General features: G+C 47.7%; 2 protein-coding genes across 21 annotated transcripts; both read left to right on the forward strand.

Moving 5' to 3' along the window:
* The first annotated feature begins 384 nt into the window (after positions 1-384).
* Positions 385-27,660, forward strand: ZNF75D (zinc finger protein 75D). 19 transcript variants are annotated; one of them, XR_014834694.1, is made up of 7 exons: positions 385-670; positions 2,962-3,489; positions 4,678-4,870; positions 5,570-5,661; positions 5,996-6,648; positions 8,349-9,740; positions 12,912-14,129. XR_014834694.1 is itself a non-coding variant. In XM_085006686.1 (7 exons), exons 2-7 carry the CDS (start codon positions 3,043-3,045, stop codon positions 27,306-27,308), a joined length of 963 nt encoding a protein of 320 aa, XP_084862812.1. In that variant the 5' UTR covers positions 385-670; positions 2,962-3,042; the 3' UTR covers positions 27,309-27,660. The 19 variants fall into 19 exon arrangements, 11 of the variants coding, with proteins under 11 accessions (XP_084862812.1, XP_005657977.1, XP_084862809.1 ...); XM_085006686.1 differs by lacking the exons at positions 8,349-9,740; positions 12,912-14,129 and adding exons at positions 24,618-24,696; positions 27,284-27,660 and having other exon boundaries at positions 5,996-6,122; XR_014834690.1 differs by lacking the exon at positions 8,349-9,740 and having other exon boundaries at positions 5,996-7,230; positions 11,991-14,129.
* An 11,168-nt stretch (positions 27,661-38,828) lies between these two features.
* Positions 38,829-58,715, forward strand: ZNF449 (zinc finger protein 449). Of its 2 annotated transcripts, none has more exons than XM_021080812.2 (5): positions 38,829-38,861; positions 41,008-41,456; positions 43,568-43,775; positions 55,163-55,276; positions 55,472-58,715. In XM_021080812.2, exons 2-5 carry the CDS (start codon positions 41,103-41,105, stop codon positions 56,356-56,358), a joined length of 1,563 nt encoding a protein of 520 aa, XP_020936471.1. In that variant the 5' UTR covers positions 38,829-38,861; positions 41,008-41,102; the 3' UTR covers positions 56,359-58,715. The 2 variants fall into 2 exon arrangements, with proteins under 2 accessions (XP_020936471.1, XP_020936474.1); XM_021080815.2 differs by having other exon boundaries at positions 41,014-41,456.
* The last annotated feature ends 10,889 nt before the right edge of the window (positions 58,716-69,604 follow it).

Consider the following 69,604-nt stretch of genomic DNA (forward strand, 5'->3'; position numbering starts at 1 on the left):
CCTCTTAACTCAAGGAGTCCCAGGAGAAGCCTAGTAATGACTCTCGGGGAGGTGGCCCTTACCAGGTGGACTTTCCAGGAGAAAGGGCCACCGGCTGCTCGAACGCGACGCAGGAGTAACCTGGACGCACGACCCTCGGCACGTCCGGGGGACCGAGATCGTGGCGCCGGGCGTCAGCATCGTTCCCAGGCGACAAGCCGCCTTCGCGGCGCCTCCAGGCCTCCCGCGGGCCGGAGACTCGGCCTGAACTCTTTTTGGCTTTCGGGGCTGAACCCGGGATGGGAAAGGCGGACCCGCGGGCCGGTTCCGGACTCCGCAGGTGGAGGGCGGGAAATGCGGGGCGTGGCTGTCACGCAGCCACCGGAAACGTGTTCTTCCTTTTCCGGTCGGGGCCCGGTCCACAGCCCGCGACCCCAAAATGGCGAGGCGGGGTTCGGTCTTGGGACGCTAGCGGGGGCGGGCCGGGGACTGAGCTTCCAAGGCCTCCGCGCTCCCGGATTCCGGCGTCTTGGCGCCCGGCTCGCCGGGCCTCGTGCTTTCCCGGCACCGGCCCCGGGGGCGCGGGAACCCGGACCTTCCTTCCTCCCCGCGGCGGCGGGAGGCGTGGCGACTTCACAGCCGAGCCCAGAAAGAGGGAAGTGGCGTCCACGGAAGCCGGAGCTGTGAGGAGGTAATCAAGAAGCTGGTTTTCGCTCTGGATTCGGTCAGGAGAGCCCCCGAGAGCTACCGGCCGCACGTGCCGGCTGCGTGGCGGTGAGCTGGAGGGGCGGGGGCGCAGCCTTTTCCTTTTCGCGGTGGCATCATTGCCGGGCTGGGGGTCTGTCTGCAAACCGGCAGGACCTGTTCTCAGCGAGGCGCGTACTTAGAGCCCTACAGCCGCCTCTAACCTCCGGACGCAGCCTCTCTGTAGCCTTGCGTGTAGATGAAACCCAACGAGGCGCCGGAGCGCGCTAGGAGGTTGCCCGCGTGCTGCGTGCTTGTGGGCGCCCTCGCGGTCGAGCCAGGAGGTGTAAGTGGGGGATGGGGCAGTAATGCCTACTAATGAGCCCAGCGAAACTTGCCCGTTTCTGCGGGCTTATGATCATATCACTGGAGAAAGGCGCATTTCAGCTCCAGAGATAATAGTTTCTCCTGACCAAGAAATCCAGGAATTGTCCCTGTACCTCCCGAGCCTGGAGAGGCAGCAAGGCACCAACCGTTTCTTTGAACGCCCGTGGCATCCTTGAAAGAACTTTGTTGCTGTTTCACCTCCGAGAAAATCCAAGGCCATCCTCAGCCTTGCTTAAGGTCTCTGTGACCCTGAGAAAATAAAAAGTCAGGAGAAAGGTTACCTTTACTAAGACCCTTCCTGTCTCTGAAGAACGTTAATCGTCACTGTTTCTCCTTTCCTTTTTTACACCTTGACATTGGGATTTCTTGTAAACAAAGCCAACTGTAAGTTTTTCCAGTAAAGGAAGCAAAAGTATTCATACACAGATACAAAGCTGCATAGTGCCCTTTATAAGTCTTCCCAAATGGTAACCCCCCAAACTGTTGATATCTGATTGTTGGGTAGGGGAATATTTTCCGAGAGGAATAAGGTTACTTTTTCACTAATTATTTCTTTTCTGATCTGGCTGGCTTAGTTTCCCTTCCAGTATTAATACAGTGGAAAAGAGGCTATCAAACATTCCATGAAGCAAAGGCGCCAGTCTCCATAGGAGGATGAAGGGGCATAGACGTTGTTTTCCCCCTGCCTAAAGACAGGAAACTAGGATCATCTATTAAAATTCAGAGAGGGGAGTTCCCATCGTGGCGCAGTGGAAACAAATCTGACTAGAAACCATGAGGTTGTGGGTTCGATCCCTGGCCTCGCTCAGTGAGTGGGTTAAGGATCTGGTGTTGCTGGGAGCTGTGGTGTAGGTCCCAGATGTGGCTCAGATCCTGAGTTGCTGTAGCTCTGGTGTAGGCTGGCAGCTGTAGTTCCAATTGGACCCCTAGCCTGGGAACCTCCATATGCCGCCAGTGCGGCTCTTAAAAAAAAAAAAGACACCCCCCCACAACAATTTTAGAGAGGGAGTTCCCATTGTGGCCCAGTGGAAAGGAATCTGTCTAGCATCCATGAGGACGTAGGTTCAATCCCTGGCCTCGTTCATTGGGTTAAGGATCTGGCCTTGCTGGGAGCTGTGGTGTAGGTCGCAGATGCAGCTTGGTTTCCACATTGCTGTGGGATAGGCGTAGGCTGGCAGCTACAGCTCCCATTCGACCCCTAGCCTGGGAGCCTCCACCTGCTGTGGGTGCGGCCCTAAAAAAAGACCAAAAAAAAAAAGTAGAGAAAGTCAAATATGCTTCATCTGTGAAGGTGGTACAGGAAGCACACAGATCAAGTATTGGTTGATATCAGAGCTCCTTTTAGTGAATGGGTGTCAGTTTTTCACCCATCAACCTTAAAAAAAAATAAAACAGAAAAAAGGGAGTTCCCATTGTGGTTCAATGGGTTAAGAACCCAGCTAGTATCTATGAGGATGTGGGTTCGATCCCTGGCCTCGCTCAGTGGGTTAAGGATCCAGTGTTACTGAGCTGTGGTGTAGATCACAGGCTCAGTTCGGATCTGGCCTTGCTGTGGCTGTGGTGTAGGCCGGCAGCTGCAACTCTGATTCGACCCTTAGCCTGGGAACCTCCATATGCCACAGGCATGGCCCTTAAAAAACAAAAAAGGAGAGAAAAAGTGACCAGTTGACATCTGTCTCCCCTGAGCTGTGCTTTGTTTCAAAGTTGGGCAACAAAGGAAAGAGGAGCAACATGTCCTGAAGTTGTCTTGAGTCATCATTGAATGTCCCAACACTTGACAGTTGATTTTTTTTAAAGGAGAGCTAGGAAGGGACTTTTCTGTTCATTCGTCTCTGAAAATTGTAAATAGCAAGTAAATATGTGTCGTGTGGCTCTCTTCTTGACGTCTACCTTTTTTCTCCCCTCCCTCAGTGCCCTTGGGGAGAAGATCCACTCATTGGTTTTTGTACCAAGCCTGACAAGGCCTCAGTTGTCAAAGGTGGCACCAGGAGGATGTCACATATAGGAGTAAAACTGTTCCTAGAGCAAATGATGATGAGACATCTGAAGGTGAATGCATGCTTGTACCCACACATGGAGGCCTTGTGGGAGACTAAGGGGTCTGTGAAAGAGAGCTGCAGTCAGAGTAAGCAGTCCAGCCCACAGATGGACAGTCTTGGTCCTGAGAGCGCTCGCCAGCACTTCCGGAGCTTCTATTATCATGAAGCACCTGGACCGCTCGAGGCTGTCAGCCAACTCCAGGAATTATGCCATCAGTGGCTAAGGCCAGAGATCCACTCAAAAGAGCAGATCTTGGAACTGCTGGTGCTAGAGCAGTTCCTGACCATTCTGCCCAGGGATACCCAGAACTGGGTGCAGAAGTATCATCCACAGAGCATCAAAGAGGCTGTGGCCCTGGTAGACCGCTTTCAGAGAGAACCCGGTGGAATAAGTAATGAGGTGAGAAGAAAGACTCCTTCCCTGTACCACGAAATAGGGTAAAGGTGGATGCGTCTGGGTGTGAGGGGGCGCTCGCTGAACCATGAGATGGCTGGGGTCCCTCTCCTGTTGTTCCCTTAGGACAGCTAAGTGGGATCTGAACTCAGACTTGAAGAGACAGTTGGCCTCCAGGTTTGGGGCTTCCTGGGAGTCCTTCCTGGCCTCAGAAAAAAGAAATGCATTTTGCCCTCTTTGGGGCCAGGGTGAATTGTGGGTGGTGGGCCTGGAGGGGCATGGCCAAGGAGAGGACTTCGAGAATCAAGGGCAAGAAAGAGACGGGAAGGGAGCAAAAAACCCTGAAAGCCTGGGCAGCACTTAGAGATCAAAGAAGAGAGAGGGTAGCAAAGCAAAGTGTAAATCCTGCGTCTCTGGGGAGACGGCACAAGGAGAGGAGAAGTGGAAAGAAAGAAAGGGAGGGGGACGAGGATCCAGGGGAAAGAAGTGTTCCCCCAGAGAAGCGGAGAGCATCAGGCACCGAGGGCGCTGCCCTCTGTGGTGGGAACACAGAGCCTCCATGGCCCTCCCTGCGTGCTCTGTCTTGGCCTAGCAGGTGAGTGGGGAGCCAGGGTCTGTCCTTGGGAGCTGGCAGCACGTGTTCCTTCCTCGAGAGCCCAGCTTGAGGCACACACGTGTCTTAGTACAACTGAAGCATATGGAGGAAGGTTCAAGTCCAACTCTCTCCTTGGTTTTCCCTCCACTCAGCCCTTTCTCCATTGAAACCTTCCCTGGACATGGGCGAATTGGAAAATCTGACCAACAGGAAAAGCTTTTTTATTCACTTCCTAATTTTTAGCGAAAACCAAAAGATGAAACTCCAGTAAGTCAAGGGTCCCAGTCAAGAAAGCAAGCCAGTGACAACAGGGGGAGAACAGGCGGCCCGCTCCCCCCTGCTCGTGGCCTGAGCTGTGGCCCGACCCGGAGGGGTGGAGGCTGGCAGCAGTTACCCCTCTTTCCATTTCATCCTAATTCCCTCAGATCATGGCTATAGTTCCTTGTGAGAAAACCGTGGCGCAGTTTCTCTTCATTTTAAAAATTACTTCCTTTAATGTTACACACTTCCCGAATCTCGGCTCTACTCTTATTTGTCCCTCCACCACCACCCCAAAACCAAACGTTCTTTGCTAATGAGGATGGGGACCTTATTTCTAGGTCACAGCCCATGAGCTGGGAAAGGAGGCAGTGCTCTTGGGAGGAACAGCAGTGGCCCCAGGCTTTAAGTGGAAGCCAGCAGAGCCCCAACCAATGGGTGTGTTCCAGAAAGAATGTTGGAATACATACCGGGTACTGCAAGAACAGCTGGGCTGGAATACTCACAAAGAAACCCAGCCTGTAAATGAAAGAGGTGAGGAGTTTCATAATAATTCTCTTCTCCTGCAAGCTGTGCTAGTAATTGGTTCAGCTAGAATGTCATGGGAATTTTCCAGGCACCCAGCCATGCTGGCAGTTAGGATGTCTCTCTGGTGGGACTACAACGGGCCAGCTGTGGGTGAAGGTGAGGGTCATTCTGGGGTGCAGAAATATCCAAACCGCAGATCCCTGCTATTCACCATGTGGACCTTGCTCCTCAGAACTTTGAAGGGAGAGAAGGAGATGGAGCAGGGACAGGTGGGGTCATCTCACCCTTAGAAGTTGGGAGAGCAATGGACCATCAGTGGTAGGACAGGAAGAAAATTGTACACCAGGAAAAAATAATAAAAGACAAAATTCTCCCACATTTCCTACGATACACTGGAGGACCTGAGGCTTTCATATTCAGACACCTCTAATTCTTGCCCAGCTCAGTGAGAAGAAGAAAAAAAAAATACTGGATTTTCTTTTAGTGATTTCTGCGTTTAAATCTGGGGAAAGAGTTCAACTGGGGAACCAATTCTGTGGAATGGTGGATATTTGGTTCTTATTTGCAAGAAGGCCACTTGTGGCAACACACACACTCACACACACTTTACTGAAGGAGTCCTGCTTTTCTATATTTTAGAAATCAGCTCAGGATATTCATAAACAGAAAAGAGAGCAATTTTTTTCTGGCTCTTTTCCCCCACAGCTGTGCCTGCTCAACAGATTCTAGCCTTTTCTGAGCAGAAAAGCACCCCGAGCTGGAAGAAGGGATCTGAGCTCATCTTGCCTGAGTCCCAGGTGAGCTGTACTTTCCAGCTTTTTCAGGCAGCCTGAACATGGCCTTGTCTGCTTTTCTCTGCTGCCCACGACTCACAATCCCTGGCAGGTGCTTTGAGGCATGTTAGCCCCAGATGTTCTCCAGGCAGCTAGGCTTGGCACATGGGAATTGGGCACCTCGCAGGCTGTGTACTGATCTCGTTGGCGCCATCCTTTTCTGCCGTCTCACTTTTCTCCCCTTGAATCTTATACTCTTAACATCTTCAGTGACTGGCCTGCTGTGTAATTCAGAGATGAGTGATACGACAGCTTCTGTTGTGGCAAGTACTGAACTAAAACTTCCTCTCTCCTCTAGAGTTCATTGACATTTGAAGATGTGGCCCTGTCTTTTTCCGAGGAAGAGTGGCAAATGCTGGACCCTGCTCAGAAGATCCTCTACAACAATGTAATGCAGGAAAACTACGAGAATGTCATCTCTCTAGGTAAAGGCCCTTTCTCGGTGTAATCTGTTATGCCCTCGGTGTATGGCAAATGCGCCCCTGTGAGAGAGTCCCAGTGTTCTGGCAGCTGGCTGGTTCTCCACTTGATGGCATGAGGGAAAGGAAAGGCATTTCCAGATCAGCTGGAGAGCTTTTTCAAATACACATCCCACTTGTTTGTTCTAAGTAGAATTCTCGATGTGTCATATTCTTGCCCCACCTTGCAAACCTACTCTTCCTGTGTCTTTTCCATCTCAGTAAAGGGCACCACAATTTACCCAGTTGCTCAGACCCAAAACCCCTCAGTTATCCTTTATGCCACTCTTTTGTTACACCCTACACCCGATCTGTCAGCCAGTGCGCTTACCTCTGTCTTCAGCATAGATCCCGAGTGACTGCCACGTCTCCATGCTCTTCCACCGCCACTGTCCTGGTCTAAGCCCCCTCATCTCTAGCCAGGTCTACTGCAATGCCAGTGGATTCCCATGCCCGCATCGTGCTCATGTGTCCCCCTTAGGTTTAGTTCTCAGCTTCCTCACTGCACATCCACCCACAACCACATTAGAGAATAAAGATATTAAATCTAAGATTCTGCCCATTTAAACGTTTGGAGTAAATAAGAGTATAAAAGAGTCATTCACTCTTCCTGAGAAATAGTCTAGAATTAAGATCGCAGTCCATGACCTCAAAGTTTTACTCTCAGAGCATTATTGGTGCCCCCAAAACTTAAAGCGATCCATTTAGAACAAGAAGAAGAACCATAGACCCAAGGTCCCCAAGAATTCAGGGGCAGTCTTAGAGAGTCTCCTTATAGAGGTAAGTGTATACATCAGAAGAGGAGAAAATTGCTTGATAGGAACCTTTACAGAGGCTTAACATTTTAAAGATTTTGTCCCTGTATTTTTTTTTTTTCTCTTTAGGGCCGCACCTCCTGCACATGGAAGTTCCTGGCTAGGGGTCGAATCAGAGCTGCAGCTGCCAGCCTACACCACAGCCACAGCAGCTCAGAATCCAAACCACATTCCTGACCTGTGCCACAGCTGGAGACAGCATCGGATCCTTAACCCACTGAGCGAGGCCAGGGATCGAACCCACATCCTCATGGATTCTAGTCGGGTTCTTGACCTGCTGACCCACAATGGGAACTCCCTCCTGTATTTTTTAATTAAACTTTTAATTGAGATAATTACAGATTCACAGGCATATTTAAAATGTAATACAAAAAGCAGCCATGTTTACCCATTTTCCCTCGGTGATAACGTTTGCAAAAGTGTAATATCACAACCAGGATATTGACATTGACACAGTCCCCTGGCCTTACTCATATGTCCATTTTTCCCTGTATTCATGTGTGTGTGTGTGTGCGTGTGTGTGTGTGTTTAGTTCTGTGAAGTTTTATCACGTGGAGGTTTGTGTATTTACCACCACAATCAAGATAATGGACAGTTGGAGTTCCTGTCGTGGTGCAGTGGTTAATGAATCTGACTGGGAACCATGAGGTTGCGGGTTCGATCCCTGGCCTTGCTCAGTGGGTTAAGGATCCGGCGTTGCCATGAGCTGTGGTGTAGGTTGCAGACTCGGCTTGGATCCTGCGTTGCTATGGCTCTGGCATAGACTGGCGGCTACAGCTCCGATTCGCCCCCTAGCCTGGGAACCTCCATATGCCGCGGGAAGCAGCCCTAGAAAAGGCAAAAAGGCCAAAAAAGAAAAAGAAAAAAAAGATACTGGACAGTTATGTTACCCTAAGAACCCCTCCTGTTGCTTTTTTATAACCACACCTGCTTCGCTCCCACACTCCACCCATCACAACCTATGCCAACCACTGATCCCTTCTATGGTTTTAAAATTCCGCCACTTCTAAAATGTCTTATGAATAGAGGGATGAGGTATGTAGCTTTTGGGGATTAACTTTTCTCCTTCAGAATAATTCCCTAGAAGTTCATTCATGTTATTGAGTATGATCAATATTCATTCCTTTTTACTGCTGAGAAACATTCCATGATATTGAGGTACCACAATTCGTTTAGCCAGTCACCCATCACAGGACCTCTTTGCTAGTTTTTGGCTGTTGTGGGAGTTCCTGCTGTGGCACAGCAGGTTAAGGTTCTGGCATTGTCTCTGCAGCCGTGTGGGTTTGGTCCCTGACCTGGCACAATGGATTAAGGCTCTAGTGTTGCCTCAGCTGTGGCGTAGGTCACAACTGAGGCTTGAATTTGATCCCTGGCCCAGGAACTTCCATTTGCTGTGGGTGTGGGGAAAAAAAAATTTTTTTTGACTATTGCGAATAAAGCTGCCAGGAACATTCATGTGCAGGATTTTGTGTAGGTATGTTTTCATTTCTCCAGAATAAATGCCTAGTGAGGGCAACTGCTGGTTTATATAGTGATTACATGTTTAATGCCAAACTGGTCTTTACAGCGGCTGCACCATGTTACACTCCCAGCCAGCAGTGGATGTGATGCAGTTTCTCCACCTTCTCGCCTTTGTTTAGTAGTGTCAGCATTTTAAAAAGTATTTGTTTGCCTTTCTGTTAAGTTTGTAGTGTTGTTTCATTACAGTTTGGATTTGTCTTTCCCTAACAGCTACTGATGTTTTATAGCTTTTCATGTGCTTAATTTGCCGTCTCTTCAGTGAAATGTCTTTTGCCCATATTTTAATGAGATTGTCTTTTAACTGTGGAGTTTTGAGAGGTCTTTATAGACTCTGGATTCTGGTGCTTGAATATGTGGTTTGCAGGTAGTTTCCCCAAGTCTGTATATTTTTCCTTTTATCCTCTTCCCAAAACTTTTTTAATTTTGATGACCAATGTTCTCCCTTTTACAAATTGAATTTCGATATCAAGGCTAGCAGTCAGACTAGCCATAGAGCTCTAAAATTGTCTGTTTTTCCAAAAAGTTTTATAATTTTACATTTAAGTCCCTGATTCATATTGAGTTGATTATTATATAAGGTAGGACGTTTAGTTCAAGGTTCGGGTTTGTTTTTTTTTTTTTTTTTGCCTGTGGAGGTACAGTTGCTTCAGCCTCATTTGTTGAAAAGTCTGGCCTTCCTCCATTGAATTGCTTTTGCAGTTTGTCAGAGATCCATTAGGTATATTTGTGTGCATCTCTTTTGTTCCACTGAGCTATGTGTCTAGCCCTCTGCCAGGACTGCCTTCCTTAAGTACTGTGGCTGCATAACATAGTAAGCCGTGATATCTATCAGAGTGATTCTTCCCACTTTATTTTCTATCAAGATAAAATTTTATTTTAGCTAGTCTAGGGCACGTCCCTTTTCATGTAAGTATTAGAATAAGCTTATCTATGCCTACAAGAAACTTTGTAGGCATTTTTCCAGAAATTTCATTAAACCTATATATGAATTTGAGGAGGACTGATATCTTTGCTGTGTTGATTTTTCCAGTCAATGAACACAAGAATGTCTGTTTATTCAGGTCTTTAATTTCTTTCATAAACTGGTAATTTTCAGTGTCCATGTTAAGTATATGCAGAGGCATTTAATTTTCATTGGAGCAATTGTAGATGGTATTGTTTTAAATTTTGGTTTCTGCCACTAATTTTATGGGTTTTTTTTTTTTTTTGGCTTTTCAGGGCCGCACCCTAGGCACATGAAGGTTCCCAGGCTAAGGAGTCTAATCCAAGCTACAGCTGCCAGCCTACACACAGCCACAGCAATGCGGGATCTGAGCCACATCTGTGACCTACACCACAGTTCACGGCAATGCCGGTTCCTTAACCCACTGAGTGAGGCCAGGGATCGAACCCGCCACCTCATGGTTCCTGGTCGGATTATTTCCACTGCACCACTACGGGAACTCCTAATTCTATGTTTTGTTCTTTCATCTGTGACCCTACTGAGCTTGTTTATTAGTTTCCAGAAGGGTTTTTTTGGTAGATTTCTTGGGATTTTTATACATAGAAGGCCACATGATCTGCAAGGCCTTTTATTTCTTTTTCTTACCTTCTTATTGCAACAGCTCTAACTTCTGGTACTATGTTGAATAGTGGTGAGAGCAAACATCTTTGCCTTGTTCCCAATTTTATGATAAAAACATTGTCTTTCACTATTACCTATGATGTAAGGACAGGGTTTTTTGTTGATAATCTCTCAAGTTGATATAACTCCTAACTTTGTGGGTGTTTTTTATTTATTTATTTATTTATTTATGTCTTTTTGCCTTTTCTAGGTCTGCTCCCGCGGCATATGGAGGTTCCCAGGCTAGGGGGCGAATCGGAGCTGTAGCCACTGGCCTACGCCACAGCCACAGCAATGCCAGATCTGAGCCACGTCTGCAACCTACACCATAGCTCACGGCAACGCGGGGTCCCCAACCCACTGAGCAAGGCCATGGATCGAACCCGCAACCTCATGGTTCCTAGTCAGATTCGTCAACCACTGCACCACAATGGAAACTCCTGTGGGTGTTTTTAATCAGTAAGAATGGGTGTGGAGTTTGTCAAGTACTTTTCTGTCAGTTAATAGGTTTATGATCTTTCAAAGCTTGTTGATATGGTGGGTTATATTGATTGATTTCAAATGTTGAACCAGCTTTGCATCCCTGCAGTAAATCCTACTTGATCATGGTAGATAATTCTTACATATTGTTTCATTCCCAGTTTGCCAGTATTTTGTTGAGGATTTTTGTATTTAAAAAGATATTAGTCTGTAGTTTTCTTTTTTAGTACTGTTTTGTATGATTTTACTGACCTTATAAAGTGATTTGGGAACTTTTTCTTCCTGTTCTCTTTTCTGGAAGAGATTGTATAAAAGTGGCGTTAATTCTATAAATAGTTGGTAGAATCCTCCAGTGACACTACGTGAACCTGGAGATGTCTTTATAGCTTTTAACCTATAAATTCAATTTCTTTAACGGTCAAAGTGCTATATTCAGACTATTTCATATTGGTTGAATTCTGGTAGTTGGTGGATTTTGAGGAATTGACCCATTTTTTTCTAACTTTAAAATTTCATAAATATGTTATTTATGTGAATCCCTTCTATCTCTTTAATTGCTGCAGAATGTGTAGTGATATACCCAGTTTCCTTTCTGATACTGGTGATTTGTGTTTCCTCTTTTATTTTTGTCAGTGTTGATACAGGTTTATCAACTTTATTAATTTTTTGAAGAACAAGCTTTTTGGTTGATTGTGATTTCTCCTCTGATCTTTATTATTCCTTTCTTCAACTTGCTTTAGTTTTATTTTGCTTTTTTTCTAGTTTCTTGAGGTGGAAAGTTAGATTATTCGTTTGAGACCTTTCTTCTTTTCTGTCATAAGCATTTAGGGCTATCCAGTTTCCTCTGAGCACTCTCTTAGCTGATTCCACATATTTTGACATGTTGTAATTTCATTTCCATTTAATTAAGTATTTTTAAATTTTCGTTGAGATGTTCTCTTTGAATCATGGATTATTTAGAAGTACATTGTTTCTTTTCCATTTATTTTTAGACTTCTCTGTTGTCTCTCTGATTTGATTACTAGCCTGATTCCATTTTGGCAGCAGATTGCCTTTTCTCATTCAGGTTTTGATTTTTCTTCTTCTTTTTTTTTTGGTTCTAGGTCTGATGGGTGATTTTTATTGTATCCTTATCATTTTGTCTATTATGTTAGGAGAGTCTGGTTCCTAGTTAAATATTTCCTTTTCTTTTTTTCTTTTTTTTGTCTTTTTGCTATTTCTTGGGCTGCTCCTGCGGCATATGGGGGTTCCCAGGCTAGGGGTCGAATCGGAGCTGTAGCCACTGGCCTGCGCCAGAGCCACAGCAATGCAGGATCCGAGCCGCATCTGCAGCCTACACCACAGCTCACGGCAACGCCGGATCGTTAACCCACTGAGCAAGGGCAGGGACCGAACCCGCAACCTCATGGTTCCTAGTCGGATTCGTTAACCACTGCGCCACGACGGGAACTCCAAATATTTTATTTTCATGGGCAGTCACTCTGTCTTACTTTAGCACATAGGTTCTTTCCTACTTTTGTGGAGTATGTGTCCAGGGAAAGTATAATGTACAGAGCCTTTATAATGTTATTTTGGTCTCCTTGGTTTATATGATATTGACGGGATTCCCGTGTGTCCCTCCTGGTGTCGCCTGAGGGTAGGGAAGATATTTATCTAGGCCGGAGTGTCTCTTAGTACTCAGTATGTTGGCTGGGTCCCTTTTGCTAGTTCTGCACCTGTCCATCTTGGGGTCTCCTGACTGGGGTTCTGATGTTGTCAGATTTCCCATTCAGACTGGGGAAGGAATAAGCCTATCCAGGCAGCCTTCTGTTGCCCAGGTTAAGGTTCAGAAAACACTAGATCTGGGTTGCCTTCTTTTTGGATGTGGGGATATGAGACACCTGCCGTGTTACTCATCTAGTCCTGGGGTCCCAAACCATTTCGCTTTGTTCTTACCACTTTAGAATTCTCCGTTGGCTGTGTCTCGCATTCTTTTTTTCTGGCTGCACCCATGGCACATGGAAGTTCCTGGGCCAGGGATTGAATCTGAGCTGCAGCTGAGACCTACGCCACAGCTGCAGCAACACCGGATCCTTTAACCCACTGCACCAGGCCAGGGATTGAACCTGTGCCTACGCAGCAACCCAAGCCACTTCAGTCAGATTCTTAACCACTGCACCACAGTGCAATCTCCATGTCTTGCATTCTTTAGTGGGTTTGTTGTTGTGCCTAGCAAGGATCACCATGGAGAAGTGGGTCTGTGCCATTTTGTCCAGATTGGACTGGCAATCACTTGTTCCTGTATTTTTAAAATTAATTTTTTTTAGGGCTGCCCCTGTGGCGTATGGAAGTTCCCAGGCTAGGGGTTGAATTGGAGCTGTAGCCTACACCACAGCCACAGCAACGCGGGATCCAAGCCTTGTCTGTGACCTACACCACGGCTCACAGCCACGCCAGGTCCTCAACCCACTGAGCGATGCCAGGTATTGAACCTGCATCCTTATGGATACTAGTCAGGTTCTTAATCCGCTGAGCCGTAATGGGAACTCCTGTTCCTGTATTTTTAAAAAGCAATCATCTGTTTTTCTCTTCATTCCTATAGTTTTCTTGTTCTGGGACATGGATGGCTGATTCTTGTCTTTATTCCAACAGGGCTAAAGCTCAAAAATGACACTGGAAATGACCAACCTATATCTCTTTCTACATTAGAAATACAAGCCTCAGGATGTAAAGCATTAAGAGAGGCCAGAGTGAAAGTTGCCCCGAAAACAACGGGCAAAGAAAATCATGGCAGTACACGCAGGGTACGGAAACGGCATCGAGCTTTTCTAGGGAAGAAAAGAAAAAAACTGTCAACTTGTAGGCAAGAGCTTCCAAAACATACGGATCTTCATGAGAAAGGCCATGCAGGAGAGAAACCTTTTAAATGTCAGGAATGTGGGAAAAGCTTTCGAGTTAGCTCTGATCTTATTAAGCACCAGAGAATTCACACTGAAGAGAAACCCTATAAATGTCAGCAGTGCGAGAAGAGGTTTAGATGGAGTTCAGATCTTAATAAGCACTTACTAGCACACCAAGGGATAAAACCATATAGATGCTCCTGGTGTGGGAAAAGCTTTAGTCATAACACAAATCTCCACACACACCTGAGAATTCACACAGGGGAGAAGCCCTTTAAATGCTATGAATGTGGGAAAAGATTCATTCAGAACTCCCACCTTATAAAACACCAGAGAACACACACAGGTGAGCAGCCTTATACTTGTAGCATATGCAGGAGAAATTTTAGCAGGCGGTCAAGCCTTCTTAGACACCAGAAACTCCACAGGAGAAGGGAATCGTGTCCAGCGTCGTCACCATCTAGAACCTGACCCTAGAGGTGATGAAAGAATACCGGGGGCCGAGGCGCCCAGTGCTGTAGGAAGCTGTCGTCAGCAGAATGGGAGGGGCACACGCCACGCTTCACAGAAAGCAATCTAAACTCGCTCTTTTGTTCAGCTTTGTATCTTCAGTGCCTAGCACAAGACTGGTACATAATGGTTTCTTTCCAAATAAAAGAATAGAATTGTTCTCATATATCCGGCGTTACCTCTCTGTCTGTTATCTGTCCAGTTCCTCCGCTTCCCCACCCCCATGAGCTGAATTCTTCAGCTCTCAGGTCCTCAGCAAATACAGGATGGCACGAGACCTGCTCCCATTCTCGGGAGAGGTGGGAAATACAGAGTCTGCAGGTGCTCTGAAGGGAGCTCCGAGAGGGTTACTCGGAGGCAGTTTCTGCGGCTGTCGTTCTGTCTGCATGAACAGCCAAGCCCAGGGTTGGGGAACTTTATTCCCGAACAAGAAGAGAGGGTTGCGTGTTTGCTGCCGGAGAAGTTGTCTCTTCCCTGAGCTCCCACCACTGCAGTGTTTTCTGTCAAGGGATTCCAAGCAGCAAGCAGAGGCCCGAATGCCAACACACACCCAGGGACTGTGGAAGCACCTGCCGACTTCCTGCCCATCCTCTCAGCACGGAGGTATTCAGAATGAAACGGTGAAGGAGCCGGTCCAGGCCCCCCGCCAGGCAGCCGTCTCTGGACGGCCTAGGGCGGTGGTGAATGGCCTTTTTGACTTGGTATGGAAGGTTCTCAGGGATGCCACACTGCTCCAGGACCTGATGGGACCTAACAGGAGGCTAATTTGTATGGCTCTTCAGCCACAGCCCTGTATATATGGATGCTTTGCAGGAAGGCCTGGAGATTCTGTAAACAAACTTACCGAGAAAAGCAAGGAGAGCCCTGTGGCCTCATGGCTCACAGCCTCGATGAACACAGGATGCTGGGAGGGAGCCCCAGTCAGAGCAGCATAAGGCCTGGGCCTTAGAGGGATGTCTCAGTGGGAACTCAGACGGAAACTGTTCTTTTTGCCACGTTGGTTCCTCTTCCTTCCCCACAGGCCTCAGTGACTGTAGTTAGCCCCCTGTATCTACAGTTTCCACATCCACGGATTTAACTGACCATGGATCAAAAGTAATTCCCCCCAAGTTCCAGAAAGGTACAAAGGGCAAAACATGAGTTTGCTGCATGCTGGTGACTATTTACATAGCATTTACACTATACCAGCTATTAGAAGTAATCTAGAGATGATTTCAAGTATGTGGGAAGATATGCGTAGATACATAAATACTACACCATGTTGTATGAGGGACTTGAGCAGCCTCAGATTTTGGTGTCTGTGGGGGTCCTAGAACCAAGCCCCCGCGGGAGGCAACTGTATCTCCTAAGAAGACGATGGGAAGGGAGGGCGGGGCCATTAGAAGACATGGGTTCGGATCTACGTCAGGTCCTAGTTTCAGATGGCCAAACCTTCTATGTAATTATTATTTCAAGAAAAAAAATACTTTTTAAGTGACATGACATGTTTCATATCAAATTTAAACATTAAGCACAACCCCATTGTAACCAAGTTACCCAGAGATAACAAAGGCTCACTTTTTTCGAATGGGTGTCTTCAGATCATTTTCCCATCAAGAGCCCTCTCTAAACTTGTCCTGTTTGTAAAGTGAAGGTAGTAATTCCTTTCTCTCAGGGCTGCTGGTGAGCAGTAAAGGAGACGTGAGCATGCCTAACACTGGCTACAGAAGATGGTCCATAAACATTTGGAGCATGCGTCCTTCATCTTTCGGCTAGTTTTAAAAAATCAACATTGCTGTGAGCTGTGGGATGGGTTGAAGATGCAGCTCAGATCCCATGTTCCCGTGGCTGTGGTGTAGACCAGCAGCTGCAGCTCCGATTCAACCCCTAGCCTGGGAACCTCCTTATGCCGCAGGCGCGGCGCTAAAAAGACAAAAAAAAAAAAAAAAAAAAAAAAAAGTGAAGGAAATACTACATCAATGGAGCCAGCAGTTACTGCCCATTTATGAGATTCAGCAAAGTTCCTGAAGATGGGCCAGCAAAAGGGTACTCTGTTTTCCCAAAGCTGCCATCCCCACTCATAAAACCTATTAGCTTCAGAGCTCATCTTGCAGGTCCTCGTCTATACTGACATTCCCAGGACAGGTCAAAAACAGGGGATGTGGGGGCCTATTTCAGAGATCAGTTTCTTTCTTTCTGCTTTTTTTTTTTTCTTTTTTTTCTTTTTAGGGCTGGTCCACAGCATATGAAAGTTCCCAGGCTAGGGGTCAAATCCGAGCCACATCTGCGACCTACACTGCAGCTCACAGCAACGTTGGATCTTTACCCCACTGAGGGAGGCCAGAGATCAAACCCGCATCCTCATGGATACCAGTCGGGTTCTTAACCCACTGAGCCACAGTGGGAACTCCAGAGATCAGCTTCTCTCTCTCTCTCTTTTTTTTTTTATGAGAGTTGCAACATTTATTTCAGGTTCTCTCTTGGGTTTTTTTTTTTTTTCTTTTTTGCCATACGGGCAGTATGTGGGAATTCCTGGGCCAGGAATTGAACCTATGCCACACAGCAGCAACCAGAGCCACAGCAGTGAGGATGAAGGAGCCTCAATCCGCTAGGCCATCAGAGAACTCCTGAGATCAGCCTCATGGCAAGTGGCAGGAAGACCTTTAGATGTGAATGGGCAGAAACAGGAAGAGAATTGAGGATTCGGGGTTCAGATATTCCACTGCCCTTTGAAGACGAGACCTTCTTGTCCCAGCTCTTGTGAAACAGGGCATAGACACTGGGGCTCCTGACCGATTCCTTAGGACCTAGTCTCCCCTTTCAAGCCCCCGACAGCCTCGCAGGGCCGCATGCCCAGTGCATCCGGACCAGTCACATCCGCCCTCACCGCTCAGGAGAGGCCCGGGTGGCAGGATGGAGTGAAGGGGAGATGTCTTCCTGCTTCATGCTCGCCAGCCACCGCCCCAGCACGTGGCCAAGGCCTCTGTGAGGACACAACCGGAGAACATCCCGTGAAGGCCCGGGGACTGGAGAAGCCGGACGGATTCCATTCCAGGGACAGAATGGAGAGGCATAAGCCCCAACTTCGGATCCCCAAGGCGGAGAGGGCACCGCGGAGAGAGCTGGCCTGAGCCAGGGGCGAGGGGTGTGGGCTCACAGCCCCGTCCCTGTGCCCCTGCCCTCAGCGAGTGAGGGGCATTAGGGAAAGGATGTGCTGAGCAGAGGGATCGAGCAAGGAGCCGGGAGAGCGGGGGCACAGGTCCTCTTGCCCTCCAATCCGTCTGCATTTGTGACGCCGGAGGTTGTAAGTCAAGGGCTCGGGGCCAGAGTGCTGCCCGCTGCGGCCGAGGCACCAGGACATGGCCGCGTGTCCAGGCCCATTCAGGCAGGACCTGGCTCTTCAGCTTCTCTCTCCCAGAAAACAGTGACATGGCTGCTTCTCAGGGGCCCCTTTGGGGCCCCTCCAGCCCTTCCCCGGCCCGGCAGCCTCTTCCCCTTTCGCTGCCACGCCCACGCCACTTGGCCAGCTCCCCTGGCTCAGAGCAGGGGAGGAAGAGGCGCCCAGGGATGGGGCCTAGTGACGGTGAACTGTTCCCCTGTCCCCAGAGAGACAGGGAGAGGAGAGGAAAATACGAGTCCTGGTCTAGTCTTTGTCTAGGAATTTAAATACTCTCCTTGCCACCTCCTCTATTTTTTAAATAATTTTTTTATTATTATTATTTCGCTTTTTACGGCCACACCCGCAGCATATGGAAGTTCCCAGGCTAGGGAGATCCAAGCTGCATCTGCGACCTGCACCACAGCTCACGGCAACGCCAGATCCTTAACCCACTAAGGAAGGCCAGGGATCGAACCCACAACCTCATGGTTCCTAGTCGGATTCGCTTCCACTGTGCCATGACGGGAACTCCCTCCTCTCTCTAGTCTTTGGAAGACTTTAATAAGTGTTCTGTTGTTGGTCATGGCAACAGTGGGTTGCGGGGGAAGCTGTCCCTAATGTAAAGGAGGGACCCCTTACCAAAGTCTGCCCCTGGCTGCGCGGGGCAGCCGGGCACAGTTGCTGCTAAGCCCTTGCATTCTCCTTATCATCTCTGCCTTTCTTTCCTGCCTCTGTGCTGCCTGCTCCTTACTACCATCATGGGTTCAGGCCAGGGGCATGGCCGTGGACAAGAGAAGAAGTCTCAGCCCCCGCCAAGACTGAAAAATAACCCTCTTAACTTTGTGTATTGTCTGCTTTTTAAATCCTTCTTAAGGAGTTCCCACTGTGGTTCAGTGGGTTAAGAACCCAACTAGTATCCATGAGGATACGGGTTTGATCCCTGGCCTTGCTCAGTGGGTTAAGGATCCAGTGTTGCCACAAGCTGTTGGCATAGGTCGAAGATGCAGCTCAGATCTGACATTGCTGTGGCTCTGGCCTAGACCGGCGGCAACAGCTCCAATTCAACCCCTAGCCTGGGAACCTCCATATGCCATGGGTGGGGACCTAAAAAAAAAAAATTATTCTTAAAACCGGTAATGTGGAGTTCCCCTCGTGGCACAGTGGTTAATGAATCCGACTAGGAACCATGAGGTTTCAGGTTCGATCCCTGGCCTTGCTCAGTGGGTGAAGGATCCGGTGTTGCTGTGGCTCTGGCGCAGGCCCGCAGCTATAGCTCCGATTCGACCCCTAGGCTGGGAACCTCCACATGCTGTGGGCGGGAGAGGCCCAAGAAATGGTAAAAAAAAAAAAAAAAAAAAAAAAAAAAACAAACAAACAAAAAAAAAAACAGGTAATGTCAGCTGAGAGGAAGACAGCAGCATAGGGGATCCTAAGTAGATTATACTCTGCATTGTCCAGCCCTCATCCCGCAGATCCTAACGCAGTGGATGAAACCTTCCTGAAAATTCTCAAGAATGGAGAAGTGTCTTCAGGCTCAGTGGACGCAGGCCTACCCGGGCCCAGGCCCCTGAGAGTCCTCGTACAAAGACCCTCCCTCTCCCCTGCCAAAGGGATCCAAAGCCTTTCTTCCTGTTGGGCTGGCAAGGAGCCCTCTGGGAGCTGGGCACACCCACAGGATAGGCCAGCACCCAAAAAAATGTGTCTTTCCTTCAGTGTCTCTGACAACCTGAGAAGCAGGGTTTCCTTATCAGGAATCCACGGATGACGTCAAGGAGCCTTCAAAATATTGAGCACGTGGGAGTTCCCGTCGTGGCGCAGTGGTTAACGAATCCGACTAGGAACCATGAGGTTGCGGGTTCGGTCCCTGCCCTTGCTCAGTGGGTTAACGATCCGGCGTTGCTGTGAGCTGTGGGGTAGGTTGCAGACGCGGCTCGGATCCCGCGTTGCTGTGGCTCTGGCGTAGGCCGGTGGCTACAGCTCCGATTCGCCCCCTAGCCTGGGAACCTCCATATGCCGCGGGAGCGGCTCAAGAAATAGCAACAACAACAACAACAAAAAGACAAAAGACAAAAAGAAAAAAAAAATATTGAGCATGTGGGCTTTTGTCTGAGAAGCTAACCCATACTTTTTTTTTTTTTTTTTTTGGTCTTTTTAGGGCCAAACCCATGGCATACAGAGGCTCCTAGGCCAGGGGTCAAATCAGAGCTGTAGCCTCCAGCCTACGCCAGAGCCACAGCCACGGCAGATGAAAGCTGTGTCTTCAGCCTACACCACAGCTCACAGCAATGCCAGATCCTTAACCCACTGAGTGAGGCCAGGAATTAAAAGTACATCCTCATGGATGCTAGTCAGATCCATTTCCGCTGAGCCACAACGGGAACTCCTTTTTTTTTTTTTTTTTTTTGGCTTATCAAAAGTCTTCCTGACCGCAAAGCATGTAGGCACAGTTACTGCTGCAGTTCCTTAAAGCTGTATCCCCTACACCCTCAGATCCTTTAGTGCATTAGGGACAAAAGGGCCCTTGAAAAAGCCATGGAGACTGGCCCCTGTTTGTTTTCCTTTTTCAGCTGCACCCACAGCATATGGAAGTTCTTGGACCAGGGATTGAATCCGAGCCACGGCTGTGACCTACACCACAGCTCCGGCAATGCTGTATCTTTAACCCACTGCGCCCCATTGGGAACCCTGACCAGCCCCTGGTTTTACAGAAGAGACAACTGGAGCTTAGGGGGCTTCCTTTCTAGGGCCTTGAGGCACAGGGGGCATTGGAATAGAGTCTACCGAGCCCCTGGCCTTGAGACCAACGTCCCTCTCTTCACACATCACAATCCCCTCACCTCCTGGTGGTGGCATCTCGGGAAGGGTCGTCACGCTCAAATTGTGATCTCTTGGCTATCTCCCTTGCGGCTGGGGATTCCTTTTTAGCTGTCGCCTGTTCTGTTGGTGGAGGGCTCCAGACACTGCTCTTCTCTCCAGATAACCACGTGGTGGGGCTTCCCACCTCCGAGCTGCTTAAGACAGCGCTTCCCTGTTAAGGGGGTTCTGCGGCCTCCGAAAGTACTTCTTGGGGGTTCCCACTGTGGCTCAGTGGGTTAAGAACCTGACTAGTATCCATAAGCATGCAGGTTCGATCCCTGGCCTCGCTCAGTGGGTTAAGGATCCAGCGTTGCCATGAGCAGCCGTGTAGGTCTTGGATGTGGCTTGGATCCCATGTTGCTGTGGCTGTGGTGTAGGCTGGCAGCTGCAGCTCCGATTCATACGCCATGGGTGCCGCCCTAAAAAAAAAAAAAAGAAAAAGAAAAAGTACTTCTTGTCCCTGGACAGACTGTGACCAGAGCATCCTCCCCATTCTTAGGCCCAAAGGGGTCTGGGGCTGTGGGGGTCACAGGAAAAGCTGGGCAAGAGGGGCGTGTTCCTGGAGAGGCAGGTGCTCCTCCAAACACCCCAGGTCCTCGTTTCCGTGCTGCACGTTCATTCATTGTCCTCGAGCCCCGTGGTCACCCTTCCACTGGGTTTTCAGCAGCTCCCATGTGGTTTAGGTCCCATTCCCTCCCTCTCTCGCTCCCGGCCCTTCTCCCAGCTCACAAATTTCGGCTGCAGACCAGGCTCTTAATCTCTGTTCAGTTATTCTTTGCCTCCAGCCCCCGGCATTGCTCCTGACCTGTCCGACCCCCTCCGCATTGCATGCCCCTGCCCTCCTTCTAGCCCACCGAACTCACCCCATACCCATACCAGCTGCTCTTGCCTCTTACAACAGTATTTAAAACCCAGAATTTGGAGTTCCCATTGTGGTACAGCGGAAACGAATCTGAGTAGGATCCATGAGGTGGTAGGTTCAATCCCTGGCCTCGCTCCGTGGATTAAAGACCTGGCATTGCCATGAGCTGTGGTGTGTGTAGGTCACAGATGCGACTTGGAGCCAGTGTAGCTGTGGCTATAGCAAAAAAATAAAACCAAAGAGATTTTTTTTTCCTTTTAGGGCCGCACTTGCAGCATATGGAGGTTCCCAGGCTAGGGGTCGAATCGGAGCTATAGCCGCCGGCCTACACCACAGCCACAGCAACGCGGAATCCGAGCATCACCTGCGACCTACAGCACAGCTCACAGCAACGCTGGATCCTTAACCCACTGAGCGAGGCTAGGAATCGAACCCACGTCCTCATGGACGCTATGTTGGGATCTTAACCCCCTGAGCCACAATGGGAATTCCTAAAACCCAGATTTTGCTAAAACACTGATTTCTGGACCTCTGCCCACCCCCCACCCACCACATCCCGGAGTTTGTACCTCAGTTATCTGGGGGCAGGGCCAGAAAACTGACATTTCCAACAAGTTCCCACGTGATGCTGATGCGCCAGCAACCCCACCTCGAGAACTACTGTCTGAGGACCCCTCTCATGCACTTTCTCTGGAGGCCAGAGGTTGCCTTAGAAGCTTAGTAGCTCTGTCGAAGGCTGGCCCCGGGCTGGATAACAAGGGAACCTCCCTGACCACATGGGCCTGACCACTTTAGGGGTAAACATGAACCGAATCAGCATTTTATTCTCCTCCAAGTGGTGAATCACTACCACAAATTAAGTGTGGGTATAAAGTCTCCCCGTGTTCCCTGGATTTGGAGGCCTCTTCGCCTGCCTCCTTCTTCTCCCCGCCCCACCTCTTCGGGCCCCCGCCCCCGTTTCAGTGTCCTACTCCTTGTGGCTCCTGGACGTGGGCCGGCACCAGCTCTGGGCCCCCTGGGTAGGAGATCCACAGAATGTTCCTGAACTGGCAGCTCTGCCATCTGCTTCTCGGGGGCCCTGGAGAATCATTACCATGAAGTGGCTGCACTGCCAGGACCTCTGGGATCTGGTGGCCTGTGGGGTGGATCTGACTTAAACGCCCAGGAAGCATCTCTGTAAATTGGTTTTCCTCCCTCCTGCGCCTCCACTATCTGCCTGCCTGCCGGCCCGTTGTAATGAGACCTGCCCAGCACACCCCGTCCCCTCTGGAAGCTGACCTTGGCAGAGGTCACAGAGCAGCCCAAAATGATGTAGGTGCGGAAGCAGAGGGACCTGCTTCTCTCCAGGAGATTCACTTTTCTCTGAGTGCCCCTAACTCCTTCCTCATCTGGGAGATGGTCAGGGGCTGGAACCATCCAGGGCCCCAGAGGTGAACTTGACAATTGGGTCAATAAAGTAGACCCTGGGGAGTTCCCGTTGTGGCTCAGAGGGTTATGAACCCAACTAGTATCCATGAGAATGTGGGCTCAATCCCTGGCCTCGTTCAGTGGGTGGAGGATCTGGCGTTGCCATGAGCTGTGGTGTAGGTCACAGATGTGGCTTGGATCTGGCGTTGCTGTGGCTGTGGTGTAGGCCGGCAGCTGCAGCTTTGATTCAACCCCTAGCCTGGACCAGGACCTTCCATATCCCACAGGTGAGGCCCTCAAAAGAAAAAGAGAAAAGAAAAAAAAAAAAATTAAACCCGTAACACTCTTGTTTTAATTTATATTGGGCTGTATTAACAATTTTCCTTGGGATTGAAGGTCCAAGGGGTGCCTTTTTGTAAAGCTGATTGTGCCAAAGACTTAACTGCAATTTATTTTTCATTGAATCAGAGCATTCATGCCCACTGTGGCTTATTGGAGAGGAATGGGCATTTGACCATGGGGGAATTTATGAAAGGCAAATATTCTGTTGGTCAGGGGTAGGCATAATTTTGTCCTCTGTTTTGTGTTTGGTAATTCTCTCCTAAGAGTATAATAGGTGCCTTTTAAAAACTTAGTGAATATCCCCAGGTACAACTGTATTAGTTTCCTAAGCCTTGTACTGATGAAGGCTAGGAAATGTTTGCCAATCGGTACATATCAATAGATGCTAAAGTTAATTCAGAACCTGTGTTGTAGAATTACAAAAACCAATTTGCATAATTTAATCTTTTTGTTGCATAAATTCTTTTAGTAAATTTTGGATTTCCAATTGGGTAAAACTATAAACCCGTATTTTAGGTTTCTAATCTCCCCAGCTATCCAGTGTTCTGGTTTTTGAATAGTTACTGGATAAATTTCCAGGCTCCGCCTCTCTCCTGCTCAACCCCAGATCTGTGGGGTTTTCTGTTTGACTATTTGTTTTGTTTTGTTTTGCCGTGCCCAGGGCATGTGGAAGTTCCTGGGCCAGGGATGGAACCTGAGCCCAAGCCATAACAATGCCAGATCCTTAGCTGCTAGGCCACCAGGGAACTCCCTCCCCCACCAATTTGGTAACTGCCCAGCCAAGGACCATCAGCAGGATGTGGAGAGCAGCTTGAGACTCGGGAGCTCTGCCCTTTCTGATGCTATGAGGGTCGTGAGCTTTGCCTTCCTTCCTCTTCGGAAGTGGGATGGAGACGAGGGGAATGGTGCCTTTGGACAGACGAACTTTGAAGGGACTGAACATAGCAGATATCCAACTGAGACTGAGCCAAACCAGGGAGTTGGCTGAGATGACCACAAAAACGAATGCTAAGGTCCCCTGGGCATTCCCTGTGTGCCAGACACTGTCCTGAGTGCTTTAGCGGTACCATCGCTTTCAATCTTCACAAACTCCTCCGGGAAGAAGTGTCATCGTCATCCCCCCTTTACTGAGCGGGGAACCTGTGGATCAGAGTTTAAGGGTCTTGCCTGAGGTCCCCTGGAACTGGGACTGAAAATTCAACAACCTGGCTCCTGAGCTTGTACGCCTGACACTTGTGGGTGCAACATCATTTTCCCAATGCAGGCCAATGAGAGTCCTTTACGTAACTCTTACCCTGCAGGGTCAGAGTTCAGCAGGCCAGTTCATTTTGTAATGGCAGGTAAAGATGCTACGTTAGCGAGATGTACCTGGGTCTTTCACCCGGACCACAGGACTTATTCTGAGAAGTCACATTTCTCATAGGACTAACAATTGGTCTGGAAGAGAGCAAAAAGAGGGGAGAAAAACTCTTTTCCCCCTTCTCCCACTACCTCTCTTTAAGTCCCAGGATCTGATTGGTTAGGCAACAAGAGGTGTCATGATGACTCATAATGGTCCAGAAACTTCTGGCCATGTGCAATGGCAAGATCTAACAATGCCTGCCACCACCTGAGTTACTGCATGTTCAGGGCTGAGTACAATGAATTAGAAGAGCTGGGAGATAGGGCAGATGTTCCCTGTGTTTGGGTACCATCTGCATATCTGTTCCCAGGACACTTGGCTCTCTTGTCCAAGAGCTCTCCCTTGACTGGAGCAAAGATCTCTCCGTTAAAATTCCTCCCATGGGAGGAATGATAAAGAGTGTCCTAATAGTGTCCATTCATTTTAGCAGGTCAACTGGGTCATGCGAGAGACTGTGGGCTCAAGACCCAATTACCCAGTGAAAGTTTCAAGGCAATTCCATCCAGGTAAGAGTCTCTCTCCACTTCCTTGCTCTCTGGATCCAGCCGCGGCAATGACTCTCAAATTACAGCTTTTTGTTAAATACCAGTTCACACACATGGGGCATTGGTTAATTGTAGAAAATACGATTGTGAGCGGTCAGACCTTTTATGTCATGTTACCTTGCGAGTCTCGGAGACAGAACAACTATCATTAACATGAAAGCGTGTGACCCACGTGGCTACTGTCTCGGGGTGGGACATGGGTTTTTCCACCAGTGAAGTTTGTGCTCTTGCCTTGACCTTCACTTACACGTTGATTCATTGTTTGTTTGTTTGTTTGTTTGGGGTTTTGGTGTCTTTCTTCCAAGCCCCAGTGCCTTTCCCTTGGAGAAAACAGCCCGAGTCTTGGGTCAACCTGCCTTGGGGTTTGCACCTCTCTGCGTCTCAAATCTATGCTCCTGAGGAATCTTGTTTTATTGAAATAATTTTACAGCACTGACTCAGATTTTTTTCCTTTCTTGTAACAGAAAATACAAGGGAGAATGACATTTCTAGGGATGAAACTAATAAGCTATCTCCCCACTCCTTTCCTGTACTCCAGCATCTCACACCCTCGCCCCAGGAGAACGGCCCTTAGCAGTTTGCTGTAAACATTTCAGATCTTCTCCTTTGCATTCACATTTATTGATATAGGTGATTCTGGAGAAAGACAAATGGAGGGTTAAGACGTATATTGTTTTTTGGAGTTCCCGGCGTGGCTCAGTGGTTAATGAATCCGACTAGGAACCACGAGGTTGCAGGTTCGATCCCTGGCCTCACTCAGTGGGTTAAGGATCCAGCGTTGCCGAAGCCGTGGTGTAGGTTGCAGACGCTGCCCGGATCCTGCATTGCTGTGGCTGTGGTGTAGACCAGCAGCTACAGCTCCGATTAGACCCCTAGCCTGGAAACCTCCATATGCCATGGGGGCGGCCATAGAAAAGACAAAAAAAAAAAAAAAAAAAAAAAAGGCGTACATTGTTTTTTGTTTCTTTCCTCAACTACCATTTCTTGGAGATCCTTTCTAGGTCAGTACCTAGAGGACCCTTCACCCTTTTCAATAGCTGCATTTTTTTAAATGATTTTTATTTTTTCCATTATAGTGGGCTTACAGTATTCTGTCAATTTCTACTATACAGCAAACAGACCCAGTCATACTTACATATTATATATACACATTTTTCTCACATTGTCCTCCATCATGTTCCATCATAAGTGGCTAGCTATAGTTTCCTGTGAATACTTGCATTTTATATCATGGTACTGAAAGATTGTAATTTATTTCCACAAGGAAATTGGAAAAATAGTCTTTGTTGTCTTTTTTTTTTTTTTTTTTTTTTTTTTTTGCTATTTTTTTAGGGCCGAACCTGCAGCATATGGAGGTTCCCAGGCTAGGTGTCTAATTGGAGCTGCAGCTGCCAGCCTATGCCACAGCCACAGCCACGCCAGATCCAAGCAGCGACCTACACCACAGCTCACGGCAACGCCAGATCCAAGCAGCGACCTACACCACAGCTCATGGCAACGCCAGATCCTTACCCACTGAGCGAGGCCAGGGATCGAACTCGCAACCTCATGGTTCCTAGTCAGATTTGTTTCTGCTGCACCAAAACGGGAACTCCAAATCTTTGTCTTCTTAGGTGCATGTTTCTTTAGAATAACAAATCCTCTACCCAGGGATTTGACAAAAAAGTATGATGAGACACAAGGTAAACATATAAAAGAAGATATTTATACTCTAAGAATAAAGTGTGAAATAACAAATGATATATCCCTTTCACACTGCCCACAAAACACATGTGAATATCATTGTTAAAACAAGAAGAAAATATGCTTGAAAATTTTTTTATGAGGTTCCTGTTTTGACACTAGAAATACCATTTCTAGAAAAATTAATTACTGTCATCCTCTCAATTCTCCCCAAAATACATCTATAAATTCAGTGCACCCACAGTCATGAACTTCCTTGGAATTATGTCAGGGCATGAGCTGATTATTCAATTAAATGAAGAGAAACTATGTGGGAACAGCCACAACACTGAGCTGTTTCAAGACGTGAGAATCTACACTATAGATTTAGCCATTAAAGCAGGAAACAAAAAAACATGTCAATGGAACAGACAGAGATTCTTGGCACAGACCCATGTATATGACAGAATGAAAGAAATGATAACGTTGACATTTCAAATCAGATGAGGCTCCAAGCAGTATTTTTTTTTTTTTTTAGGGCCACACCCACGGCATATGGAGGTTCCCAGGCTAGGGCTTGAATCCGAGCTGCAGGTGCCAGCCTACACCACAGCCACAGCAACATGGGATCTGAGGCGCGTCTGCGGCCTACACCACAGCTCATGAAAATGCCCAATCCTTAACCCACTGATCGAGGCCAGGAATCGAACCCTCATCCTCATGGATCCTAGTCGGGTTCGTTAATCACTGAGCCACAAAGGGAACTCCTCCAAGCAGCCTTTGATGAGCACCACTGGAAACAAGTGTGTGTGGTGGGGAGGGCTGGGGGTGGGGGGAAGAGGCCCCTGGATCCACTGGATTAAGTGGGTTTCACCATCTTTTTCAGGGCTTCTCGGCTGTACTCTTCCTGAAGCCGTCTGTGGCATCAGCCAGTCATGGATAAAGGAGCCCCTGAAGTCAGTCCCAGGAAGTCCATGCCCAGCAGCAGAAGGATAGCAGATGAATACCTAAAACCCACCCTGGCCTCCAAAAACATCATGAGCTTTTTACTTGGGAGGCAGCTAGGGAGGCACAGGAGTGACGTGGACCTGTCAAAGTGGCTGTGGATGCTGACTCGAGCCGTCCCAGGGTGGAGCTGGCCATTGCCTAAAAATCATATAACCTACTTGCTTATGCCTGTCCATAGTTTTGGAAAATGCAAGAAAAATGAAAAATAACAAACTCCTCCCTTGTTTCACCTGTTAAAATAAAAGGTGACTGTCACCCCTTTTGTCTTGATACGTTTTTACGCCAGTACAGTTTTCCTGGGTTACACTGGAGAGGGAATTCTATTCATTCTAGAGTCTATGCAGCAGCTCTCAGACATGGCACAGATGGTGCCATCACGCTGCACCTCAGATTTCCTCCACCTTTCATGTGAAAAACGAAGAAAGAAAAACCCAAGGGAACGGTTATGTGGCACTAGGTCACTCAAGGACCCAAGGCTCCTGTCCCCTAGGCATTTTGGAGACACATCCCCTCTGCTCTGCTCTAAAGCCTACTTGCTCATCCTGGAAGAAGACATTCAGAACAGGCCATGAGGCGCAGGGCCATTTACGAGATTCTTTTTTGTTTTTTTATTCTGATGCTCATGAGACCATCATGTAGACAGTCTACAGCATCCAACAGTCTTTGTTGGTTCCACTTGATATTAAGAAACACAAGGCATTTTAATGTGGGAACATCATACCTTCAGGGCTTTTTTTTTTTTGCCATTTCTTGGGCCGCTCCTGTGGCATATATGCAAGTTCCCAAGCTAGGGGTCGAATCGGAGCTGTAGCCACCAGCCTACACCAGAACCACAGCAACGCGGGATCCGACCGCGTCTGCAACCTGCACCACAGCTCAGGGCAACGACGGATCCTTAACCCACTGAGCAAGGCCAGGGATGGAACCCGCCACCTCATGGTTCCTAGTCGGATTCGTTAACCACTGCGCCACGACGGGAACTCCCCTTCAGGGCTTTCTGCAGGTGGCCCTCCCGCCGGTCTCAGCTCGGGGGACTCCCCAGGACACCGGGTCCCCGTGCTCCCCATCTCCCAGGGGTGGCCTGACCTTGCGCGGAGAACCGACTGGGGACGCAGGCATCGCACACTCTCGCGTGAACGCTGACCACGCCCCCGCGGGAGGGCGTGGACTCACGTGGGAGTGGGGGCGGGGCTCAGGACCGGGGAGGCCCTGCTCGCGGAGGGAGGTCGGGTGGTGTGCGGCGTGTCGGGGCGGGAAATGTCCCGCACTTACTGGGAGCCGGAGGGCTCGAGGCGTCCACCTGGCGGGCCGATGTGCCCCTCCACGAGTCACAATCACCGAGACGAGATTCAAAAGGGGAGTAGGTTGCTGAGAGAGACCGAGACCGAGAGCGGCGAGGCGGGGAGAGAGCCTTCGAGGCAGTCAGTTCTGGGCCTGCTGCCCGGGACCAGTGGCCGCCCTCAGCCTCCTTAGGAACCTTCCGCCCTTCGCTTTGGAAAGGGGCTCCCAGCCCTCCTCTGATTTGAGTCCTTCTTCCTGTGGGGTGCCTGGAGAAGCAGTACCAAATATTCCCAGAGGCTCTAGAGGAGACGCAGTGGCCATCCCTCCATGCGCGACCTGGGGCAGCGGCCTGAACGGGAACAAGAAGCGCGCAGGAAACCAGGAAGGGGTGAGCTCCCCCTCCGTCTTCTCTGGATCCCTTGGCTCCACTTCAAGGGGAAAGGAGGAGGAAAGGGCTTCTTGACGGGTGTGGAGGGGCCTGTGCTCTGGGTGCTGATCAGAGACCCTCCAGCGGACGCCCGGAGCTGTACATCACGTGACTTACACACGCACGTGCTCGAACCAGGACTTCTGGGCGCTGGGGAGCCCAGTGCCCGAAATTCTCTTTAATCTCACATCGACCCCAGGACATCGGTTATGAGGGAGAGGACCGGGCGCCTCCCCTCCCCTCTACCCTGCTGCCGATGGCCCTCCGGGTGCTGGTGGCATCTTCCCCTACTCAACCTGAAATGGCTTCACCCTAACGTCATTTTTTTTTTTTTGTCTTTTTAGGGCCGCAAACGCATATGGAGGTTCCCAGGCTAGGGGTCGAATCAGAGCTGTAGCCGCCGGCCTACACCAGAGCCACAGCAACGCCAGATCCGAGCCGCGTCTGCGATCTACACCACAGCTCACAGCAATGGCGGATCCTTAACCCACTGAGCGAGGCCAGGGATCGAACCTGCAACCTCGTGGTTCCTGGTCGGATTCGTTAACCACTGAGCCACATAGGGAACTCCTGGTTATCTATTTTATGTATAGCAGTGTGTATCTATTAATCCCAAACTCCTAATTTAGCTCCTCCTCCCCACCGCTTTCCTCTTTGGTAACCTTAAGTTTGTTTTCTATGTGTGTGAGTCTGTTTCTGTTTCATATATAAGTTCATCTGTGTCATAGTTTGGATTCCACATATAAGCGATATCATATGATATTTGTCTTTCTCTGACTTAGTATGAGAATCTCTAGGTCTACCCATGTTGCTGCAAATGGCATTATTCCATTCTTTTTTATGGCCGAGTAGCATTCCAGTACATGTATGTAGCACATCTTCTTTGGCCATTCTTCTGTTGATGGACATTTAGGTTGCTTCCATGCCTTGGCTACTGTAAATAGTGCTGCCGTGAACACCGGGGTGTGTGCATCTCAGTGGAGGACCGTGATAAGGAGGACTGTGCAGATCTGCAGGAAACAGGTAAGTGTTCTGCCACGTTGCGTGCCAGAGCAGAGAGGATTCATCCTTCAGAAGCATGTGGCCAGGAGTTTCCCATCATGGCTCAGTGGAAACGAATTTGACTAGTATTGATGAGGACGCAGGTTCGATCCCTGGCCTTGCTCAGTGGATTAAGGATCTGGCGTTACCTTGAGCTGTGGTATAGACCGGCAGCTGTAGCTCTGATTCGACCCCTAGCCTGGGAACTTCCATGTGCATGTGTGTGGCCCTAAAATGACAAAAAAAAAAAAGACAAAAGAAGCATGTGGGGAAAGTCACGTTAATTAAAAATTCTTTTCCTAATGGGAAAACTACTAGAGAGAAGATGTTTAGAGAGTGGAAACTGACACTCTCATTATTCTGAGCAACGGTAGGAAATAAAGAGAACTCTTTTATTTGAAAATGGGAAGTAGTACAAAACCCAGTGCATTGACTGTGTCATGAGCGTCAACCATAATGACAGCTGTTGCAGAGAAGTTGAGAAACATTTCATTTTTAATTTTATTTTCTTTTATCTTCATTTTAACTTGGTTGTCTCTTTAAAGACCCCCCTTTCTTTTATCCCAGGAAGCTTTGTTGTCACCTATTTATAAAGGCAGCGAAGAGCACCATGTATCTGAGATGACAGCAGATTAAACAATAGGGAAAATGTGAACTTTGTGTACAAAGACAGGTTAACCCCGCTGTATCTGGCTCCATTATTCTGTAAAATATCTGGTATTTGTCATCATGTCGGTTCTCTGAGCTATTGTACAACAGTAAGTTGGCAAAAAGTGCTTTATTTTTTTTAGTTGAAACATAGTTAAGAATATTTCAGGAGTTCCCATCGTGGCTCAGTGGAAGCGAATCTGACTAGCATCCAAGAGGAGACAGGTTCGATCCCTGGCCTCGCTCAGTGGGTTAAGGATCTGGCGTTGCCATGAGCTGTGGTGCAGGTTGCCCATGCAGCTCAGATCCTGCATTGCTGTGGCTGTGGCTGCGGTGTAGGCCAGCAGCTGCAGCGCCGATTTGACTCCTAGCCTGGGAACCTCCATATGCTGCAGGTACAGCCCTAAAAAGACAAAAAAAAGAAGAATATTTCAATACAGTAGCTCGGGGATAGAGGTAGTAAGTAGCAGTAGGTACCTCCCAAGTCTGTACACCTGGATCCTTAGTAAACTCCAGAGCCCAAGTTATCTCATTGTGATTTTTATTTGCATTTCCCTAATGACTAATGACAATGAACATCTTTTCATGTGCTTTTTGGCCACTAATATATCCTCTTTGAAGAAATGTCTATTTTAAGTCCTTGACTGTTTTTAAAAATTGGATTTGTTAAAAAAAAAAAAAAAGAGAGAGAGAGAGAGAGAGAATGCATATGGAGTTCCGGTTGTTGTGCAGTGGAAATGAATGCAACTAGTATCAGTGAAGATGGGGGTTTGATCCCTGGCCTCACTCAGATCCGGCATTGCCTTGAGCTGTGGTGTAGGTCGCAGACCTGGGCTCGGATCCTGAGTTAGCTGTGGTGTAGGTTGGCAGCTATAGCTCTGATTCGACCCATAGTCTGGTAACTTCCATATGCCATATGCCACAGGTGCTGTGGGGGGGGGGGTGGCCCTCCCTCCATCAAAAAAAAAAAAAAAAAAGAAGAAGAATAAATAAACCAAAACCTCAACCATATAGAGCTGTGAGACCAGAAGGGGGAGCTCTCACACTCTGTGACAATAGCAGAGCCGGACAGGAAGCCGGATCCTTCTCTTTTCCTCCCAAGGGCTCAGCCCATGAAAAGCCCTGGACTCTGTTAACTCTAGCTACTGTCCCCCAACCTTCCCCAAAAATTCCTTTTTTTCCCTCTATAAAAATCGGTGTCCTTCCCTTTTTGGGCTGGGACTTGCCTGTGGCTTCCCATGGTTTCAGACTCCTAAATTGCAATTCTCTGCTGATCCCAAATAAATCCATCTTTGCTGGAGAAATGTCTAGCAGTCTACTCATTTTAGGTCAAGAGATTGTTTATCTTTTTGTTAAGATGTGAGAGTTCTTGATATGTTGGATACTAGATTTTGTTAGACCTTATTATAGGTATAATTTGCAGATATTTTCTCTTATTCTGTGAGTTTTCATTCTTGATGCAAAACCTAAAATTTTGGATAAAGCACAATTTGTCTATTTTTTAAATTTTTGTTAGTTGTGCTTTTGGCATCACATCTAAGAAACCATGGCCAAGTTCAAGGTGGTGAGAATATACCCTTATGTTTTCCTCTGAGTTTTATTGTTTTAGCACTTCCATTTAGGCGTTTGATCCATTTGAGTTAACTTTTCCCTAAGATGCGATTTCATCCTTTTGCATGTTGCTGTTCCAGGACCATTTGTTAAAAAGTTTATCCTTTCGATACTTAATTGTCTTTGTATCTTTAGCAAAAATCAATTGATCATTCTAATATCTGGAATATAGAAAGAACTCTAACAACTGAACAACAAAAAGTCAGAACGCCAATAAAAAAATTGGCAAAGGATTTGTATAGACACTTCTCCAAAGAAGATATACGGATGGCCAACGAGCACATGCAGAGACGCTCTACATCATTGGTTATTAAGGAAATGTAACTCAGACCCACAATAAGGTACCTCTTCCACGCACAGGGCTAGCCGAATACTAAAACAAAACAGAAATGAGGAGTTCCCATCGTGGCGCAGTGGTTAACGAATCCGACTAGGAACCATGAGGCTGCGGGTTCAGTCCCTGGCCTTGCTCAGTGGGTTAAGGATCCGGCGTTGCCGTGAGCTGTGGTGTAGGTTGCAGACGCGGCTCGGATCCCTCGTTGCTGTGGCTCTGGCATAGGCCGGTGGCTATGGCTCCGATTCGACCCCTAGCCTGGGAAACCTCCACATGCCGCAGGGGCGGCCCAAGAAATAGCAAAAAGCCAAAAGAAAAAAAAAAACAAAAACAAAGGAAATGAACAAGCGTTGGCGTAAATATGAAGAAGTGGGAACAAATTGTCATTCATTACAAGAATGTAAAATGCTGCAGACACTGTGGAAAACAGTCCAGCGGTTCCTTAGACAATTTAGCATAGAATTACCAATGACCCATTCATGCCACGTCTAGGCAAATACCCAAGAGAAATGAAAACGTATATCCACACAAGCACTTGTAGATAAATATGAATTTCACTTGTCTTCATAATAGTCAAAGAGAGGAACAACCCATATGTTCATCAAATGATTATTGGATAAGTAAACGTGGTGTACACATTGCTAATAGATATGTATAGTATATAGTAACGTGGAATATTATTTAGCTATGAAAAGGAATGAAGTACCGACACAGGCTACAACATAGATGAACCTTGAAAACATGATGCTCAGTGAAAGAAGCCAGTCACAAAAGACCACATTTTATATTATTCCATTCATAGAAAAGTCCAGGATAGGGAAATCTATGAGATCCTTATTCGTAATCTTTTTTTTAAGTCTTTTTAGGGCCCCGCCCACAGCATATAGAAGTTTCCAGGCTAGAGATGGAATCGGAGCTGTAGCTGCCAGCCTACCCCACAGCCACAGCAATGCCACATCGAGACTCGCCTGCGACCTACACCGCAGCTTGCCGCAATGCCGTATCCTTAACTCACTGAGTGAGGCCAGGGATTGAACTCACGTCCTCATGGATACTAGTCGGGCTCGTTACAACTGAACCCTGAGGGGCCCTCCCTTATCCTTGATCTCAAAGGCAAAGCATTCGGTCTTTCACCATTAAGTATGATGTTAGCTGTGGGTTTTTCACTGATGCTCGTTGCCAGGTTGAGGAATGAAAATACTGATGTTAACTAGAAGATTTATTAGGTTTCTTTTTGTTGTAGTCTGAGCAATTTTTCATCAACAACCATGTATGACACTGTTGAATTTATCTAGGCCATTCTCTCTGCCTCCTTACTGTGTATCACTCTCAGGCAAGAGGTAAATTTAAGCCTTTTCTCTAGTGGAGGAAATTCACATAATCCACTCTTAGTAAGAAATATTATCAGAGGGAATAAGGCTCCCTTTTAAAAATGGAAATGAAGAGTTCCTGTCGTGGCACAGCGGAAACGAATCCAACTAGGAACCATGAGGTTTTGGGTTCGATCCCCGGCTCTGCTCAGTGGGTTGAGGATCCGGCATCGCTGTGAGCTGTGGTGTAGGTTGCAGACGAGGCTCAGATCTGGCGTTGCTGTGGCTGTGGTGTAGGCCGGCAGCTACAGCTCCGATTGGACCCCTAGTCTGGGAACCTCCATATGCCAAGGGTGCGGCCGTAAAAAGACAAAAAAAAAAAAAAAAAAAAAAAAAAAGAGTGCTGCAAGCTAGACTGAAGTCTACAAAATATTTCAAAATAAATGTATTTTCTGCTTCAACCATTCTTGCTATTCTTGAGCTCCTGCTATCCAAAGAAAAGTTAGGAATTCTTCTACTGCTAATAACTTTGCCAGTAGGTTTTCCTATAACACATATTCAGACTTAGTTATTTCAGGAGTTCCTGTTGTGGCTCAGTGGGTTAAGAACCCAACTAATATTCATGAGGATCCCAGTTTGATTCCTGGCCTCACTCAGTGGGTTGAGGATCTGGTGTTGCCACAGGCTGTTTCACAGGTCGAAGATGTGGCTCAGATCCTGAGTATCGGTGGCTGTGGTGTAGGCCAATCCCCTAGCTTGGGAACTTTTGTATACTACAGGTGGGGCTGTGAAAAGAAAAAAAAAGAAAAAAGAAAAAAAAAAGACTTAGTTGTTTCAACTCTTTGTGAAGTACTGAGCTACAACTCTTAAAGCAGCAGTGGTGATTTTGCATATTCTAAAGGTGTATAGACTGATGAAGTGATTCAACAGTAATCTTTCTTTTTTTTTTTTTTGTCTTTTTAGCTATTTCCTGGGCCGCTTCTGTGGCATATGGAGGTTCCCAGGCTAGGGGTCCAATCGGAGCTGTAGCCACTGGCCTACGCCAGAGCCACGGCAACTTGGGATCCGAGCCTCATCTGCAACCTACACCACAGCTCACGGCAACGCCGGATCGTTAACCCACTGAGCAAGGGCAGGGACCGAACCCGCAACCTCATGGTTCCTAGTCGGATTCGTTAACCACTGCGCCACGACGGGAACTCCTCAACAGTAATCTTTCTAAACTCTTTAAAAAGTTGCTCAGGAGTTCTCTGGTGGCGCAGAGGATTCTGCAATGTCACTGCTGTGGTGTGGGTTTGATCCCTGGCCCATGAACTGCAGGCTGCAGGGGCAGCCAAAAAAAAAAAAAAGTAAAAAATAAAAAAAATAAGGCTGCTCAATCTAAAACCTCACGTTTCTAACTATGAGGCTCAGGCTCATACGTCCCATTATTACTGCAGTAAAAGTTTTCAGTAACGTGATCTCTAAAGGGATTTCCTGAAAAAAAAATCAAACAATCCAGTGATTATTATTTGTTTGTTTGAATGGCCGCACACCCGCATATGGAAGTTCCCTGGCCAGGGATAGAACCAGCACTTCTGAAAGGACCAGAGCTACTGCAGTTGGGTTCTTAACCCACTGTGCCACAGCGGGAACGCCAACCCAGCTTTATTGTTGTTTTTCCTTTTAAAAGACCTTCCACCATCCCCGCCCTGTCTCTGGTGCATCCTGCTTTGTTTTTATTGTTATGTAAATGTAGTGCTGATGTCCCCCCCAGAAGCCTCTGCCGCTTTCACACCTTTGCTACGAGGAGGTGTGGCTCTTGCTCCTCCCTCATCTCACAGGTCTCCTTTCGTCCACCTTGGTCCGAGGGACTGAGCATCCTTACTGCCCCAGCGTTAATCTCACTTTTATATAAAACCAGTTGAGCCTTACTTTGGTTTCTTTCACAGGAGTATTAAAGCATAAAGGAATGCATGCAGGACTGCCTTCAGGACTCAGCGGGTTAAGGATCTGGCCTTGCCACTGCAGTGGCTCTGGTTACGGCTATAGGGCAGGTTGGATCCCTGGCCTGGTAACTTCCACATGCCACTGGCTTGGCTAAAAAAAAAGGAAAGAATTTCTCTCTTGTTAGCAGCTCCATCCTGCTGGTGTCACTGAGGCCACTGCAAAGCCTTCTCCCCCAGCTGCCCAGACAACTTCCTCCCCTGTCCCCTTATAGCTGGGGGCTCCTCTGGGGCGGAGGCCCGGTGGCTCATGCAGCCCAGGGCCAGGGCCTCCCTGAGTGTCCCTTGGCTCCAGCTTAAAACTCAGTGACTTCATGCTGTTTCCTGAGGCAAAGGCTCCTCCTCCAGAGCCCCCCTTTTCCCAGCAGGTCTCCTGACCCCCTTCCCTCCTTGCCAGACAGTGACCTTGGGGGTGGGGGGGGCTGAGGGCAGGGGCTGCCAAGCTTCAGGGCCAAGCAGTGTTTCTAAGTTCACCAGGAACTGAGACCCAGCTCTGCAGGGGGCACCAGACCGCTGACCCTAATTAACAGCGAACAGTTTTGTTAGTTTGTCAGAGAGGAGGTCGTGCTCTGCCGCCCAGGCCGGAAGGCAGTGGCCCTTCACAGGGGCGGGATGGCCGCGGATTAGCAGGGCTGATGACCTGGGCGGGCTCATCCTTGCAGGGCAACCTGGGGTCCCCGGCCTCTGGGAAGTACCCTGTCGATGCTGAACTCAGGGCCTGATCCGCAGAGCACACCACAGCCCAGACGTCCTGGGCTCAAGCGCTCCTCCGACCTCAGTGGAGGAGGAGCTGGGACCACCAGCCTGTGCCCCAGGGCGGCCAGCTCAGAGTTGTAGGCACTACACGCCAGCAGTGTGATCAAAAGGTACATGCTGGGAGTTCCTTGGTGGCCTAGTGGGTAAGGTTCTGGCATCACTGCTGCGGTGCAGGTTTGATCCCTGACCCGGGAACTTCTGCGTGCCTTGAACGTGGCCAAAAATAAAATACAATAAAATATAATACAATGCTTAGTGCCCATGTCTTTTTAAAAAAATGTACACGCTGCCCTCCTTTTAATCCTCAAAACAATCCCAGAAGCCATTTTACCAAAGGGGAAGTTGAAGCCCAAAGGGGAAAGTGACCTGCCCCAGGTCACGGGGTAGTGGACAGAGCCAGGATTCCAGCCCCTTTGATCCGAGCTGACACTGACTCTTGCAGCAGTGGCGCTGCCTCCCTGTGGAAACCCGCAGTCTTCACCTTCTGTGTGCGCCTGGGGGGAAATCGGGAGGATGAAGATTCCAGACTAAATTACAAAGTCACTTGCCCATGTAGGTCTACTCGGATCCCCGCCCCCCAGTCTCCCTCAGTCTGGCAAGTTCTCTCTGCGTGTACTTGAAAAGACTCCCAGCCTCTTGGTGAGATGTGTGTGTACAGCTTCTGCACCCTGCCGTGGATCTCCTGGGACAGAATGGTCAGGAGGCACCCCGACACCCGCAGCCCCAGGATCTGCTCCATGGTGCGCATCTCACAAGCCAAAGCCACCCACCCACCCACAGCAAAGCTCCAGAAGCTGCCTGCCTTGGTTTCTCAGAGACCAGCGGCAGAAGCCACAGAAGTGCAGATGAGAGGCCCCCACGCTGGGCCTTGCTTGGAGCTGCTGGCTCCAGGCGCAGAAGCCACTCTGGTTTCAAAATGAGGACTACATTTTGCTCCTGGAAGCCAGGGTCAAATGCCGACCACCTTGGCCCAGAAACCAGCCATGACAGCTGTGAAAGGCGCCTGGCGCCCCATGAGACAATACACAGAATCCGCAGGAGTCAGGGTGCCCGTGGGTCCATGTCGCAGTCCATGAGCCCAGCTCCAGCCCAAGCGGAGCTATTTCAAGGACTTTGGCCTCTGTGGATTCAGGACTATGGGGCCCCTGCCCCTGATCTCGCTTCCACTAGGGCCTCTGGGAGGCACAATCGCCTGCAGCTCTTCCCGCTCTTTCTTGGACCAACACTAAAGTTTGGCGTCCAAAGACTAAAACAGAAAAACAAAACTATCTCAGGACCAATGTGAGGACTACATCTCCCGAATGACACCATCGCCTCTCTCCTGGTCACAATTCACGGCTGAGTTGGAAAGGGACCACGCAGAAGCGAAAATTTGCGGGGACGAGACCAGAGGGGAATCCACTATAAGAGGCGGGGCCATTTGGGCACCGTCAAAGCCGCGAGCGCCCTCTGGTGGCGGCCGAAAGGAGCGAGGAATGCACGAGATCGCTTCATTGAAGGTAGGCTCTTTAAGAAAACACGAGGTACTCAAAAAAGCATGAGCTATTCAAGGCCACTGTGACCCGCGAGCTGAAGGTGAGCGTCAATATTCCAAGAAGGCTTATTAAGTGCGAATCCTGGAGCTCATGCGAGAGTCAATGCGTACGGATGTCCAGAAATCTGAATTTTTAAAAGGTTTTCGCAAGAAATTCTTCTTACGGAGAGGAGTTTGACAATCACTGATGCAGTGGTAACAGATTTAAGGAGTTTCCCCGCTGCTCCAGTTACTCCAGGGATGATGGGAGAGAAGCCCTCGCTAGGATCGAGAACCGGGGCGCAACCCACCCAATCCCCTGGAATTTAAAGGCGCTTAAGACCGGAAGTGGGATCGCTTCCAAAGAGGCCTCCGGCCTGGCAGAGGCCAAGGAAAATCCCAGCCCCTCCCGCGTCAGCGCCTTTGGGGCCGAGATCCCTGGGCGAGTGACGTGGAGCTTGCCGGGAGTTGTAGTCCTCAGCGCGGCCGCGCGCCTGCGCCCTGGGCAGCTGCCCCCGGTGAGCCTGGGAGAGCCGTGGGCGCTGAGGCGGTGAGTCCCGGAGCGGCCAGAGGGCGTGGCCGTCCCTGGGGCGCGGGCGCGGGGAGCGGGGCTCCCATCCCGCTCCGGCTGCGCGAACCCGCCGCCTGCAGCCCCGATCCGGCCGAGGGCGCGGGGAGGAGCGCCGGGCGGCGGGCCCCTGGCCAGCCCGGGTCCCCGCCGCCGCTCCCGGCCACCCGGCCGGGCCTTCCCGGGCTGCTCCGGGGCCGGGAGCGCCCCCCTGGGCGGCGGGACCTCCTCCCCGGGGAGCGCGCTGGGGCCGCGCCGCGGGCATCGGGTTTCCCACCGGCTTGTGGACTTGCCCCCCGTGCCTTTCCCCTCGCCCTCTCCGGACACAGCTCTTCCTGCACGGGCCCTGTGGGCCCGGGGTCATTTCGGGAGGGTTTGCGGAGAAGCCAGGAGCCCCTGGGTGGAGGGAAGCTTTCCTCCGGAAGGGCCGCGGGGCGTGGAGGGGGGCAACCCGGAGGGTCAGTTCCCTGGCCGACGCGGTGGCAGGCTGGGGACCGTCCAGGGAGTGCTGCCCCGCGGGGAGGCTGGAGCGCAGGAAAGGCGGGTCCAGAGCCCCGAGCGGCGTGGTCCCTGCACGCCCCCCAGCGACGGTTAGGTGCCTGGTGGGGGGCTGGTGGGGCGGGGCGGGGCGGGGTGGATCGAAGCTCCCTAGGGAACGACCTTTCCTGAGCACCTCCTCGGTGCCAGGCACCCTGCTGTTCCTGTCCAGGCAGTGGGATTCGCCCGCAGGTCCTTCTGTGAAGGAGATGCTGGGATTGTTGGCAGGTTACAGACAGAAGCCCTGGGTGCCAGGGGCCCAGAGCTAGCAGGTGATCGCTAGGTGGTCTGCCGCCAAAGCCCAGGCTACCCTCCGGATAAAGGGTGCCATGGGGACAGTGTCCACTGGGGCGAGGCGGGTGGGATGCTGGGTATGTTTCCGTTGTCCCACTACAAGGAAGAGGACGGGTACAGGGCATCTGGGCCCCTGCGGACAGAGAGGAGCCCTGGCACTGGGCGGGGCCCAGCGTTGAGACCTGCGGGGACAGGCATGGGATGGCCTCTGTGACCTCGGAGATGGCGCTAAGGGCATGTGGGTGTTTTGAGACCTGAGCTGTGCAGGAGTCTCTCGATTCTAACTTCCCGACCACCTCCCTCTGGCGTTTGCTCTGTGGCTTGGGACAAGTGATTCAAGTCCTCCTAAGCCCCAGCTCGGTGCCCTCCTCTGTGTTCCGGGCGCAGTCTGAGAGCCCACCTCCTGACGATGGATGAGGGCGAAAGGAACTCCCGTGCGGGAGGCTCAGACAGTACCTGGCACAAAGCGTGACGCGTGTGATAAATGTCCATGGGTGTTAGGGCAGACCCAACGCCCGCTGACCTGCCCTGTTGCCGTGTCGTTTTCTCGTGAGCAAGTCACTTAGAATGCTGTTGCGGGGCGAGGGGCCCGGTGGTGTTGGCTGAGCTGGCGGTGACCTCCAGGGGAGCGGACTGAGAGGGGTTGGTGGTTTGCTGTCTTTGCAAGGCGTGGGTGGCTCCGGCTAGGATGCTCTTGGCTGAAGGTGGAGGGGGCTGGGGCGACTCAAAGGTAGATGGACTTTCAGGGTTCTTTGCCATCGTGAGTATTGCGCCCCCATTTCTTTTGTGGCCTAGCTCTATGCAGAAACACAGGACCGTTGGAATTAGGCTGAGAGTGGGTTTCAAAGCCAGCACATCTGCAGGGGCTTATCTAAGGCAAGGGGGTTTAGCCTTGGTCGGGGGGGGGGGGGGCGAAATTCTGGAACAGAGCTGTCCAGTAGAAGCCTCTGTTCTGATGGCCGCTGAGTACTTGAAATGTGGCCGGGCGCTGAGGTTTTAGTTTTAATAAATTTTGACTTGTGTCCTCGAGAGCCTAGCGGCTCCCATGGTGGACAGCACAGTTCTGGAGGGTCCACGGATGGGCTTGGACGTTTTGTAAACGTTTGGGAAGTTGGGTGCAGAAGTGGATGTCTACCGTATTCTCCTGAAGTGAAGCCATGGCTTCCATCAGATTCTGAAAGCCGCCAAAAAGATTATAAACTGCTGTTTTGGGGCTTTGGAGAAAAGTGAGCGAGTTGAGGGAGGGGAGTGTGCCCTCAGGTAACCACTGCTGTTTCCCCTCTTGTCCTGTCCTCAGCTGCAGGTGGCTCCGCCCAGACGATAACACAAAGAAAGAACTTGCAATCTGCCTTTTCAGGACCCCGTGACATTGTCCACTGCTGGAAGGGGGCGATGGCTGTGGCCCTGGGTTGTGCAATCCAGGCCTCCTTGAATCAGGGCTCAGTGTTTCAAGAGTACGATACTGACTGTGAGGTCTTCCGCCAGCGCTTCCGGCAGTTCCAGTACAAAGAAGCAGCTGGACCTCATGAAGCTTTCAACAAACTCTGGGAGCTTTGCTGTCAATGGCTGAAGCCAAAGATGCGTTCTAAGGAACAGATCTTGGAGCTGCTGGTGTTGGAGCAATTCCTAACGATTCTGCCCACTGAGATAGAGACCTGGGTGAGGGAACATTGCCCAGAGAACAGAGAAAGAGTTGTGTCACTGATAGAAGACCTACAGAGGGAACTGGAAATACCAGAGCAGCAGGTGAGAAAAGAGTTTGGGATTTTGGTCATGAGACCGAGAGACGTAGCGCAGGTGGCTGGGACCAGGTCACACCTTCTGTCCGGTGCCCCAGGATTTGCCTGCAGTGCTTTTCCTTTTTTCCTTCTGCTGGAGTCAGCTAAAGTTTCAGTGATGCTTAACTGTTAAACTCCATGTCTATAACAAATATTTAGGAATGTCCCCTTTCCTATCCCAAGATGAAATTTATAGATAACTCTTTCACTTATATAACTGTTGAGAAAACATCAATATCATATGTGCTCTGTGATCCAAATAGGCGCAAAGCCTCTTCTTACACAACCCCTGAGCTAATGGTTATTAGCTTTTTTTTTTTTTTTTGCTTTTTAGAGCTGCACCCATGGCATATGGAGGTTCCCAGGCTAGGGGTCCAATCGGAGCTACAGCTGCCGGCCTACACCACAGCCACAGAAACCCAGCATCTGAGCCGTGTCTGCGACCTACACCACAGCTCACAGCAACACCTGATCCAAGCCGCATCTGAAACCTACACCACAGCTCGTGGCAACGCCAGATCCCTAACTCACTGAACTCACTGAGCGAGGCCAGGGATCGAACCCGCAACCTCATGGTTCCTAGTCGGATTTGATTCCGCTGAGCCACAATGGGAACTTTGGTTATTACCTTTTTGAAGGATGGTTAAAACAAGAAAAAGAGGCCACAGACCTGTCCAATCTGCAAAGCCTAAAACATGTGCTGTCTCTTTACAAGAAAATGTTGCCAACTCTGAGTCCAGTCAACTCTAGAAGGAATATAAAGAAAAAGGAACATGGATTCTTAGGAAATGATGAGCATTTCAGTACACACATTTTGGGCTTGACGGCACCAAAACTTCAGGAAGTTGTCATTTGCTAGAATCTATGCGTAGATCCACTGGGAAGGTGACAGCCAGAACTTCTCTCTGATATGATACAGTGCAAACACCATGTGCAGTGTCGCTGCTGGTCACATGATTTCTCAACGTGGCCAACCACCCTTGGTCAAGCTGAATAATAAGTAGTATAGTCTTTGATTTCCAAAGCAGTGTTTCCCTAGGAAATTCAAGTCATGCAAAAATATGCAAAAATATTTTGTGTTTATATGACCAACAGGGTGAGGTTCTTGACCGGTTCTTTTTACCTACCTGAACATTTGAGGGAATGCGCCTAAGTTGTTTGGCAGGGGAGGCGGAGCAGTTCTGCCCCGTGAATTGCATGGACTCCCATCGCTGGCTCACCAAATTCCCATAGCCGCCACCTGCCGTCATAGCCGACATGCCCCGTGGGCACTGGTTTCTGTTCACAACCTTTGGGAGGAGGCATGAAGCGCTTCTGGTTGAGCATTAGGGGGGCTCCAGCCTGGTGTGTTAACGGGGCTCAGCAGTCAGCCAGCCTGAACAGCCGTCATCCAGCTTCCCGGCCCCTCTAGGATGAAAGGAGTTTATGCTTTCTCTTCCTTTCTCTCTTTGGTTCATTCTCCCACATGAGATTTTACCTTTGCGTAGTCTGCTTCTTGTGCACTGCCTAGTACTGTAGCCACTAGCCAAGTGTGGCTTTTTTTTTTTTTTTTTTTTTGTCTCTTTAGGGCCATGCTTGTGACATAATGGAAATTCCCAGGCTAGGGGTCGAATCAGAGCCTCAGCTGCCAGCCTGCACCACAGCCACAGCCACGCCAGATCTTTAACCCACTGAGTGAGGCCAGGGATCCAAGCTTCGTCTTCATGGATACTAGTCGGATTCATTACTGCCGAGCCACAACGGGAACTCCAAGTGTGGCTCTGAGTACTTGAAATGTGGCTAGTCCAAACTGAGATATCTGTGAGGATAACACGCACAGCACATTCTGAAAACGTAGTATGAAAAAAAAGTAGGTGCAATATCTCACTAACAATTGTTGATGTTGATTATGTTCTGAAATGATGATATTTTAGATGTATTGGGTTACATATGGCATGTTATGAAGATTGGCTTTACCTCTTTCGTTTTTTGTTTTATATGGCCACTGGAAAATTTAAAAGGACGTGGGTGGCTTGCATTCTATTGCTAGTAGGCAGAGCTGGTCTGGACTTTTAGTGATGGTTCTGGCATTTCTCCCAGATCGATAGGCAGGAAATGCTCTTGGAAGAACTGGCACCAGTGGGAATGGCACACATACCACCACCAAACATCCACCTGGAGTCACCCCCACTCCAAGTAATGGGACCTGCCCCGGAGGTCGCAGTGGCAGAGGCGTGGATCCCACAGGCAGGGCCGCAGGAGCTGAGCTTCGGTGCTGCTGGGGAAGGCCAGCCCTTTCTGGACCCTGGTAAGGCGAGGGTTTTCTTTCCTTTCTTTGATGTCTGCTTTGAGAGCTCAAGAGCTTCAGGGCTGGGGTTGCCTTAGAATACAGATGACCTGATGGAAATGGGCCGCTCTGATGAAGAGGAGAAGGAGAAAACAGCTCTCTGGGAACAGCTGGGCACAAAGCACCTGCCATCAAATGGGATTGAAAACCCCTTAAGCTAATGGCCCTGTTCAAGAACCCTATTTTTCTCTTTTCAGCTTTTTTTTTTTTTTTGTCTCTTTAGGGCCGTACTCATGGCATATGGAGGTTCCCAGGCTAGGGGTCAAATCAGAGCTGTAGCCGCCGGCCTACACCACAGCCACAGCAACGCGGGATCCGAGCCGCATCTGCGACCTACACCACAGCTCAAGGTATTGGTGGATCCTTAAGTGAGGCCAGGGATCTCATGGTTGCTAGTCAGATTTGTCTCCGCTGAGCCACGACGGGAACTCCTTTGCACATTTTTGAATGGGGTTTGTGGGGGGTTTGTTGTTGAATTTTAGAGTCCTTTCTATATTCTGGATGCGATTTGCAGATACTTTCCCCATTCCGTGGGTTGCCACCCGGGGGTCTCTAGTACACAAGGCAGAAAGTCAGTCTCAGGTACCCTGGGGCTTCAACCCCTGTGGACGACTCAGCTGTGTGAGCAGGACTGTGGAGTGCCACGCTGGAGAGAGTAGGATGCTCTGGGAGCCCCACAGAAGGGCCAGCTTTTAGCAGAGCGCGGGGGCCTCGAGGAAGGGGGATCTGGATAGAATCCTAGAAGGTGAATTGGAGTAACTCAACCCTGCTGTGCGGCGGAGGTGGGGAGGGGGCTTTAGGCACGACGGACAGCCTGCCCAGAGGCTCCAGGACTAGCCAGCATGGTGTATTTGAAGCCCTCCTGACTTGGGGTGCAGGTGTGGGTGCGGATGCAGGGGAGGAGCGGAGGAGCCAGAGGGGCTGGAGAGAGAAGCAGGGCCCTGGATCTGAAGAGCTTTGTCAGCCTTGCTCAGACATTAGGCTTTATTACCAGGCCTGGGAAGCCACTAGATGTTCTCAAGGGAGTGATAGACACAGAGTTGCTCTTATTTTTTTAATTTATTTATCTTTTGTCTTTTTTTTAGGGCAGCACCCGAGGCTTATGGGGGTTCCCAGGCTAGGGGTCGAATCAGAGCTGTTGCTGCCAGCCTATGCCACAGCTACAGCCATAGCCATAGCCACAGCCACAGCCACACCAGATCTGAGCTGTGTCTTCAACCTACACCACCGCTCATGGCAACACCAGATCCTTAACCCGCTGAGTGAGGCCAGGAGGGATCGAACCCGCATCCTCATGGTTCCTAGTCGGATTCGTTTCCACTGTGCCACGACAGGAACTCCCAGAATTGCCTTTAAAACATCGCCCTGGAGTTCCTGTTGTGGCGCAGTGGTTAACGAATCTGACTAGGAACCATGAGGTTGCGGGTTCGGTCCCTGACCTTGCTCAGTGGGTTAAGGATCTGGCGTTGCCGTGAGCTGTGGTGTAGGTTGCAGATGTGGCTCGGATCCCGCGTTGCTGTGGCTCTGGCATAGGCCGGTGGCTACAGCTCCGATTCGACCCCTAGCCTGGGAACCTCCATATGCGGCGGGAGCGGCCCAAGAAATAGCAACAACAACAAAGACAAAAAAAAAGACAAAAAAAAAAAAAAAAAAAAAAACATCGCCCTGGCTACCATAAGAAAGGGAAGACTGGTAATGGTTATCCCACACTTATCCACCTTACAGAGGCTAATTTTCTGGACTAAGATTGTGTCGGGGATGGTGGAGAGAAAAGGAACAATTCAGAAGATATGTAGGAAATAGCAATTATGGGACTTGGTGGCTGACTGGGTGTTGGATGAGGAAGAGGAAGAGGTGAGGGATGGCGTCCAGGTTCACTGACACAGAGGACCCAAGAAGACGGCACACGTGGCGGGTCCACGTGAGTTTAGATTTGATCATGTGGAGGTCGAGGTGTTCATGGGTCTCTAGAATATTTTAAAATAAAAGTGACAAAAAAGAAAAACCTGCAAGTACATATGTGAGCATATTATGGTCAAAGCAGAACTGTTTAATATCGTCATTTATGTTCCAATCTTTGCATTACCTATAGTTTATGCTCTGTTAAAAAGTTCTTAAAAATCTGTAATTTTATATGTGTGCCAGCAGCAAGTAGTAAGACTTAGCTCGTAACATTTCATTGTGAAAGTTCTCGCCATGCACTCCCAGCACCTGTGTTAACTTGCTCCCCTCAGCAACAGTCCCAGGTACAAAGATCATAGATGATGCTGAGCGTTGCTCTTCATTGTGGCATTTTACTCTCTGAAGTGCAGACGTGTCCAGTATATTTACCACGGAAGAGAAAGAATGATTTAAACACATAAAATACACCAATTTGGAGGAGAGGAAACTCCCCCTTTCCTATCTCTCTTAAATTGATATATCATGCTTTGCAAAATGATGCAAGACATATTGTTCAGTAATTTTATACTTTTTTATATGTGTTATATAATTTTACTTTTACTGTTTTATTTCTATTTTTTTTGCTATTTATATATTTAATGATTTTTGTTTTTTTCCACTATAGCTGGTTTACAGTGTTCTGTCAGTTTTCTACTATACAGCAAGGTGACCCAGGCACACATACATGTATACATTCTTTTTTCTCATATTGTCCTGCTCCATCATAAGTGACTAGATATAGCTCCCAGTGCTATATAGCAGGATCTCATTGCTTATCCATTCCAAAGGCAATAGTTTGCATCTATGAACCCCAAATTCCCAGTCCCTCCCACTCCCTCCCCCTTCCTCTTGGCAACCACAAGTCTGTCCTCCAAGTCCATGATTTTCTTTTCTGTGGAAAGGTTTATTTGTACCATGTATTAGATTCCAGATATAAGTGATATCATCTGGTATTTGTCTTTCTCTTTCTGACTCACTTCACTCAGGATGAGAGTCTCTAGTTCCATCCATGTTGATTCAAATAGCATTATTTTGCTCTTTGTTATGGCTGAGTAGTATTCCATTGTGTACATATACCACATCTTCTTAATCCATTCATCTGTGGAGGGACATTTAGGTTGTTGGCTATTGTGAATGGTGCCGCAATGAACATGTGGGTGCATGTGTCTTTTTCAAGGAAAGTTTTGTCTGGATAGATGCCCAAGAGTGGGATTGCTGGGTCATATGGTAGTTCTATGTATAGTTTTCTGAGGTACCTCCATACTGGTTTCCGTAGTGGTTGTGCCAGTTTACATTCCCACCAACCAGTGCAGGAGGGTTCCCTTTTCTCCACACCCCCTCCAGCATTTGTTATTTGTGGACTTGTTCAAGATGGCCATGCTGACTGGTGTGAGGTGGTACCTCATAGTAGTTTTGATTTGCGTTTCTCTAATAATCAGTGATGTTGAGCATCTTTTACTGTTTTAAAAGCCTGTTGTAGGTAGGCTGAGTGGAAAGCATAGGATGCTGGCAGAGTAGAAGACATTTAAAAGTAAAGGAAGGGGCTTTTCCCTCGTGACTCAGTGGTTAACAAACCAAACTAGTATCCATGAGGACATGGGTTCAATCCCTGGCCTCCCTCAGTGGGTTAAGGATTCGGCGTTGCCGTGAGCTGTGGTGTAGGCTGCAAATGAGGCTCGGATCCTGAGTTGCTGTGGCTGTGGTATAGACCGGCGGCTACAGCTCCGATTATACCCCTAGCCTGGGAACCTCCATATGCCGTGGGTGCGGCCCTAAAAAGACAAAAGACAAAAATAAATAAATAAAAGCAAAGGAAGGTCAGTTGATGTTGTATTAAAATTTGGAATGTAGTCCCTGTCAGCAGAACACTAAGTTGTTGGGTATGTATGAAATGGAAAAAATATATGTCTATAAACACACATATATCTTCATCTAATGGTATTCATTTAATGTAAGTGAATGGAGAGGGGTAGGAAGAGAGAATAAGAGAGAAAGAGAGAAAAGAACTTAAGTAGAAAATATAAAGTGATCAAAGAAACACGCAAGCTTGAAAAAAAATCCCTTATTTGAAATCAAGCCAGACGCACCAATGCTAGAGGTAGGCAAAGTTATTAGGATGCCTGCCATCAGAAAGCAGAGATGTGCTGGTCCTAAAAATTTATAGTGTACCACGCTTCGCTTTGAAAATGTGGGGTTCAAAATTAGTACACCGAATCTGGAGCAATTTTCATTTGCCAAAGCTTTAGGTTTTTTATTTAAATGCATGCGCTTACACTAGGACATTGTATGCAAAATGTCAAAGATCACATCTTTTGGGTGATGCAGGATATGAGAGATGAGAATTTAAAGTAATGTGAAAGGCAAAATGCTGTCTGCAAAGCAACAAAAGAGTCTTGTAACTTAAATTCCTTCAGATGATTCTATTATACTAAATAATATATCATTAGCTAATATCCAGCCCTAACCATAATAATGATATTTCTTGGTCGAGTGGAGGCTTTATGACACAGCCTTTGATAGCGGGACTTAATGAAGCCACTCCCTGAGCCTGGGCTGGGGGAAACATGCATCAGGCAGGCACATTCTTTGTTAGCTTCAAATTGCTTTTTCCCTCTTTATTTTGGATTGCTATTGCTGAATAACAAATTACCTCCCCCCCCCCAAAAAAAAACCTTAGCAGCTTAAAGGAAAAAGCATTTATCACTTCATAGGTGAGGAATTTGGGAGTGGTTGACAGGGTGTTTCTGGCTCAGAGCCTCGCATGGAGTCACTGTCAGCAGGGGGCTGGCTGGAGGCCCCATTTCCTTGCTAAGCTGTCTTCTCCATAAGCTGCCCAGGGTGTCCTCAAAACAGGGCAGCAGATTTCCCGGAGCCAATGAATCATAAGAAAGCAAGGGGCTGCCGCACTGATTTTGATGAACCAGTCACACACCATCACTACAATGGGAACTCCAGTTTTCGCTATTTTTAAAGTTATTTCCTTAGTAGTTCCTCTACTGTTTAGCATGTACATTTTAATTTATCACAATCAACTTCAGATTTATACTAACTCAATGTCAGCAAGATATAGAAGTACCCCTATGTAACTTCATAGGGGTACTTCTATCATACATAGTCTATAAAAAAGGTTACAAACTCAGGGAGGTCCCATTGTGGCTCAGTGGGTTAAGGACCTGATATTATCTCTGTGAGGACGTGGGTTTGATCCCTGGCCTCACTCAGTGGGTTAAGGATTCAGTGTTGCCATAAACTGCAGCATAGGTTGCACATGTGGCTTGGGTCTGGTGTTGCCGTGGCTGCAACAGCTGCAGCTCTGATTCAACCCCTAGCCCAGAAACTTCCACATACCACAGGTGCAGCTGCAGAAAGAAAAAGTAATGCTACAAACTCAACAATACCATATTATAGCTATTACATTATTTAATTTTAAGACTTTTAAACTCCCTGAGAGAAGAAAGGAAAAGAAGTATATGTTATAGCTTTTGTTACATTCGCATTATTTATCATTTCCTATTTCCTTCATTGTTCTGTGGGTTTTAGTTACTAACCGGAGTCATTTCTTTAGCCCCATACAGCTTTGCTCTACCCACTTCATTTGTGCTGCTATTGACAAATATATTCCATTTCCCTATGTTATATGCCCAGGGGTGTACTATATACATACTGTTTTGTGTAATTGCTTTTAAAATCTTTTGAGAAGAAACAAAACTTTGTATCTGTACTGTCTTTCTTCTTCTTCTTCTTCTTTTTTTTTTTTTTTTTGTCTTTTTGCCATTTCTTGGGCCGCTCTCACGGCATATGAAGGTTCCCAGGCTAGGGGTCTAATTGGAGCTGTAGCCGCCAGCCTATGCCACAGCCACAGCAACACAGGATCTGAGCAGCATCTGCAGCCTACACCACAGCTCACGGCCACACCGGATCCTTAACCCACTGAGCGAGGCCAGGGATCGAACCTGCAACCTCATGGTTCCTAGTCGGATTCGTTAACCACTGAGCCATGATGGGAACTCCTGTACTGTCTTTCAAAATTAAATAATTACCCTTATTTGTGCCCTTCATTTTCCCATGTAGATTCAGAGTGTTATTTGGGGTCACTTGCTTTCAGACCGAGGAGCTTCCTTTAGTATTTCTTGTGAGGCAGTGTTTCTGCTACCAGTGAATTCTCATCAGTTTTTGTTTATCAGAAATGCTATTTCATATTCATTTTTGAAAGATAGCATTTCTGGATATAAATTTTTATTTTTCTTCGAACACTTTGAATATGTCATCTTACCGTCTTCTGGCCTCTGTTGTTTCTAATGAAAACTCATCTTTTAATCTTGCTGGGGTTCCCTGGTAAGCGGCAAGTCATTTTTCACTTGTTGTCCTTAAAGGTTTTTCCTTTTTATTTGGCTTTTAGGATTTTTACTCTGATGTGTCTCTTTGTAGATCTCTTTGTATTTACCGTACATAGAATTCATTGAGCTTCCTGGATGTGTATATGGATATATTTAAGTACATGTGGGGAGTTGGGGCTGTTATTTCTTCAAATATTTTCTCTGCTTTCTCTCACTCTTTTCTTTCTGGTTCTCTCATTGTATACCTGTTGGTGCACTTAATGGTGCTCCACTTTTCTCTGAGACTCCATTCATGTTTCGTCATTCTTTTTTTTTTCCTGTTCTTTTGATAGCATAACCTCTTATTGATCTGTCTTTAAGTTCACTAATTCTTCAGACAGTTCAAATCTACTCTTGAGCCATTCTAGAGAATTTTTTCATTCCGGTCATTGTACTTTTCAACTCCATAATTTCCACTGGATTCTCTTGTTGAACCCAAGTTCTTGTGTTCAACACACAGTGAGGCCAGACTAACTGAAATGCTGAAGTTTGGAGCAGAGGAGGGTTTGTTGCAGGGCAAGGAGAACGGGTGGCTCATGCTCAAAAACCCCTGAACTCCCTGATGGCTTTTAGGGAAGAGGTTTTTTTTGGGGGGGGGGGGTTATTTTGCCTTTTAGGGCTGCACCTAAAGGAAGATGCAGCATAGGGAAGTTCCCAGGCTAGGGGTCTAATCGGAGCTACAGCTGCCAGCCTACACCACAGCCACAGCAATGCCAGATCCGCCAGATCCGAGCCACATCTTCGACCTACACCACAGCTCATGGCAATGCCAGATCCTTAATCCACTGAGCGAGGCCAGGGATCAAACTGGCACCTTCATGGTTCCTAGTCGGATTCGTTTCCATTGCGTCACAATGGGAACTCCTAGGGAAGAGTTTTTAAAGGCAACATTTGGGGTGAGGACTGGAGGCTATGTGACTCACTTCTGATTGCTTGGTAATAGTGTAATGAGGTAGAGTTTCAGGAATCTCAATCATCAGCTTTCTAGTCTCAGCATGTAGCTACCATCCCCCACCGTGGTAGGGGCCTTAGTTCCTGCAGAACCCCTCAGAGATAAGTGTCGGATTGTTATGTATATCTGTTGAGGAGGAACTAGGACTGTTAACAATTATTAGCTGACTGCTTTTCCTTTGTTTCTGCATTCCCTCATTTTCTAATCAGTAACTGCTCAAATCTCCTCCTTGAAACTCTGGGAAGGCCTTGGAGACTAAAGCCCTTTTCTACAAACAAGAAACGGAGGACATGGAGGGTCCTGCTTGGTTTCAGTTTCTTCTTTTCTTTGATGCTCTGCAATCCTGAGGGAAACAGGTGCAGGACAAAAAGGGGAATAAAGTTTTGGATAGAGAAGTTAATCATCAACTCAGCAGAGGAACTCGGTTTTTGAGGAACTTGATTTTAATTCTTTTTATAATTTCTGTCTATTTATTGATATTCTGTATTTTTTGTCTTTTGTCTTTTCAGGGCCACACCCGTGGCATGTGGAGGTTCCCAGGCTAGAGGTCGAATCAGAGCTACCGTCGCCGGCCTATGCCAGAGCCACAGCAATGCCAGATCCGAGCCTCGTCTGCAACCTACACCACAACTCAGGGCAACGTTGGACCCTTAACCCACTGAGCGAGGTCAGGGATCGAACCTGCAACCTCATGGTTCCTAGTCGGACTTGTTAACCACTGCGCCACGATGGGAACTCCGATACTCTGTATTTTGATATGATGTGACGTCATCATAATTTACTTCTTTAATCATGGTTTCCTTTAGTCCTTATAACATATTCATAATCATATTCGTCAATATTACACCCAAGGAAGAGCCTCCATCCCACCAGCAAAGACTGGGTAGATACCGGGAGCACCCACCTCTCAGCCACAATTGCCCGGGATTTCAGTTCAGTAGCAGATAACCAAGGGCAGGATGACAAATGCTGAGGTCCTGCCCCTCCCAGGAAGGCACCTCTCTGAATGTGTTGCTGAAATTCGGCCTCTGTCTGCTGGTGCCGAATTGAAACACAGAGACAGAGTTTTGGGTAAAGGAGAAAAAGATAGCTTTATTGCTTTGCCAGGCAAAGGGCGGCCACAGCAGGTTAATGCCTTAAAGATTGCACCCCCTATTGGAAAGAATTGCAAGTTTTATAGTAAAAAAGGAGAAAAGCAGATTTTCAGATAGGAATCAGGCTTGGAACAAACATGCATTCTTTCTTTGGGGGGAATCTTAGTCATCAAAGCTGGAGTTCCCGTCGTGGCTCAGTGAAAAGGAATCCAACTAGGAACCATGAGGTTGCAGGTTCGATCCCTGGCCTCGCTCAGTGGGTTAAGGATCCGGCCTTGGTCGCAGACACGGCTCAGATCTGGCACTGCTGTGGCTGTGGTGTAGGCCGCGGCTACAGCTCTGATTCGACCCCTAGCCCGGGAACCTACATATGCCGAGGGTGCAGCCCTAAAAAGACAAAAAGATCCCCCCCAAAAATAATAATGATAATTATTTAAAAAAAAGCTGGAGTTAGACGATCTCAGCCTGATGATGATGGTGGTCTTCTGGGTTGTTGCCGAGAATAACAGTACTTGTGAAAAGGGCGTATTGATCAGAGATTAGAACAAACTAGGGAAGTTCCTGAAAAACATCATGTGCTAATAATGTTTAACCCACAGGCAATTGTGCTGTCTTTAGCTCAGTCTTTAGCTTAAGGGTGATTGTGCTTAGAGTGCAGTTAAGGCAGGGAGAAGGACAAGGAAGGACTCTGAGCTGCTCAGTTTTAAAGTATTTGTTTCTAAGAGGAGCATAAGGAATAGAACTTTTTTCTCAGGTGTGTAAGATGCCAGTAATATTATGTGTATCCATTGAGAGGGACCAGGGCCCTGCCCACGGCTGCGCTATTGTGTCTTGGCTGGTCCTCCTGGTCTCTGCATCCCCTCCCTTCCCTGATTAGCGGCTGTCTCAGCGTGTCCCTAGGATCTCAGGGAAGGTCATGGAGGCTGAATGAGGCCCATTTCCTGACAAGAAACGGGGGACACAGAAAGGCTTTTGTGCCAGGAGCCCCACAGGGCCCTGCTCGGTTTCAGATGGGAGCTGGGGCAAAGGGGGCTCCAGGCCCTTGGCTAAACCAGTCTGGGGTGCAGCTGGGAGGGGGCGAAAGAGCACAGTCTGGGTTTTAATGCTCAAGACTCTTGCTCTCTGTGAATTTTAGCATATTTTTAAAAAATGGATGTTTCCTAATTTTCTGTGTGCCTTTATGACCGTTTTGAGAGACTTTAAATATTTCTTTTATTATTTTAAATAATTTTCACCCACTTCTCTGGGAAGCAGGTCTGCAGAGCTCCACATAGTATCATGCTAGAAGTGTCTCCCTCCTGCCTTTAAATGATAAATCAGTATTTCACACCTAGGCCTTTGCTACTCTCTTGGCTCATTTCAAGTTTCATTTTGCTCCCACTTTTATTAATGACAGGTTTCCTTTCATCCCCGACTCCCAGTTTTCTTTGACCTCCGTCTCCTTACCCTCTCGTCCTGTTCTTAGCTTTGAAACCCAAAGACAATGTAGTGAATTTAAACAGAATTTCCTTTGAAATGCATTTTTGTTGCTACATCTTTAAAGGTCTTTTCCCCATGAAAATATAAAAGAAGGTGTTTCCCTCCACTTCCTGTATTTTGATGTAATGCCTTAAGATTTAAATGTTCATCAAACGAACATGCTAATATTATTGTAACGATGCTAATATTTAAACAGCGTGCTGCATTTCCATCTCCAATGAGCCACTTTGCAACCCATACTTTATTGCAGCCCAGTTCACTTGGCCAGAGCGGAGGAAGGCGAGGCTCAGGCGGAGAGGGAGGGAGGATGGGAGCCAGAGCAGCTGTCAGCGAGGCGAGGGCGGTAGGACACACGGTAGGACACAGGCGGGCCCTGAGTGTAGAAAACTTCCCTGGTCGTCCTTAGCTTGACAGTGAGGAACGCTCTTTGATGGCTCTTTGGGTTAATTTCAAGAGAATCCACTTCTAGTCTTCAGCTGAAACAAACAGAAAGACCCCTTCTGCTCTTGGCCAAGCTGGTCAGTTTCCAGTATAATTTGAAAATCTCAACTGGAATTATTCCAGAAGGCAGTTTCATAACTTCCAGCTTTACCTCTCCCTCTTCACGTGGTGCTCGACATCAGCCTTTCCCCCTCTTAACATGCCAACACTTTGTGGAGATTTACTTCATATTTTGGCTCTAACTAAAAAAACCAGTTATCAAAATAAATGCAGTAGTAGGAGTTCCCATTGAGGCGCAGCAGAAATGAATCCAACTAGGAGCCCTGAGGTCGTGGGTTTGATCCCTGGCCTCGCTCAGGGTGTTAAGGGTCCTGCATTGTTGTGAGCTGTGGTGTAGGTCGCAGATGCATCTCGGATCCTGCATTGCTGTGGCTCTGGTGTAGGCCGGGGCTGTAGCTCGGATTCGACCCCTAGCCTGGGAACCTCCATATGCCGCAGGTGCAGCCCTGAAAAGAAACACACACACAAAAATAGATACAGTAGAAGTTCCTGTTGTGGCTCAGTGGCAATGAACCTGACTAGTATCCATGAGGACAGAGGTTCGATCCCTGGCCTCGCTTAGTGGGTTAAGGATCTGGTGTTGCTGTGAGCTGTGATGTAGGTCGCAGACGCAGTTCAAGTTGCTGTGGCTGTGGTGTAGGCCAGCAGCTCTGATTCGACCCTAGCCGGGGAACTTCCATATGCCGAAGGTGTGGCCCTAAAAAGAAAAAAAAGAAAAGATACAGTAGCAATTTAGGGTATTGCTTTCAGCACAGAAAAATTTGATTCCTCTATTCTATGGAAGAGGAGAATAGCCTTGAATTGAGCCCAAAAGGATGCCTTCTCATTTTTGTTTTGATCTTATCTTTAAAAAGAAAAGACTCTTGTAAGAGATTCCAGCTGACATAAGAGTAATGGAGGAGGAAGTAGATATTAAGCGATCATGTGCCCCAAATTTCAGCATGAAATCTGGAAAACACCTTTGATGACCCAAACTATTATGCGTCTCATCTTTTTTATGGCCAGGATATCCAATACCCAAACTGGACGTGAGCTTTCCTTTGGAGCATAGAGAAGAGGCATGGGTGAAGGAACTCCAAGATTCCAAAGAAATTAAACAATTACTCGATTCCAAGTTAGGTAAGTAATTGTTCACTGCTATCACAGAAGAAAGAAAAAGGGGAAAAAAAATCAACCTTGATCAGAGTAAAGAGTTTGGGATTCTCCTTAGGAATGTCTCTATTCCTACCAGGGGTTTGACCTAACTCTTCTTTTTCCCTTGCGTTCTTTTCAACGTGGAGCCCAGTGACCTCTGCCCTCTGTGTCTTCTCTCAGGTTTCGAGATCGGGATAGAAAATGAAGAAGATACTTCGGAAAAACAGAAAAAACTGGACAACCTGTATCCGTTTCTAGTTCCTTTAGAGGGGAATGCTCTTCACGGCCCCATTTTGCAAAAAGACTACGTACAGTTAGAGAACCACTGGGAAGGCCCTTCGGAGGACTTACAGGCCGACCTGACAAAACTTGTCGATCGGCAGAACCCCCCTGCAGGAGAGAAGGCTGAGGGCTCCAACGCGGAAGAACCGCTCAACCCCAGACCCCACAAGAAGAAGAGTCCAGGAGACAAACCTCACCGATGTTCTCAGTGCGGGAAGTGTTTTGCACGGAAGTCTCAACTGACGGGGCACCAGAGGATTCATTCAGGAGAAGAACCTCACAAGTGCCCTGAGTGTGGGAAGAGATTCCTGCGTAGTTCCGACCTTTACAGACACCAGCGACTTCACACGGGGGAGAGACCCTACGAATGCACCGTGTGCAAAAAGCGGTTCACTCGGCGGTCACACCTGATAGGGCACCAGAGGACCCATTCCGAAGAAGAGACATACAAATGCCTCGAGTGTGGGAAAAGCTTCTGCCATGGATCAAGTCTTAAAAGACACCTGAAAACGCATTCGGGCGAGAAGCCTCACAGGTGTCATAACTGCGGCAAGAGCTTCAGCAGGCTGACAGCTCTTACTTTGCACCAGAGAACTCACACTGAAGAGAGACCCTTCAAATGTAACTATTGTGGGAAAAGCTTTAGACAGAGACCAAGCCTTGTCATTCATTTAAGAATTCACACCGGGGAGAAGCCATACAAGTGTAGTCATTGCTCTAAAAGCTTCAGACAGAGAGCAGGCCTCATTATGCACCAAGTCACTCACTTTAGAGGACTTCTCTAAGAATTCCTAAAGGAAGCAGATCCGACAGAAATTGACACTAACTCAAAAACAAAAACAACAAACTTAACCCTGCCACAGCCTGTGTGTCTTGGAAGATTTTTTTTTTGGTTTGTGCTTATAAGAACAGTGTTTTTTCTGCTTTAAAAACCCATCTTCCAAGGCATATGCATTCTAGAGTATCCATCTACTCTTAGAATTTTCCTAGATTTGACTTATTATGTCTCGACACCTCTTTATTTTTTATTACGTTGAAATTTTTTTTTTTTTTTTTTTGGTGAACCAAGCCAACCGTATCATAGATGTAAGCATAAAAGGTGATTTATATTAGTTTAAAGCCTTATATGCATCCCAAGTGGCAGGGTGGGGTGACATAACAGAAACTCGTATCTACCTGACATGTCTATTCTAGCAGCGCCAGAGCATTCTGCTGTCGTTATTAAAGGTGATTTATATTAGTTTAAAGCCTTACATGCGTCCCGAGTGGCAAGAAAGGAGACAGTGTATTTTGTCAAACAATAAAAATGCGTTAGGAACACATGGACGAGGAGCATTTCATTTACCTGCTATGAACTGGCTTCTTTCCATTGAAAATTTCGTTTTTGAGGGAACTCGAATTTTAACCTTTGGAATTTCGCAGTTTGCTACTCTGCTTAGTCGGCAGTCTGAGGTGACGCCACTTACAGCTGAGTATTGATTTAATGATTTATTTTGTTCCCAGAATAATTCAGCCTTTTGTGGGGACCCCATTTGACAGGTGAAGTCATACAAGTAGAATCTGATTTCATTGAGGTGGAGGAACCAGTGTCCATTGCTTTTCCCTTTCCTTTGCTGTTCAACTATGTGTCTCTCGGTGCTTTAAAATTTTACCCATTCCTTTTTCATTTGTTTATTTGTTTTTTAGGGCCGCCCCCGCGGCATATGGAGGTTCCCATGCCAGGGGTCCAATCGGAACTGTAGCCGCCGGCCTCCGCCTCCGCCACAGCCACGCGGGATCCAAGCTGCATTTGCAACCTACACCCCAGCTCACGGCAACGCCGGATCCTTAACCCACCGAGCGAGGCCAGGGGTTGAACCTGCGTCCTCATGGATGCTAGTCAGACTCGCTTCTGCTGAGCCACGACGGGAACTCCCAAATTTGACTCGATGTCTCCCTAAGCATGTGTCACAGAACATCTAGTTCCCCAAGCTCGTCTGCAAAGACGTTGGGGAATCCCTTCCCGCTGCCGCCGCCTCCTAGATTCCCCGCGCACATCCGCACGGGAGAATTCTGAGCGGGCCTCTGGTCAAGGCGGAAAAGCATTCCTTTTGGCTCCGTGTCTTACAAGCCTCTTTGACCCCAGAACCCTGTTTCTTGTATAACCAGTAATAACCCACAGAGCTTAGTATTCTACAAATGGTCTTAGGAATACGCCGCCTTTAACACATATCCCTATAGCTGTCTGTACAGTCTGGTTGTTCCCAAGCCTAATTATCTCCAGTTGTTTCAAAGGTGTTTAAAAAACTTTTTACACGTATATGTTTTTTATGTAACGTACACATGCCATTTAAGGAGGTGAAGGTCACTAATTCAGATATTTATAAGTTGCTCAGTGATTCTCAGCCTCTTTGAATTTTACTTGTAATCACTCACACACACACACACACACACACACACACGTTGCTACTTATATATATGTTCTCATATAATAGTGGTAATGACTCAAGTTCCTGTAGCAAGAGAACTCTCGTTCTCAGTTAAAGCTGTTAATACATGAAAAATTCATTCAGCCTAGTTCCTTGTTATAAAATACATGAAATAGGACATTCAAGTATTTTTCCCATTCTGAAGCTACCAGTCATCCTTTCCTTAAACTAGAATTAGGGAAAGTATATATTATTTTCTATTCCATTCAAGTTCTTGGAAGTGATATTTAATGTAAGTATTTTCGGGGTATCTACTATGTGCCTAATTTAGTCCTCTTCTAGGCTTAATGGAAACTAGTAAAGAAATTAATTCATAAAGAGTTTATAATATCTTTAGTCAAACAAGAGTTGGGAAACAAATGGAGAGCAATGCAAGAGAGTTTGTCATTAAGTGCCAAATCCTATCAAGTGCTAGAGCCAGGATGTGTCTTTCGTTTTTGTCATCCAGGCCCCAGTATGATGCTGCTGTAAGGGTGGGGTTAAAATTGGGATCCCAGGAGCAATAAACATGGAACGTGGGAGGAGTCTGAATGTAGAGGTGACTGATACCGAATGTAACGGCTTCTCTTTTCTCTCTTGTGGAATCGCATTCAAACCAGGACAGTGCCTTAGTCTGGATGTGCCCAACTGCTCTGTATCTATGCAATGTTTTAATAAAGTGGAAATGAATGTGCTCTTCCTGCTTCAGTCATATTAACGAGTTGTTTGAACCACCTAGAGATGCTTCATCTAGCAGTGCCAACACGCCCACAACGCTCCCCTGCCCCCAGCCTAAGGGGGAATCACTTTACTCTCAGCAGCCGTGGTGCTGGGTTTATGCATCACTTTTAGCACTGAATACAGTCAATTTTAGCTAGTAGGGTTAGTTGCAATCATCATCTGAACTGTATCCTCCCCGCATCTATATCATCAACGCACAGGACTGGATTTTACAGGGGAGAGAACATCTGTTACTCATTTCTTTGTCATACTGTCCTCTTTATAATAAGCACTAATAAGTATTTGTGGCATTGAATCAAGAATTATGTGAAATAGTTCTTGGAATCATATCATACTTAGAACATTGTGTGGCTGTGCCTAATTATACTTCTGACCATTTCAAAAAGATAAGGGCAAGATACAGTACCTACCTCCCAAGTGTTATGGAAGGTAAAACATGGTACCCACAGCATAAGTATTAGGAAGAGTAAAGGAAATATATTTTGTTCAGGCCCTACACAGTGTAACCTTTCAATCAATATCCAGCATAGTGCATCTCGAGTACTTGTCATTTAGTGGTGAAAGCGTTAAAGGCTGTGAATTTTCCTCTAAATTTGGCTTTAGTCTCATTCCATATGCTTTTTTTTTCTTTTTAGAGCCACGCCCACGGCACATGGACTTTCCCAGGCTAGGGGTCAAATCAGAGCTATAGCTGCCAGCCTGTGCCACAGCCACAGCAACACAGGATCTGAGCTGTGTATGTGACCCACACCACAGCTCACAGCAACACCAGATCCTTAACCCACTGAGCGAGGCCAGGGATTGATCCTGCATCCTCATGGATACCAGCCAGGTTTTTAATCCACTGAGTCACAACAGGAGCTCCACGTTGTGTTTTTTTTCATCAACTACTAGCAAGATTGGCTCCTATGTAGCTAATCCATGGAGTTTAGGTCCATGGCCTTGCCCCAGATTGTCCAAAGTCTTTACTTGATCTTCAGTGAATTAATCACTGCCCAGAAAAGAAGTTATTTATATAAAAAATGAGTGGAGACCTTTCTGGCACTGGCAGCTAACAGGCAGAACGTAGTTCAGAGCAAGGAGAAGCCTGGGGTCCTGGGCTGCCTCTTGCTTCCGAGCAAGATTGTGGAAGTCTGGTTTCCAAAGAGAAGCCCATATTATCTGTGAGGAAACTTGCTGCCCTGGGAAAGGAAACAAACAATGAAAGGAAATGATGACAGAGTCTAGGAGGCTTGGAAGGAAGGAGGGAGGGGGAAGAGGGGCGGGAGGGCAGTCGGGTCAGAAGAAATGCTAAACCAGCCATCAGGTTCTACTGCCCCCAAAATGGAATGAGGACATGGCATACTAATTTCCTGAGCATCCTCTGTGTGCTGGGCACTTTCCAAAGATAACCACATTCTCTCACGACATCACTGATAGCGAAGTATGATCCCCATCCGATGGCTGAGGAAACTCAGGCTTCAGGATGAGATTTAGGGAGGACAAGCCAAATGTCTTCCCGACTCAGAGAATGGGGGCTTGTGAGTGACGTAGGTTGTGGTCTCCGCAGCGTCTGCAAAGCAAGAATGGATAACGTTGTATCAAAAGTAAAGCTGTGTGGGGTTCCCGTCGTGGCGCAGTGGTTAATGAATCCGACTGGGAACCATGAGGTTGCAGGTTCGATCCCTGGCCTTGCTCAGTGGGTTGAAGATCCAGCATTGCCGTGGGCTGTGGTGTAGGTCGCAGATGCGGCTCGGATCTGGCGTGGCTGTGGCTGTGGTGTAGGCTGGCAGCTACAGCTCCGATTAGACCCCTAGCCTGGGAACCTCCATATGCCATGGGAGCAGCCCTAGAAAAGGCAAAAAGACCAAAAAAAAAAAGAAAAAAAGGAAAAAAGTAAAGATGCAGAGTAATACTGCTATGGATATGTATTACTTCAGGACCCTGCCATGTTCCTACTGCTCCATTGGATGGAGTGACTGGCCAACTACCAGTCCCTACTCCCCACTAGGTCCCTGGGTCCCATCTTGCCCCTTTTGCCTGGATAGACTTGGCTCTAATTAATTTTATTTTTTTTAGGGCTGCAGGCACAGCATATGGAAGTTTCCAGGCTAGGGGTGGAATCAGAGCTGTAGCTGTCAGCCTACACCACAGCTCACGGCAAAGTCAGATCCTTAACCCACCAAGCGAGGCCACGGATGGAACCCACATCCTCATGGACACTAGTTGGATTCATTACCACCGAGCCACGACAGGAACTCCCAGCTGGCTTTAAATACCATTTAGATCCACCTTTCACCCCTGAAACAAAGGGTGAGCAACCTGAGCAGCTTTCCTACAATCCCAACTAGTCCATCTTCCTGCTGTTCCCTGCTATGGCAAGGCGTGCTTTAAAAATGGATAAAAAGGAGTTCCCACTGTGGCACAGTGGAAGTGAATCCAACTAGGAACCATGAGGTTTCGGGTTCGATCCCTGGACTCCCTCAGTAGGTTGAGGATCCAGCGTTGCCATGAGCTGTGGTGTAGGTCAAAGACGCAGCTCGGATCCTGTGTGTGGCTGTGGTGTAGGCTGGCAGTTGTAGCTCCCATTGAACCCCTAGCCTGGGAACCTCCATAGGCCGTGGATGTGGCCCTAAAAGGACAAGAGACAAAAATAAATAAATAAATGAAAGAAAAGCATCTTGTAAAGCCAGTGTGTTACAGTGGCACCCACAGTGGATAGAGGGACACAAATAGGGACTAGAAAAGGGGTCCCTGACCAGTGAAAAGAACAGGTCGTAGAAACAGAGTCTCTACCGCAGAGCAGGTCAGCCGCACCCAGGAGTGACCCCACCACCGCTGGTTGTTCCTGTCTCTAGAGACCCAGAGAAAGGGTTTCACCAGCATCTTAATGATGGCACAGGGAACCAGAGCGAGGGGTGGGCCTTTGCCCGGTACCTCTCACCTGCCACTGCATAGACAGGCACCACCTGTCTGGGTGGTCTGGACCAGTAGTTCTGGGTCCACTTTCCTCACAAGTCCATAGGCTGACCGGGGCTGAACCTATTCCACCAGCGGGTCCTGAGAAAATGACAACCGTGCATGCCCTGTCTCTATGACTATCTCTCCGTGCCGTGTGTCCCAAAAGGCTGCAACGCACGTGCTGTATGACCTGGGCTCCCTTGCCCTCTGGCTGGTAGTTGGGTTTGGCCAATGGTTAGCAACTTCTTGAAATCCAAGGGTGGAGGCAGAAAGGTATGTACTCCCTACCACAACTCTGACTTGTCCTTGTGTCTCTGGCGGTGGCAATGTCCCTCCACAATCGTCGCTTCTGGAGAGCGGCCCTCCCGCTATGAATCTTTAATGACAAGGTCGATCAGTTGCTCAGGAGTGGGAGGCGGGAAAGGAAGAAGTTACAAAGGGGCAAGAGGAGACCTGAGGGGCGAGAGATGTATTCATTTGATTGCACTGATGGTTTCAAGTGGGTATTCATAGGCCAACATTGTATTGTGTTATGTATTCTTAATTTTCTGGGCGTGGCCGCAGCATGCAGAAGTTCCGGGGCAGCGATTGAACCTGAGCCACAGCAGTGACAATACCGAATCCTTAACCGCGAGGCCACCAGGGAATGCCAAAACTTATTTAATTATATAGCTTAGCTCCATATAATGTGAGTCAATTAGACTTCAGTGAAGATGTCTAGAAAATAAAATGAACGTTGCCTCTTATCTCATGCCATGGACACATAGAAAGTGTTTTGGTGAGAGCAAGCCCTGCTCTCCTACTCCCTCGAAAGTCCTTCGCGCTGTGAGCCAGAAGTGCCCAGCCACCACTCCAGCCAGGCGTGAAACCAAGCAGGACCGTGTGGGCCCCTGGGCACAAAAGGCGTTCTGTGTCCCCCATTTTTTGTTTTTAGGGAATAAATTTCAGCCTCCAGGACCTTCCCTGAGTTCCAAAGGGCAAGTTCAAACAGTTGCTAATCAGGGAAGGGAGGGAATGCAGAGACCAGGGAGGAGCCGTCAAGAAACAATAGTGCAGACTCAGGGCAGAGTCCTGGTGCCTCCTCAAGGAATGTAGATAACAATATCTTTGAGTTCTTTTGCAGAACTAAAACCCCCAACAAATGGAAGATGTTAATGAAGATTCTTTTTTTTTGTCTTTTCTAGGGCCTAACCCGTGGCATAAGGAGGTTCCCTGGCTAGGGGGTCTCATCTGAGCTGTAGCTGCCGTCTACACCACAGACCTAGCAACAGGGTATCTGATGCCGTGTCTGCAACCTACACCACGGTTCACGGCAACGCCAGATCCTTAACCCACTGAGCAAGGCCAGGGATCGAACCAGCAACCTCATGGTTCCTAGTCAGATTCATTAACCACTGAGCCACGACGGGAACTCCTAATGAAGCATTCTTTATTCTGGAAAGAAGACCACCAGACCACTGAACACCAGCTTTGAAAACAATGCAAGCTTGACTCTGCCCGGATCCTTATCTGTGGCTCTATTTTTCACTCCCCAAACTATAAAACCACCTCCCAACCTCTCCTGAGGGGGACACAGTCTTTGAGGCATTAGCCATAAAGCTATTTTCTTTTTCCTTCGCCCAGTACTGTCTCCACGTTTCTATTCAGTCCCAGCGAGCAGAGACCAAGTTCCGACAAGAAGCAGAGGAACACCAAACATTGTTGTGAAATGGATGACAGATCAAAATGCAAAATTAAAACTCTAAGACCTCTAAAATAAAGTTTAAGAGGTCATGGCAACTTTGTGATAGACACAGTTTACTGACGCAGGTTCAAAAATCATGAACCTTGGAGTTCCTGTCGTGGCGCAGTGGTTAGCGAATCCGACTAGGAACCATGAGGTTGTGGGTTCAGTCCCTGGCCTTGCTGAGTGGGTTAAGGATCCGGCGTTGCAGTGAGCTGTGGTGTAGGTCTCAGACATGGCTCGGATCCCGCGTTGCTGTGGCTCTGGTGTAGGCCGATGGCTACAGCTCCGATTTGACCCCTAGCCTGGAAACCTCCATATGCCGCAGGTGCGGCCCTAGAAATGGCAAAATGACAAAAACAAAAAAATTTTAAATTCTAGTCTTTGAAATACTTGGTGAAAATTAAAATGCAAGCCACAGACTGGGAGAAAATACTTGAAAAACATATCCCCAAAAGGCTTGGTATCAAAAATATATAAAGGTCTCTTGTAACTGTCAACCTCATTTTTACAAGGGAAAAAAAGATTTGAACAGACACTCTACAAGAAAATATATATTGAGCAGCAAACAAGCATATGAAAAGCTACTCAGGATCATTAAACGAAAGGGAAATGCAAAAGGTACCACAATGAACTATCAGTCCACACCCATTAGGAAGGCTAAAACTAAAAAGACTCTTGGGAGTTCCCTTGTGGTGTGGCAGGTTAAGGGCATTGTCAGTGCTGGGTTGCTACTGTGGCTCAAGTTCGATCCCTGACCCAGGAACTTCCACGTGCTGCAGGCAGCATGGCCAGAAAAAAAAAAAAAAAAAAAAAAAGAGAGAGAGAGAGATTATCCCTACCAAGTGTTCCTCTTAAATGTAAGTCAGTAAGTCCAGCCCACATTCAAGACAGAAATTGCCTAAGGGAGACAATACCAGGGAGTGGGGATCGCTGGGTGCCCTTAAAGGCGGCTTAACACATAATGATTTGTGGTATAATCACACAACCGGAAACTACTTAGCAAAAAAAAAAAAAAGGAATTAAATAGTCACTTGCAACAACATGGACTAATCTCAAAAATGCTATGCTTGGGGGAAGAGACCAGACTTGAATGATTTCATAGTGTAGGATTCCATTTATGTGAGACAGTTACCAAAACAAATCTATAATGACAAAAACAAGTGAGAGAAAACAGGTCAGGGGCGGCCTGGATGTGGGCGTGGAGGGAAGGCATCAGCTGGAAGGGGCGCAAAGGAACTTTTTGTTGTGATGGAAATATTCTCTATCCGATTGTGGTGATGGCTATGCCTCCGATGTCTACGTTTAACGGAACTCATCAAAATGTTTAAGAGTGTCGTGTCTCATTGTATGTTAATTATGCCTCCCACACAGGAAAACTCTGAAAGGTGGAAGGAAGGACTCCCTGGGGACCTTGGGGCTTCAGGAGATCTGGCAGGGAGTTCCCGGGTGTTCTTTTTGCCTCCCACGCATCTCCGGCAGCGCGCTGGAGGAGCCCGCAGCCCAGAGTCACCAATGAAGAAAAGCTCTAAGAAAAGCTGTTCCCCGAGCCAGAGGGCTGGGGCGGGGGTGGCCAAGAGAACAGGGCACTCTTTTGACAACTGCCACCTTCCTCCAGTTACTTTTCTCTGCACTTTCTCTCGATTTTTTCTTTTCTTTCTTTCTTTCCTTCTTTCTTTCTTTCTTTCTTTCTTTCTTTCTTTCTTTCTTTCTTTCTTTCTTTCTTTCTTTCTTTCTTTCTTTCTTTCTTTTTTTTTTTTTTTTGTCTTTTTAGGGCTGCGCCCGTGGCATAAGGAGGTTCCCAGACTAGGGGTTGAATCGGAGCTACAGCCGCCGGCCCACACCACAGCCACAGCAATGCGGGATCCCAGCTGCTTCTGTGACCTACACGACAGCTCACGGCAATGCGGGATCCTTAACCCACTGAGCAAGCCCAGGGATCGAACCCGCAACCTCATGGTTCCCAATCAGATTCCTTTCCGCTGCGCCGCGACGGGACCTCCTCTCTGCATTTTCAACAGGGCTTAGTGGGGCGCTGATCTCCAATCCCCCCTTCAATGCCCTTGTGGAAATAGGCAGGCAGGACTAAGGATCCTCCACCCACCATCAACCCCCAGTTCCAGCAACTACAACCTTCAGGAGTGCAGGTGAAATAATGATATTCTCAGATGACCGACACCTAAGAGAAGCGGTGGCCAACAGACCTACCCTTAAAAATGGCTGAGGGAAATTCTTTAGCCAGAAAGAGAGGATGGGTCTTCAAGGGACGAAGACAGACGGAGTGAATAAAAGTTGGGGAAAAGATAATATGCCTCCTCCTGAGTTTTCAGATCCTGTTTGATGATCGAAGCATAACTAGAACATCGTTTAGTGGGAGTTTGACGGACATAGAGAAAATACTTAAGCGATTTACATTTAAAAGTGGGGGAATAAAGGCACCTAAAGGGAAGTGAACTTGACTTGAAGCTGTTGAAGTGCTGATACCAGTAAACTGTGATATGCACATATGGATACTGCATTAAAAACTAGAAAGTAAATAATAAAACTAGAAAATAAAATAAAACCATAAAAGCTATGTGAACAGCTATATTCAAAAATACTACAAATAAAATGAAATTTCTAAAAAAATGCTCACGTGTCCTACAGGAAGTCAAGAAAAGGGAAACAGGAATAAGAAAAAAATGAACAAACAGAAAACAAATTATAAAGCAGCAAACTTAAGCTCTAATATGTCAACAATTACAACAATTACATGTGTAAGAATAAAAAAAGAAATTGGAGTTCCCATCATGGTGCAGTGGAAATGAATCCAACGAGGAACCATGAGGTTGAGGGTTTGCTCCCTGCCCTGGTTCAGTGGGCTAAGGATCTGGCATTGCCATGAGCTGTGGTGTAGGTCGAAGACGTGGCTCAGATCCTACGTTGCTGTGGCTGTGGTGTAGGCCAGGGGCTACAGCTCCAATTCGACCCCTAGCCGGGGAACCTCCATATGCTGTGGGTGCGGCCCTAAAGAGACAAGAGACAAAAGACAAAAGACAAAAAAAAAAAAAAAAAAAAGACAGAAATTAGCAGAGTAGATTTTTTTCTAAAAAATCACCCAACTCTATGCTGTCTACAAGAACCTCACTTCAAATTTTTATGCTATGTAAAAGATTTATTACTTTTAAGCATAATTTTATGCTTCTTATACAAAAAAGTTTTCCAAATAAATTACAAAATAAAATAATTTTATAATGACCATAAACATTAGTGAGTCAGGAATTGTGAAGGATCTTTCAGGCCATCTTGCTTAATGGCCTCATCATGGAAACAATATTTAACAATATTTAAAACAATATTTAATATCCTAGACCAATAATTAATTTCCAGATGTTGCTAGCCTCATTCCTTGTCGAGACTCTTCATTCCTTATGTTGAACAAAGACAGTTTCAGCCTATTGGTCTAGATTCTAAATCATTCGATAGTACAGTAATAGTTCATTACTGTTTTTTTGTCTTTTTAGGGCCGCACCTGTGGCATATGGAGGTTCCCAGGCTAGGGGTCAAGTCGGAGCTGCAGCTGCCAGCCTATGCCACAGCCACAGCCACAGCACCACAGGATCCAAGCTGTGTCTGGGAACTACAAGGCAGCTCATGTAGACACTGGATCCTTAACCTACTGAGCAGGGATCGAACCTGCATCCTCATGGATACTAGTCGGGTTCATTACCACTGGGCCACAATGGGAACTCCTTATTCTAAAATGTATACAAACACAAGCCCTATAATAGCTAAAGAAATGTTGAAAAAGAAGGCATCACTTTACCTGATATTAATACATACTGTACAGCTACAGTAATCAAGACCCACTATCTTGATGAAATATTTTTTATCTTTTTTTGATGATATTTTTGTATCTTGATTGTAGTGGTGTTTACATGAATCCTGACGTGGGATAATAATGACTAGAGCGCACACACACACACGTTAATGCAGATTAGAAAAATGATGAAAGCCTGTAGTCTAGTTAAGGGTAGCAGACCAATGTTAACTTCCTGGTTTTGATATTATGCTGTAGCTATAGAAAATGTCACCACTGGGGAAGCTGGGTGAAAGGCACAAAGTCTTCTTTGTGCTATTTTTGCAACTGCCTGTGAGAGTCTGTAATTATTTCAAAATAAAATGTTAAAAATAAACGAGATGAGGCCAAAGAGAGGTTTCAGAAATGGCTGGAGTGGGTGTTCCCGTCGTGGCTCAGTGGAAACTAATCTGACTAGCATCCATGAGGACGAAGGTTCAATCCCTGGACTTGCTCAGTGGCTTAAGGATCCAGTGTTGTCATGAGCAGTGGTGTAGGTCACAGATGCGGCTCAGATTTGGCGTTGCTATGACTGTGGCAGTGGCTGGCAGCTACAGCTCTGATTCAGCCCCTAGCTTGGGAACCTCCATATGCCAAAGGTGCAGCCCTAAAAAAACAAACAGAAAAATGATTGGAGGGATCAGGCTCTGCAAAGGAAAGAGGCTGGATTCAGTCTGGAACAAAAAGGTTTCTATGTAGCTTATGTCTATATTTCTGTGGCCAGTTCTTTTTCAAATAATTTTGTCATTGTATTCTACAGTTAATAATTATAGATATACATAAATATCCGTAGAGTATAAAAAGCATGCCTTCCTTTCTACTGCCTTAACCAAAGTAAACAATGCTCAGTAATTTGATATATATCTGGCCTGGCTTTTAAAAAAAAATTTTATATCCATGCATGGTTATATTATGTGTGGTTTTTTTGGCTGCACCTGTGACAGCGGAAATTCCGGGGCCAGGGATCCAACCTGCACCACAGCAGTAACAACACTCAATCCTTAACTCCCTGAGCCACCAGGGAACTCCCTGCATGGTTCTATTATTGATGCAGTCATGATGTGATACAATAACTTCATGTCTCTCAAACCTATTTTTCTTCCTTGATCATGTAGGTAGGACAATTGCTCAATCAGTGTATATGAGTATGCCGGGTTCCTTAAACAATTACACAGAGGTCACAGAGATGTTCAGTGTGATAGTGAGCAGGCATTTGGGGAGGGACTATTAAGGTATTAACTTGGGCCAGCCCTCCTTGTGAAAATTGGGATGAGGTCATCCTGAATCAGTTCCTTGTAGACAGCTTTTTTGTGTGTGTGTCTTTTAAAGTGCACCCACAGCATATGGAGGTTCCCAGGCTTGGGGTGGAATTGGAGCTGTAGCCTCCAGCCTATGCAACGCGAGATCTGAGCCGTGTCTGCGACACATACCACAGCTCATAGCAACACCAGATCCCCAACCTACTGAGCAAGCCCACGGATCTAGTCAGATTCGTTTCCACTGCACCACAACAGGAACTCCCTTTGCAGACAGCTTTTAAAAGGTCATGATTGAGATGAGCATGTGCATTTCAATAGTCTTGAAAATGTGATGGAGTTTGGGTTGGATTTGGTTGAGAAAAAAATTAGATGAGATCACGAAAAGGGCATTTAAGTACAACAGCAAAAAAAAGGGGGGGGGGCTGTGAATGAGGGCAAATGAATACGCGAGAAGACGTGGCGCAGTACCCAGGGCAAAGATAGGCAGAAGACGGCTTAGAAATCACTCTGGGGGAGTTCCCATCGTGGCTCAGTGGTTAACCAATCCGACTAGGAACCATGAAGTTGCGGGTTCGATCCCTGGCCTTGCTCAGTGGGTTAAGGATCCGGCGATGCCATGAGCTGTGGTGTAGGTTGCAGACGTGGCTTGGATCCCACGTTGCTGTGGCTCTAGCATAGGCTGGTGGCTACAGCTCCAATTCGACCCCTAGCCTGGGAACCTCCGTATGCCGCGGGAGCGGCCCTAGAAAAGGCAAAAAGACCAAAAAAAAAAAAAAAAAAAAAGAAAAAAGAAATCACTCTGGGGTGAGAGGTAAGGACAATGGGGCAACGGAGCAATTCAAGAATAATGAAATACGCTCGACCAGCGAATATACCAGAAAGGAAAAAAAAAAAAAAAAGAGCATGTGGATTTGGTCGAAATCCATAGTGCAGAGTTTTCAAAGAAATTCGAATTCAAGAAAGGTACAGTGGGTAGACTGGCTGGGTTGTCGGTGGAGACAGGGGGGAAAGGGGCAGAAGGTTCCAGGTGGGTCTTCGGTGCAGAATCAGCATAGTGGTCCAGACCCCCCCCTCCAAGGCCTC

The sequence above is a fragment of the Sus scrofa genome, chromosome X (assembly GCF_054392235.1).
Source record: "Sus scrofa isolate SSC_HxYL_T2T_F1_AM1 chromosome X, Sscrofa_HxYL_maternal_Yorkshire_Landrace_v2.0, whole genome shotgun sequence".
NCBI lineage: Eukaryota > Metazoa > Chordata > Mammalia > Artiodactyla > Suidae > Sus > Sus scrofa.

What these genes read in the sequence shown, in the direction of transcription:
- ZNF449 (XM_021080812.2), top strand. Translation starts at nt 41,103, where the DNA reads ATGGCTGTGGCCCTGGGTTGTGCAATCCAGGCCTCCTTGAATCAGGGC. An exon ending in CCAGCCCTTTCTGGACCCTG is followed by an intron (nt 43,776 to 55,162) that starts GTAAGGCGAGGG and finishes TTTTATGGCCAG; the next exon opens with GATATCCAATACCCAAACTG. An exon ending in ATTACTCGATTCCAAGTTAG is followed by an intron (nt 55,277 to 55,471) that starts GTAAGTAATTGT and finishes GTCTTCTCTCAG; the next exon opens with GTTTCGAGATCGGGATAGAA.
- ZNF75D (XM_005657920.4), top strand. Translation starts at nt 3,043, where the DNA reads ATGTCACATATAGGAGTAAAACTGTTCCTAGAGCAAATGATGATGAGA. An exon ending in CCGGTGGAATAAGTAATGAG is followed by an intron (nt 3,490 to 4,677) that starts GTGAGAAGAAAG and finishes CCTTATTTCTAG; the next exon opens with GTCACAGCCCATGAGCTGGG. An exon ending in CCAGCCTGTAAATGAAAGAG is followed by an intron (nt 4,871 to 5,569) that starts GTGAGGAGTTTC and finishes TTTCCCCCACAG; the next exon opens with CTGTGCCTGCTCAACAGATT.